This window comes from Dermacentor silvarum, chromosome 1, assembly GCF_013339745.2.
Source record: "Dermacentor silvarum isolate Dsil-2018 chromosome 1, BIME_Dsil_1.4, whole genome shotgun sequence".
NCBI lineage: Eukaryota > Metazoa > Arthropoda > Arachnida > Ixodida > Ixodidae > Dermacentor > Dermacentor silvarum.
The window spans coordinates 386,182,738-386,254,826 of NC_051154.1; the positions used below are offsets into that span (position 1 = coordinate 386,182,738).

General features: G+C 46.5%; 3 protein-coding genes across 3 annotated transcripts in view; all 3 read right to left on the reverse strand.

Moving 5' to 3' along the window:
• Positions 1-403: 403 nt before the first annotated feature.
• LOC119437514 (retinol dehydrogenase 7-like) lies at positions 404-38,439 on the reverse strand. Its single transcript, XM_037704522.2, has 3 exons — positions 38,256-38,439; positions 27,555-27,687; positions 404-1,403 (listed from the first exon to the last, which is right to left on the reverse strand). Exons 1-3 carry the CDS (start codon positions 38,404-38,406, stop codon positions 1,037-1,039), a joined length of 651 nt encoding a protein of 216 aa, XP_037560450.2. The 5' UTR covers positions 38,407-38,439; the 3' UTR covers positions 404-1,036.
• Positions 38,440-41,670: 3,231 nt separating this feature from the next.
• Positions 41,671-45,814, reverse strand: LOC125943703 (retinol dehydrogenase 5-like). Its single transcript, XM_049663172.1, has 2 exons — positions 45,589-45,814; positions 41,671-41,885 (listed from the first exon to the last, which is right to left on the reverse strand). Exons 1-2 carry the CDS (start codon positions 45,791-45,793, stop codon positions 41,671-41,673), a joined length of 420 nt encoding a protein of 139 aa, XP_049519129.1. The 5' UTR covers positions 45,794-45,814.
• Positions 45,815-60,820: 15,006 nt separating this feature from the next.
• The window catches only part of LOC119454361 (BPTI/Kunitz domain-containing protein 4-like), a 23,797-nt gene continuing 12,528 nt past the window's right edge, over positions 60,821-72,089 (reverse strand). Inside the window, exons 5-6 of the mRNA XM_037716317.2 lie at positions 62,018-62,121; positions 60,821-61,018 (exon numbers count right to left, since the gene is read on the reverse strand). Coding sequence (XP_037572245.1) covers positions 62,027-62,121 — 95 coding nt within the window. The 3' untranslated portion in view covers positions 60,821-61,018; positions 62,018-62,026. The remainder of the gene's footprint in view (positions 61,019-62,017; positions 62,122-72,089) is intronic.

The following is a 72,089-nucleotide window of genomic DNA, read 5'->3' on the forward strand; positions in this document are numbered from 1 at the left end:
GCACGATATTTTTTAGTCTTAAGAAGCCAACAAACAACACCAAGGCGAACATAGAGTAAATCATCGGCAGTTCTTTATTGAACGAAAAAAAAATTCAGAGCCCTTTTACTATGTGAAGATGGAAGAGCAGCGAAGCTGTACTTATTGATAACTATATCGAGTTAAATATGGTTAATTGTTATATTGATTGAATAAAGGTACATACACACAAGTTCGTTGTTGTTATCGTCGTTTATTTTCTCTACTCTAATCGTTTGCCGATGCTTTCGCGCCCACTCTTGCTTCTATTAGCAAAGGCGATCCTCACGGGCACGCTGTTGTTCTTCATCGGTCACAGAGCCGCTATCCGACGTTACAGATTCTTCGGACGACACGCGTTTGGATATAGTGGCTTCCCGTCGCCCTCGCGCCCGTTCGCGCTGTTGGTCACGCCAGCGCTATTTCCATGCACGTTCTTCTTCTTCAGCACGGACTATGCGCGTACTGACCATAGGAAGACCAAACTACAACTGCTGATAACGTCGCTAGAGCGGTGTCGACGTCACAAGAAAACGAGGCACAGACATTGGTGGGTACACAATGACGTTTTATTATTCCGCCATCCAGTCCGGAGCCATGGAGCATCGCCGGCGCGCAACAGGTTACTGCGGATTCAATTTTGTTGACGCGACGTTTTTCTACACACCCTGTTGAAGCATGCAATTTTGGTGAGACCCTAGCCATATACAGCTTCGCTGTAATAAATGGAAGTGAAAGTGGATGAGAAAAAACAACTGGCCGCAGGTGGGATACGAATCCATGTCTTCGTATTACGTGCGTGGTGCTCTTACGAATTAAGCTGCCGCGGCGCCGTTTTGCCCATCCACTTCCTGGGGTATTTATATTTATCTGTGAGTGTTAGTAAACTGTGAGTGTTGGTAAACGCAGCCACTCCCGGTTTTGGTGGCGGAAGTGGAACACCACTTTCCTGTACGCTGGTGTGGCGGTACCAACGAGGTGTTTGTTGAAATGTTCCGCAGATAATGCAAACGCTTCCCTACTTTGCTTTGCACCCCTCAACGTACGCTTTCACTTTCTCTTTTACACCATTCGATTTAGCCACGCTGAAGAGTACATAGTCTGCGACCTCTGAAGGAAGTATGTAGTTCAGGAGGCGCACCACCCTGTCCGCAGTTCCGCCAGTCCTGTAATGCGCCTTAGGATGCGTTTCCCTGAGAGCGGATACCATGTCCCTAACCACTTCGCACGGATCGTCTCGCAGAAGGCCTTCTGTGAAGATTCTGGCTCGGATCTTGAGTTTTGACGCTCTGGCTGGGTCGAAGTCCTTGCGCACTTCCGATGGGAGGCTTGCGACGAGCTCATCGACACGTTGGGCCATTACATCCGGGTCTGATATCGCGGTCCTGCAAGGAGTAATCAGAAGAAATTGAAATGACTGTTTACCTCCATACGTACATAAAACGGCTGGGACGCCTTGGCATGTCATGAGCACGCGCACACGCGCGCAAACATACGCGCACATTGCACGTTGAAGGGCCTTTATCAGAGGCTGCTGGCATATAGCCAAACGGTTTGGCAATAAGAAATGGTGGAGGACTACTTGGCATTATTTTCCATCGAAAACAAATTGTATCCGATGTTCGGGTGGTATGGCGTTTCCACAAGGTCAAGAACGTTCTGCCTTGTGATTCAATACGTTTTAATGCTGAATGAAAGTTACGCTTTCTCTGCGAGCTAGGTCCACCATGGTAGCTGAGAGACGCGTTCGTTACTGAAATCTGCAGCGCGTCTTTTGTCGTAATGAGCCATTTTGCAACATCGCAACTAAGAACGTCAAACGCAAAGTCAGAGAGGCTGAGACAATCTCATAGGTGGCGGCAATGGAAAAGAAACCTGCTGTGACTAATTACCTAAGAGGAAAAAAACTAAATCAGGAAAGAAACAGTTCATGATAAATGTATGTTGTACTTTGTCCTTTGAGATTTGTCATCTCGCTCTTTCTTTCCTCTTTCCTCCCCTCCTTCCTATCTTTCAGTTCTATGTTTGTCTCCTCCTTTCGGAAGAGTAGGCAGGCGTTGTGCCCCTTCTGATGGCAGTTGCCAGCCTTGCTCCTCGCTTTCTCTTTCCTGTGTATATGTTTACAAATCAAATAATAATAATAATAATTTTGCCTTGCTGGCTCGTGAAAGATTCGTGTATATCAATTCCCACAGTGCGTAGGTTATGCATAATTTTGTTTTTAGTGGTGTTATCTCTTTGTCACATGCAAACATAGTATGCACTCTGAATTGAGCAGTTGTTGAATACGCTTAAAAGGTGAAAATTTTATAACATCCATCTTTAACCGATGATGCGTGAGCCACACTTGACCATTCAGCGGTCCCCCTTGACTCGAGCAAGAGCCACTTATGGTGCTAGAGCTATACCTGGCTCGTGCGCCGTAAAACACCACACATCATCGAGCAGAACCTTCTGCGTTTGGATCGAGTCTCCGTGACTCGAGGAAGTAGGCGCACGCATCGAGGCACCCTACGATGGATGGGGTGGTGTTTTGCGTGGTGGTGTGTTGCGCCCCCAAGGTCTTGTTGTTATTTTGCCTAATGTCCTGCCTATCTTGTTGAAAACACACACATGCATGCACGCGCGCGCGTACACACACATGCACACACACACACACACACACACACACACACACACACACACACACACACACACACACACACACACACACACACACACACACACACACACACACACACACACACACACACACACACACACACACACACACACACACACACACACACACACACACTGGACATGTTTACTTTCCCCCTGCTATCGCTGAACCCCAGGGCTTCAGGGAGGACAGAGGAGCCTAAACCGATGACAGCTGGGCAGATATCTTCACATTCTAATGGAACATGCTCCATCGTTTCCCTAGTTTTACCGCAGCAAGCACGTGTGTCTTGTTCCTTCGCCTACTTCGCGTTACAAGTACGCGTTCTTAGGCATCCCGATCTCGCTTCCAAAAGTAGAGAACTTCCCTTTGAGTTATCATAAACTGTTTCTTTCCTGATTTTGTTTTTTACTCTTAGGTAGTTAGTCACAGCAGGTTTCTTTTCCATTGCCGCCACCTATGAGATTGTCTCAGCCTCTCTGACTTTGCGTTTGACGTTCTTAGATGCCATGTTGCTTACCATACCGGTCGCATACTTACTGGTAAGCTTCCTAGTTGTTTTCCTCAACTGTGAGTCCATGTTATTCCTGTACAAATACCTGAACACTCTCGCATTCCATTTATTTCCTTGCATATTCTTCAGTCATTCTCTAAATCAATTTTACTCGGAGCTTCCTTTAATTCAAATCTTGGCCATATCGCCCTGTACAGTTTCATTTGCAGTCTTCCCGTGAGCGACCAATGCGAGGCGTCCCACTGGCCTTTGGTTACCATCGAGTGCTGATTGTACTCCTGACTTCAAGCAAGCAAGTGCATCTCCAAATGGAAGCCCTGGAACCATTACACCTTTCCACATACCCCGGACCACCTCGTACCTATTGTATCCCCATGGCGCTCTGTGCTTCATTATGGCCGAATTTAACTTCCCCTTTGCTATTATTGTTTTTTTTCCTGCGTTTTCATATATTTATTGCCTTCGTTCATCCATACACCAAGGTATGAGTATTCTTTTACCCGAGACTTTTTCCTGACCCTGCATTGACACTGTCTGTTTAATGTTTTGATTGAATATCCTAAACCCTGATTTTCTAACGCTAAATTTCAATCCTAAATTCTCACATTCCTGTCCACAGATATCAGCCAGGTGTTGTATATCACTTTGCTTGTTAGCAAGCAACACCTTGTCGTCCACACGCTTCCTCACCGACGAGGAAGCGTGTGCAGTGGTATTCACGGAGGCTCTAGGGAAAATGCGTTGGTAACAGCCTTAAAGGGGTGAGATCGAAAAGTTTATCGGGATAAATTAATACGAGCTCGTAGCATCCTCGGTAAATGCGCCCCGAAGTCACCTCAAAACCAGTTGGGGGCACAGCGCCCCAAGACTGTGGAGGGGCAAATGTAAATAAATCCCAGGATAAAAATGATCAGGGTTGGTGCACACTGCTAGCGCCGCCTGGCGTAGCGCGCGTGGTTTGAACAGCGCACACTATTGAGCGCTGTCAGTTTGCTTGCTTGTGCAGTGTCTGAACCACGATGAACTCCTCCGTAGAACTAATCACTGGTGGCAAATTGACTGTGTTGCGATGACCAAGTCTCAACTTGACGCGCATGGCCGGTAAGCCATTAAACGCTGAATAGAGGAATATTTGCGTAGCCATGTTTGTATATGGTAAACACGCCGCATCGAGCTGACGACAGCCTGTGACTATAGGAATTAAGCGCTTCTGTTGCGTTTGTCTTATGACAAAGAAATCCGTCAAAGCTGAAAGTGTTGATCACGTCGATTGTCGAGGCTTCAAGGCAGCCAGCTGCCGACTTTCACCAGCCAGCAATTGGCAGTTCACCGGCGCCCCTGACTGCTTGAGTCAGTGCCGCACGCCCATCGTAAGCGACAAAGCTGGAAGATGTCGTGCTCGCTTTTGATTGACGAAATAATTAAAGTCGCTGTTTCGCCCCCAACGCGAAGCATTGATTGCGACAGCAAATTAGTCGAAAGCTATACGAAGCAAGGATAGTAGTTTTATCGGCCGTATAAGCTTGTTAACATAGGCATACTAACTAAATTGACAAGCACGGTGTCACGCGCGCACAAGCAATTACGAACATCTCACTCGATGACTGCGGAAACTCGCTGTCATCGACGCTGGTATGAGGAAACGCGGCAGCAGCAGCGAGCGAATTGACCTTCGTGCAGCTGCACGCATAAACGTGAACTAAGCCACGAACACAGTGCAGGGCTGGCTCTGCCCCGCCGCAGATGGCTTTCCCGATACAGCCGTCGCCCAGAGTAGAACGCCTACCCCCCCCCCCCCCTTCCTATCTTCCCTCCGGAGCCTTGCGCGCAGCGGAAGACGGCGCGCTTCCTCCCCGCTTCCTCCCAGGTAGCACACAAATTCTTCAAAACGTCGTATTAATGGATTCAATGTCTAAAACAGATATTTGACCAAAATCGACGCATTATAAACGTCGCAGGCACGACAGCTTAAAAACGAGGGGTGAATACGTCTTGAAAACGTTTTCATAACACTAGCCGTATCTGTTCAATTGCCTGGCGTACCGGGTTTTCGACAGCACCGTTTTTGACGGGAGAATTCGTCATTTATCCAACCTTACGCAAGGTGGCGATACCGTCGTCACATCGGTCACATGACCACGGTGTACATGTCCAAGCTTGTGGCCGCGGCTGCCGGCTTCCGCGTGAAACCGGCCCGTGCATAGTTCCGTAATTGCGCTTGGTGTGGGCTGTCGTGTGGTTCTGCCTGCGTTCGGTTGTTCTGTCCTTTGTCATTGTGATGAGTGAAAGAAAATGACGACAACGAAGTGCACGCGGGTTCTTTCGCGATTCGACCACGCATGTGAGTGATCTCGCGAAATCAGCGATGGCCCAGTGGTGTTAGGCCACGTATGGCGAGCGCGTGGCGAAATGCTTCGTGGCGAGACAAGCGGCAAGTCAGCGGGAGACGGAAGACAGCAGGCCGACGTGTCGGACGCCGACAATCAAGGCTCCAAGGAACGCGGGCGTCCATGGAGCTGCCGCCCGACCGTTGCCCGTCGCCAAGGCGTTCGCCAGCGCGAGCACTGCAGCTTGGAGCGTGGCTTGGCCTGCTGTGCTACCACTTGCCACGAGCATTACGGATCGCGGGCAAGGAGTCTCCTTGGTCAGTTGTTCGGCGGAGCACCGTTCGTGGCCTAGCTAATGGCGGCATATGCACCGAGCACTGCGGCTCGCGCGCAAGCTGTCCGCTGGGCAGGCTGACCATTCCTACAACGTGCACTGCGGCTCGGATGCAGGCTGACCGATGACCGCCAGTGAGTGGTTCTCTCCAGTTCAGTCCGGTTCGGTCGCTCCGCATCGTCTCCAACATCGAGGCGTGTCCGACGTCATCACGTCATCGCCCCTCACTTCGGTAAGCCCTCGTCTCATGTACACCGTACCGTGAGCTCTCTTGATTGTTTCTTTCTCGGGCTCCTATCAACCCTAGCTGTTCTAGCCTTGTATGTACGTCGTGTCATGTGGCGTAAGGTTCTGTGTGGTTGTAGTTTGATTTTATAGTTTTCGTAAATGTAGTTTAGTTTAAGTTTTGATAAAGGTAGCTTGGATTTTCCCATCACGAGTTCAACTGCTTTTCTTACGTCCTTTTCCTCATCTCGCGGCACGACACACAAGTGTGATGAATGTCCTCGTGATTTCTTTTACACTCATGCAAGTATTGCAGTGTTGTGCTGCCTTATTCGACACTGCGTGGGCAGTGATTTGTTGTTCCGTGTGCAGTTCTACGGAAAAGGAAGCCGTCCTGGCGACCTATGGGTACGACAACGCAGGCGGATCATCGTACGGCTTGAGACGTTGAACATGCACAATTTCGCGTCCTCGACGGCGATGATCCAAAGGTAGCTCGAGGGGTTCCACGATATAGTTGACTGGAGACGATTGTTTTATCACACGGTATGGGCCCTGGTACTTCGACGCGAGTTTCGGAGACAGTCCAGGGGTAGGGGCTGGAACCCAAAGCCACACTAGCGAGCCAGGAGCATAGGATTCAGTAGCATGGGAAGTTTCTCGAAGGTGCTTCTGGCGTTGCTGGTCTTCTGACGTAAATATACGGGATAGCTTGCGACACTCTTCTGCGTGTGCAGCAGCTTCAGACAAGGTAGTGGTTTCTGTGTTGTCAGGCCGGTACGGAAGAATAGTGTCCATTGTGGAAAAAGGTTCGCGTCCGTACAGTAGAAAGAAGGGCGAAAATCCCGTGGTAGTCTGCGTGGCGGTATTGTAAGCGTAGGTCAGAAATGGTAGAACGTGGTCCCATTTGCTTTGGTCGGATGCAACGTACATGGCCAGCATGTCACCAAGAGTGCGATTAAAGCGCTCGGTCATGCCATTAGTGTGCGGATGGTATGTAGTAGTGGTGCGATGAATGATGCGGCATTCTTTGAGGAGAGCCTCGATGACGTCGGAGAGGAAGACGCGGCCTCTGTCACTGAGTAATTCCCTGGGAGCTCCGTGGCGAAGGATGATGCGGCGCAGGAGAAACCAGGCGACGTCACGTGCAGAAGCTCTGGGCAAAGGGGAAGTTTCCGCATAGCCCGTAAGATGGTCGATGGCGGCGATTACCCAGCGGTTGCCGTCGGATGTGATTGGCAGAGGTCCATAAATGTCGACGCCGACTCGATCAAAAGCACGTGCTGGGCGAGGCAAAGGCTGCAATGGAGCGGTTGAACTACGAGGAGGATCTTTGCGGCGTTGGCAAACGAGACAGGAACGGACATAATGACGGATGAATCGATACATCCCCCACCAGTAGTAACGAACACGTAGACGCGCGTATGTCTTCAGTACACCTGCATGCGCGCACTCGGGGTCGTCGTGGAATGCTGCACAAATATCCGAACGTAGATGCCGATGGATGAGAAGCAACCATTTGCGGCCGTCCGGGAGGTAGTTACGACGGTACAAGAGCGCGTCCCGAATGGAGATGTGGTGTGCTTGGCGACGTATTGCGCGATTGGTAGTGGGTGGCGATGGGGTGGACAAGAAACTCAGCATGGACACAACCCATGGGTCTTTCTTCTGCTCCAGAAGAATGTCTGTGGCAGCATGGGAAGACTCGCACAATATGAGGCCTTCGGGGAGCTAACGTCGTCGGTCAGTGGCGAACGAGACAAGGCATCCGCATCCGAGTGTTCTCGGCCAGAACGGTACAACACTCGAATGTCATACTCCTGTAGTCGAAGCGCCCATCGAGCCAGACGACCGGATGGTTCTTTTAAGGACGACAGCCAGCACAGCGAATGATCATCAGTTTTCACGTCAAATGGGCGGCCATAGAGATACGGACGGAATTTGGTTATGGCCCAAATTATGGCGAGGCATTCTTTTTCAGTTACAGAATAGTTCGATTCAGGTTTATTGAGTGCACGACGGGCGAAGGCGACAACGTACTCATCGAAGCCAGCCTTTCTTTGAGCGAGAACGGCACCAAGGCCGACGCCACTGGCATCCGTGTGTATTTCTGTTGGAGCGCTTGGGTCGAAATGGCGCAGGATTGGTGGAGACGTCAAGAGACGATGCAGCTTTGTGAATGCGGCATCGCAATCCGGTGACCAGGTCGAAAGGTTGTGGCCACCACGAAGAAGCTGCGGTAAAGGCGCTATGATGCTGGCGAAATTGCGGATGAAACGGCGGAAGTATGACGCTAACCCAATGAAGCTGCGCCGTTCTTTCAAGGTCTGTGGTCGTGGAAACTGGGCAGCAGCTTGTAGTTTCGCCGGATCAGGGAGCACACCTTCTTTCGACACGACATGGCGGAGGATGATCAGCTGCCGGGCGGCGAAGTGACACTTCTTCAAGTTAAGCTGGAGGCCAGCATCGGCGATGCATTTGAGGACGCGTTCAAGTCGAAGTAAGCGGGAAGGAAAGTCCGGTGAAAAGATAACGATGTCATCCAGATAACACAGGCATATCTGCCGTTTGAGGCTGCGCAAGATGTTGTCCATCATTCTTTTAAATGTGGAAGCGCGTTACACAGGCCAAATGGCATCACGGTGAATTCAAATAAACCGTCAGGTGTGATGAAGGCCGTTTTTGGACGGTCTGACTCAGCCACGGGCACTTGCCAGTACCCGGACCATAAGTCTAAACATGAGAAGAATTCGGCGCCTTGCAGGCAGTCTAGCGCGTCGTCAATACGGGGTAGTGGATAAACGTCCTTGCGGGTGATCTTATTGAGGCGCTGGTAGTCCACGCGAAAGCGAATTGTGCCATCTTTCTTTTTGACCAGCACTACCGGAGAAGCCCAGGGACCGTGCGAAGGTTGTATGACACCGCGTTGGAGCATGTCTACAACGTGCTCAGCAATGACGCTACGCTCAGTGGCGGATGCACGATACAGCCTGTGGCATACGGGCGCATGGTAGCCGGTGTCGATGTGATGGACAACAGTGGAAGTACGGATTAAGCGAGATTGTTGTAGGCCGAATGACGCGCGAAAACGGTCAAGGAGATTGACAATCTGGGCGTGCTGACCGGGAGTGAGGTTGGGATCAATACACCTGGAAAATGTTGGGTCACACGGCGGCGTCGAAGGAGAAACTTGAAGGGCCATAGCGTCAACCTGAGACGAAGCCGGGTCGTCAGGCACATCATAAAGGAAGCTTGGTTCGATTTCGTCAGCATAACCAAGACACTCATCGTGGAGCAGGCTAGCAGGGCAAGGAAACAGCTTCGAGAGATAAAGTGCGCTGGAACCTTGTCGAATGGCAAGAAGGGCAAAAGAAAGCATGAAGGGATGACGGCGAGCAACAAGCTTAGACGGCGTGAAAAGAACTGTGGTGTCGGAAAACCCGACGCAAGAAACGGGTACCAATGCGGCAGAGTATGGAGGAATCTCGGTCTCGGCGGTGACGAACACACTACCGGAAGCGTCGTCAGTATCCTCAAAAACGCTGTTGCCGAATGGCGACAGAGCGAGTTCCGCACGGGCACAATCAATAACGACATGATGAGATGACAGAAAGTCCCATCCTAAAATCATGGCACGGAAGCAGCGAGGCAGAATAACGAACTCAACATGGTATAAAGTGCCACTAATAACAACAAGCACGGTACACTTCCCTAAGGGTTCAATCGGCGCAGCGCTTGCTGTACGTAATGAAACGGCAGAATATGGCGTCGCGACTTTTCTGAATTGAAGACGAAGCTGGTCCGAAATCACCGATATGGCTGCCCCCGTGTCTACAAGCGCATGAACGGCAATGTCTTCTGCATAAACTTCAAGGACGTTCGCAGGAAATAAATGAGGTCTTGAGGAGTTCGCTGAGATCGCAGTTCTTGACTCCGCAACTGCGTTCTTTAGTTTTTCTATCGGATAGTTTCAGGGCGACGGACTAGCGGTAACAGAGAACGCCGAAGGGGCGATGGAGACCGACGGGTATAGACTTCGGACTCTGCCCAGGCGGCGCTGCGGAAAAACCCGCCACCAGCGCCCCCATCGCAGCCTTGGCGCAAACTGAGTAGTGCAAAGAGAGCTGTCCGCAAGCGAAGCTGCCTAGGCCACAATGGAGGCCCCTCTTTCGGTTGTGTTGAGGCACGGTTTCCTAAATATCAAGGACCTGGAAAGCTTCTTCCGCCCATCCACGCTTCGGAAAGGGAGCCGAGCGAAGTACGTGTGCAATGTAACAGAAGCTTTAGGTGTTATTTCGGCGCGCTGCAACTCGCAAGTACAGCGAGCATCGTACGACGTCGAGTTCAAGGCAAGCACTCCGACGTCCGTTCTCTAGCGCCTAAATGTGTTAAATTTGGGTACGTACATAATGTGAAAGCGATGAAGTACATATATGATTAAGTCAGTTAGCTATGTAGCTTACGGTCAGTGGTACAAAGCTCGCTTTATCAGGGGCGAATGGCCCTGGCGACCTTCGCCTTTTCAGTTGCGTTCTCGCTTCAGCTTCCTGCGTTCGAGCGTGTTATCGCGCATCTTCGAATGTTTTCTTCACGGTTGTCTTCCGTTTGTATTTACTGCAAATGGAGATACGTGCGTGTCCGCTTTCGCGGGGTACAACCGAAGGCAAAACAAACCTAAAGGTTGTCGCGAACTTTATTTTGGGATTTAATTGTTTGAGCACGTGTAAGCATTCGGTAGTTGTTGCAGGCGCTAAACTGATGGCTATCTGGTTTCAAATCTCTCAAAGGGTGACCGCTTGTTATTCGATTGTTTATCGCTCACTGCGGCGCGATTACATCTGTTCCCGGGCAGGCGCGTATGTACACAAACGGTGCTGCCGTTTTTGCGTTTCCTTTTTTGGGGACCATAAAAGGTCTATCGCACCTTGTTGGCGACAAGACGAAGGCTTCTCACTTGTTTCGGTTTTCGGACGTGCACACAATCATTCGTCATTGCGCTTATCATCTTATTCATGAATAAACATTGTGTATTTTACAACACAAACGATTTTCTCGTCCCTTTACCCTCAAAGGGATTTTGGGTTATTTTATCGTAATGTTTAATGTCGTAATTATTTACAGAGAATAAATTCTTCCAAAGCCTTTTTCGGGCAGCAAACAGAAAACGTTTTCCAAGGCAGCAAACAGTCTGCGAACATAACGAAAGTGAGCTTCCTACAGTGCCTGCGCGAAGCATCTTTCTGTCTCGCGGGAGCTACAGCACCGCTCAGTAGCCTTGAATATTTAGCAGACGCTTAAAACAACACACGCGCACAAATGAATGTAAATAAACGCGACATTTTTTTTCTACACACGTGCGTTACTTCGCAATTACTCATCCAGTGCTCCCACAGCAACTTTATTGCTCAGATTACAAAAAAAGAAAAGAAAGAAACGCTGTCAAGAGGGCTCAGTGCACTGCGAAACGTGCTCGTTGTATCGGAAAAGCCGAAACTAGAAATGAGCTCGCGATACCACAATGCCCTAGAACACGATTTTGAATTCACAAAGGAACCGAAATGTTTGGTTAAACTGACCTGCCAAATCTCTCTGTTCCACTTGCTGAGTCAAGTGAAGGCGGACGTGTGTAAACAGATATAAACATCGATGGCACATACGCAGGATGGTTCACAACTTTGTTTATTCTGTTGCCAACGAAGGAGCGGCTGCAGATTCTTCAGTTTTCGCTTGGTTGCCATTGTCCCCCGTCAGGGCTACGCAACACAATTACAACAGAACAACATTATCACACTTTCTCATGTGAGCGGCCGTGTTGTGGAGAATGCGAGTAATTCGCTTACCCAACACGCGAACGGCCCCTATCCAGCGCTCTCGCCTTTCTCCTTCATATGACTGTGGTGGAAATCGGTAAAACTGAACGTTGTTATTCAGTCCTTCACGTTCATGGCAATTTACAACGCAACAGTAGCGTCGATTACGGCGTTTCTTCGTAGCGCGCGGAGCTGTCGCGGTTGCCGTCGTGCTCGCCATCGCCATAGAATAAAGGAGGGAGCCAACAAGAACTTTACGGCAGTTGGGCGGCACATGGTATAATTTTTTAACTGCGCTAACTCACACTGACAAGGACGAGGCAGACAAGACGTGCGCAGACTCGCAACTGAATGTTGTGAGTCTGCGCAACCGTACCAGCACAAAGTTGCACACAATTTGAAGAATGTTGCGCAGTGGTATGGGGTCAGCGTCGTATTCTCAGCCCCTCAGAAAATGTCGCGTTTATGTGCTAGAGTAATGAATGTAATTGACAGGGCATCTAACCACAGCCCTTTTGTCTGCAAGATTGAGCATAAGCAAGGGTCAACCATTGTCCCCTGTGCCTGCGCAGTTGTGTGTGAATTTCCTTTTTGTTGTGGGTGTGTATACATCGGCCAGACGGCTAGGTGTATTAACGTTCAGCTGAAAGAACATAAAACAAACAGCACTTCAGATGGTTATTCCCACGTGGCTAAGCATTGTAATGACTGTAAAAAACTAAACAAGGAAACTTGCCTCCCACTTCTTAAACAAACTAGAATTTTGTACCGTCACAGGGACCGTAGTACTAGGGAACTGTTTGAGGCTTTTAAGATAAAAACTACACGTGGGTGTGTAAGCGAACCTTCGGTGTCACTAGCTGATTGCGAGATGGCGTTTTTAGATGCTACTGTGTGACGTCAACGTATCCATGGTTGGATTGCCAATCAGATGTGTTTATTTTTCTCTGTATATATGTCATTTTCACCCATTAAACATTCAGTTGCGAGTCTGCGCACGTCTTGTCTGCCTCGTCCTTGTCAGTGCGAGTTAGCGCAGTTAAAAAATTATACCATGCATGTCAACCAACTAGCCCGACTTGGAGCTCTAGTTCGGCGGCACGTTCGACTAGCGGAGAAATTCATAGCTCTCATTCAGGGTGTTAAATGCGCAAAACATTCGCAATATGAACCAAAATTAAGTTAAATCGTTGTTTCGCACTCGCTAGCTGCTTAGGCAACTTAGCAAGGGAGTCGGACTTTGCACTACTCAATTATTACCTCTTCGCACCGACAGGTGGCGCTACGCGTCTTGCAAAACTCCAGAGTCTGACGTCTATTGTAAGGTTCGGAAAGCAGGAGGTGAGGCTTCGAAGTGCTGAGCGGCAGGAGCGGAACGGAACGGAGAGTCGAAACCGCTGCTTTGTGCCCTTTGAGAATCCGAAGGGTACCATCCACGCCGGCGGAAAAACCGTGTTACATGCCCAGGCAGGCCGCACGAATAACAAATAGGGGGGTTGTCATGGGTGCGCCATGGATTGAGAACAGCGGGCTGAGACTGATGGAGATATTGGCGAGGTGGGCGCACGGGCTCCTGTGGCCGCCAGTAGCTGCTTGTATGGGGCATATGTGGCAGCTAAGTGCGGAGGTGAGGGAAAGGCGCTGGTAGGTCTGGATTGAACATGTGCAGACGGGGGCCTTGGATTCGCGACAACGGCAGCGTACGTAAGCGGAACAGGCGTAGGAGGCGGTTGATGAGCAAGTGGTACAGCGTTAGCGACTTGTTCTTGTATGACCTGACGGAGATCGGGAGCCAAGGGCGACTCTGACGCTTGACTGGCTGGCAGAAGAGAGAGTTGGCGTGCCACTTCTTCTCGTACAAATTGCTTGATTTGGTCGAAGATGGCTGAACTGCAAGGAGGAGCACTGAGACCGTCACTCAGAGCTGAAAGCGCGACGTCCAGAACGAGAGCTCGGCGGGTAGAAAGCCGTTGTTTGCGCAGCTCTTCATAGCTCTGGCAAAGCGTTAGGAGGTCGTTGACCGTCTGAGGATTCTTTGCCAAGAGTATTTGGAAGGCGTCATCTTCTATGCCTTTCAAGATGTTCTTGATCTTGTCATCTTCAGTCATATCTGGGTTGATACGCCGGCAAATGTCAACCACACCTTCAATGTAGCTGGTCAAGGTATCGCCCTTTTGTTGGGCACGACAGCGAAGCTGTTGTTCACCCCGAAGTTTGCGCACAGCAGGGCGACCGAAGACCTCTTGAAGTGCCGTTCGGAAAGCTGTCCAGGTGGAAACGTCGGCCTCGTGGTTCCGGAACCAAAGATGGGCGACCCCGGAAAGGTAAAATGGTGCATAACCAAGCTTGTCAGCTTCAGTTCATTTGTTGTGGGCGCTCACTCGGTTGTACAATGACAGCCAGTCCTCTACGTCATGATCGTCAGTGCCATTGAATATGGGAGGATCCCGTTGGCGTGGCCCTCCGGAGACGGTGCCTGGGTTGGATCGGGAGGACTAGTCTCCTCAGGCATGGGAGATGTGACAGGGATCGTCCGGCTTCGGAGTTCCAGTTTCGCAAAAGGCCCAGCACCTCCACCAAATGTCGCGAAGCACTTTGGAAGTAAGCGTTCGCGACTAGCACGATAGAGCAGCGAGAGGTAACACAGCCGATCGAGCACCGAAGCAAGGTTTATCTCCCTCGTCGTCGTTCTCCCTCTTTTAGCCACAGCCCCACTGCTCCTTATTGTAGAGTACAGTATCGTTTTAATTAGTTGAGCAGCTTAGTTTTGCATTAAAGAGCGCCGAGTGGAGGGCACTAATTTGCTCTTCAATCTGATTCTCATGTCGCTGTGTGAGGAGCCTTTTCAGTGATGTTGTATTTAAGGCGTTAAGCTCAGTATGAGGATGAAGGTCAGAAGAAATGTTGCTTTTGTGTGCCTGATATCGGGATCCGCCGTCAGGGGTGAAACTAACAAGTTTGCAGGATGCAAAGAGAGGCGGGAATTGCTGTCTCTAGGCACTTTGCCTATACCCTCTAGACAGCTGTGATCGCGGTATTTCAGCTTCCCGTTTCGCAAGAATGTTGCAGACAAGAGAACTGACATACAGGCTCTTTGTTAATGAGTCATTACGGGTATGGTAGCGCAAGAGATGAGGTCAACTGCCCATCCTATTACCTTGCCTTGTGCTACAGTGCACCCATAGAATATTGCGTACCACACCGTGCTGTTATCGCTTGCGATTCAGGTTCTCTCGATTGTGTTTTGGCCCGTTTTATCCTACGTTATTGGTATTTGATGGTCTTTAGAGGAACTTCGTTTCCAATGTGACACGGGCAAATTAGATTTTCTTTGGCACCTCGACATGGTTGCGATATATTGTGCTGCTTATTGGAGCTTTCTTCTTCGCATAGTTTTTTTAGTTAGCGAATGGATACCGCATATACGCTGCATAACTCGCTAGTGGATACTGCATATGTGAATCGTGAATCTCCTTGTCGTAAAATATCCTGTTACTCCAGGTAGTTACGATTATTTGCAGTTTGTGACTAGTGTCGGACTCTACGCTGCGCACCCTTCGTGGCATTTGGTCAGCCGTCTGCCGAGTTCGTGCGTGTTCCAGTGTACGCACGGTGCTTGAGAAGTGCTCGCGCGGTTCTTTCGATTTGTGCGCTCTTCGTGCACTTCGCGCAACAGGGCATGCCGCGGTTCTTGGTCTTTGTGCAACAAACTTTCCTAGCGTACATCAGACAGAGCAGAGGAGCCTCTATTTAGGCATGTCAGCGCACTAAGTAACTTGAAGGATAAAAGTACATAGCATTTGCTGCTTAGAGTCCATGTGATGGGTTATTTACACAGCCATTTTAACCATGGCAGTGCGGTATGGATTCGTGCATGATTAGTTGCATAAATTGGTCCCTGCAGGGAGTTCCAAGTAGAAAATACGGTTACAGGGCAACAGTGCACCAATAACCTCAGAAGTATCGGACGAATGCATTGTGACTGAATGTGGTGTCTGGAATGGTAGTGAGAAGTTGACAGGTGACTTAAAACGTGATAATGCTTTAAGCGCATAGCGGCTTTTATTGTTTTTGCTCCCTTGGAATGTGCCAATTGATCGTTCTCATTCAGTCCACTGGCATCAACACGGCGGCCACTGGTGAAAGTGCGGGAGAACACATGAACATACATTGGGACATCTTCCCTCATCTGCTTTAAAAGGCGCTCTCCAAATCACTTAAGAAATGCAAGCAATCACACTGCTAGCACAGGAAGGGCGAGTGTACGCAATGTAATATGGTACTACATAAGCTGTCGCTAATTTCACTTGAAATGCTTGGTACATTTATTGTAGAATCTACATATGTGATTTCATTGAGCAGCCTCTTCAAAACAATTCCTGCAATAATTTTTATAGTTCCCCTCATTATGTTTGTTTTTGTGATCCGGATACAGTGTTGTAGTTGCATATGTTGTCTACATATCGCTTTCATAAGTCATAATAAAATTTACTATAACTTTAACATTGTAGCTTACTTGTGCTGTTATATGTTTCATTAAAAGCTGCAAAAATTTGAAAGAATGTGTAGGCCTCCGCACTTATCTAGCAAGCACACCTAGAAGGAAGTTTTCAGTGCTACACCTCAGTGCTACCTCTGGTGCTACCAAATGAAGAGCAAATATATATACAGGGTGTCCCAGCTAACTTTAGCCATAGTTTTAAAATATGTCGATGGATTCTAACGCGACTAAACCCATGTTACTTGCTATTGTATGGCGTAAGTCACTATTTTTTGTATTCTGCCTAATTGCATAATTCGTAAAGATTAATGAACCAACTTCTGAAGCAACGAAGTTAGGAAACAAGAGCGGTTTGCAAAACGTCCGATTAAAGTTTCTTTCTATAAAGTATTAGCATTTTCCCGCTTATTGCAGATGCCCTCAAAATACAAAAGATACCATGTGACATGCGTGATTGCAGTGCACCCAAACGTTCCGCGTGCAAACGAACATAGCATTTAGCAGGGTGTTGCCGCTTAAAAGGCGACAGGTCACCGACGTAGGCGTTGGCTGCGCGATTTACGCCAGCAACCGTTTCGCTTGCGCTGCGATAACGCTTGCCCTGTCGCGTTTTAAGCGGCAGCACACCCTGCTAAATGTTATGTTCGTTTGTACGCGGAACGTTTGGTAGCACTGAAATCACGGCGCGCAAGCGAGCATGTCACGTGGTATTTTTTAAATTTCCCAGGCATCTTTAGTAAGAGAAAAAAAAACAAATACTTAATAAATAGAAAGTTAGAAACTGTTTAATCGGGCGGTTTGTCGACCGCTCTAAAACTTAATCATTTGAATTTTCATTGCATGAGAAGTTGGTTATTTATTATCAGCTAATTATTTAATTGATCCGAATACAAAAGATAGCGTGATTTACTGCAAACAATAGTCCGTAACATGCATTTGGTCGCGTCGTCTTAGTGTGCAGCGGCATATTGTTAACTCTGGCTAAAGTTAGCTGGGACACCCTATATATACCAGCCATAGTACGTGGGCAAGTCTTTCTGCCACTGCATTTGCATTCAAAACATTTCAACTACCAGCGTAGTGCAGGATACGTGTCTACTTCGACAAAATGGAGCACCAGTGCAAATATCTGGGCGTACTTGTCCAGGGCAGCAAGTGTGTCTACATTAAGAACATTTCAAGTACCGGCATGTACGACATTTCCATTGCAAGAGGGACTGAATAATGTTAAGTGGTGCACTCCCAAGCTGTTCATCAGTGGAATTCTGCCTGGACTGTATGTCAAATATTTCTGGATGTGAAAGTTGGAATTCTATCAGCCATCGTCATCTTCCTCGGCCGCCTTTTATATATGGCGCGCTCCGGCGTGTGTGTCTCGTGCCTCGTGCTGCGAGCTGCGAGGTTATAAAAAAAAAGCAGCAACATAAAAGCTTTTTCTGCACCTGCCATTGGTCCGAACGGTTCTCAGATCTTCCGCTCGCTGACACACATTGTTGTAGTGGACCTAACCTCGGTCGCTATAACGTGGTGACCCGGACGTGATCGTACGGCGAGCACCCCGTCATGGACGATGCCACCAACGAGAGACCAACGACCAGCGCAGAGGGCCTCGCCACGTTGGAGATTCACCTGCCATCCTTTTGGCCACAAAATCCTACAACCTGATTTACTCAGGTGGAGGCCATCTTCGACCTTCGGCACATTACCCCACAGCGCGCGTGGTTTCCCCATGTTGTCTCGGTATTCTCTACAGACAGAGGTGGTTGAGGAGTTTCAAGAAGTTGTGGACTCACCCCACTACACCACACCCTATTACCACTTCAAATCGACGATGCAGGATCGCAAGTCTGCGCGCAGGCGTCTTCTCAACGAACAGGAGCTCGTCTACCGTCGGAACTTCTACGTCGTATGCGGCGGCTTCTTAGTTACTGTAGGCTGGACGCAAACAGCCCGCTGCTGCGTGAACTGTTCCTTCAGCGCCGGCCGCAGAATTGGGTGGTCGCCTTGGCTGCCACACAAGAAGACATGTCCCTCGACAATCATGCCAAGCTGGCCGACCACATCGCCGACAATTCAGCAAGAGGTGCTGTAGCAACAACGACCGTTCCGCTGTAGCACCTCGAAGATCGTCAGTCTCGCCTTGAGTAAAAGACCCGAGAACCGTTCGGACCGATGGCAGACGCCGAAGAAGCTGTCTTGTTCTTCCTTTTTTTTAACCTTGCAGCACGAGACACGCGCCGGAGTTCGCCGTATACAGACTCGACATGGGAACAGAGCGAAAAAACTAAGGACGAGAAGGCGAACACACATCAGCTCTGGTGTGTGTTCCTGTTTTTGTCCTTCGTCTTTTCGCGCTGTTCCTCTGTCGAGTATGTACCGTGAGGCTTATAGCGCATGAAAAGACAAGGACGAATAAAGAGGTGACACACACAGCGCCTGTGTGTGTCACCTCTTCATTCGTCCTTGTCTTTTCATGCGCTATAAGCCTCACGATGTCATACCAACAAGCCCAAATCACTGCATTACAGTATGTACCGACTAGCCCAAGCCTCTAGTTTCACTTAACTTGGGCCGAAATTTAAAAAAATGTGCAAAGGCTACGTAGCTGGACAGAACCAAGGTAATGTTTGCCGTCGCTTGGAGATACTCAGATTATATTTTGCATTCCGCCTAATTATATAATTGGTCTTCATTAATTAATCAACTTCTCAGTTGTAGTAAAGTGTCAATGAGATAAGTATCAAAATACACGCAAACTGGCTCGAGCGGCAGTTCTAAGTGTGTTCGGGGGCTTCTATCACATTCGGAAAAACGCTTTTACCTAGCACGTTTGCGCAACAGAAAGCTGTATCGGGATGTTTTCATGTTGCTCTACAATTCGCTCATTGACACTTATCTAATTATAATAATCGAGAAGTTGAACAAGTAATGAAGACTAGTTATCTAATTAGGTGGAATGCAAAAAATAATTTGAGCATCTCCAAGCGGCGACAAACATTGCCTTGGTTCTGTCCAGCTACGTGGAATTTACATATTTAAAGTTTGGGCCAAGTTACGTGAAACACCCTGTATGAAAAGCGGCTATGGAAGATGACGATGGCTGCTAGAGGGCGAACTGGTTTATGCTCGGGGTTACATGTGCAAAAGCTCCTTGTGATTCAGAGTGCTTTTTTTTTTACTTTAGGAAACAGGAGATGTGCGTAAAGTGTAACATGGCAGTGTACAAATGTATTCACTGGACTGCAGATGATTAATTGCAACCTTATGCTTCTTTTTTTCAGAGTGGTACATATGTGCCACTTGTACAATGCTTTTAATATAAACCGAGAATTACTTCCTTGGTTACTTGAAGCTTCGAGTGCAATAGTTTTCATTTCCAGGTTTATATAAGTTTCTAATATCAGGCTTATACATCCATGTCTCGTGCACTAGAATGGTAAGATTATTTTATTTATGTAGCGTTACTCAGTCTCATCGTACACAGCAATACAATGGTGCACACTTGTGACACTGATTTCCCCGTTTGAGTATTCTATACTATTTTTACTTGATTGTTGCTTTTTGGTTTTATGATTCTTTAATTTACACCATTACATTATTTGAGGTATCCCGAAGGCAGTATTATTTTTACATGTTCCCAGTGTTTGTTTTTGATAGTATGCGGCGTTATTCCTTTTTGTGTTCTTTTCAAGCTTCTAGATTATTGGTAACATTGCTTGTAGGCAGCTATCATACGAATAAATCTCACATTTCTCAGTCTGCTTCTTGCAGTTGCTGTGATATCAATCTCTAAATAACTCTAGTCTGTTATTTGCTGCATGGGCTGTTTACTTAGCTAAATAAGGAACTTTACGAATTTTGTTTGTATATTGTAGTCATTGTTTATCAGTTTCTAGTTCATTAGGAATTGTATGTGCAAACTTTAGTCATTGTTGGGGTACTTTAATTCAATTTACTTAGTATTTTTTATATATTTTGCTGAATCTTGCACTTTTTCAATAAAGTTTTGCTTTGTCGTACTGTCCTCATTTCATGCACACTTGGCGCAAAAGTCCTGGCCTGGACGCTCGTCCAGACGCGCCCATTTTTTCTTAGCGGGATTTCATTTCCATTTTGGTTATAAACATCGTTTCTGCATACCAAAGACAGTATTCTAGATTCATTTTCGTGGACAAGTTAATTTTTATGTGACTTGGTACAGGATGAGTCGGCGTCGATAGGCAACAGTGCTTGGCACTGCACCAGTAGCTCTTTTGCACTCGACACCGACGCATAGACTCATCTGGAACCCGCGAAAATTAACTTCAGATTATCGTAAACCTTTCAAGACCATTTCTAGACCAGCCTTTTGATAACGTCTTAAAAACGTTTAGAAATGGGATATGAATAGCTTTGGGAAAGGGCTTATGTGTTTCTTTCCCAATCCTACTTCTAGACGAGCTTTTCGAATACGTCTTTAAGACATGTTATAGATCGTCTCAGAAAAGTAATTAAGCCGGACATTACCCGATGTATACGACGTTTTACCGACGAAGTTGTCTAACTGATCTCTTCTTTAAACCGTTTTTATCGTCTCAGATAAACGCTACGAAAACGTTATGGATCTCTTTTGTGCTAACTGGGCTTCTCTTGCGTGCGCGAGATTGTGCCGCGATCGCCGGCTCACCCTCGTGCGCTGTCACTCGCACATACGGCAAACAGCGCGCGGCGACGATATTATTGCCCTTGGACTTTATACGTAACCTCACGGTGACGGCGACGGCAGAAGTGCGCCTGGAGTGTCTATATAATTGCTATTGTCATAAAAAAACGCACCCAAAAATTTGAGGGGCGCTAGTTTACTTGTCGCCATACCAGTCGACTCGCGTCGTGTGTAATTCGTACGGTACTGAACCTCAGGTAGAGAACGCCGGAAGCGTTCTCTACCTGAGGTTGGCGGCGCCGATGCTCGGTTCAACCGTGAGCTTCGCGAGCCATGAGCTCGGGGTCCGCTTGCCGGCGTTGCCGTACTGCTGCAGCTTTGCGAGCCCTCAGGTCCGGGTCCGCATGCCGGCGTTGCCATGCTGCTGCAGCTTCGCGAGCCCTCAGCTCCGGGTCCGCTTGCCGGCGTTGCCGTTTTGCTGCAGCTTCCCGCGCCCTAGACTCCGGGTCCGCTTGTTGTCTGCGTCGCCGTGCTGCAGCAGCTTTGTGAGCCCTCGACTCCGCTTGCAGTTGAGCCGCCACTCTCGCCTTTTCACTAATAGCGGGCGCGCCGTTATCAGAAGCGACCATTATCATCCGTGGCTGAAGAGAGAAAGACAGCGCGCGTCGGGAACGAACGCCCTTGTGCACCGCAGCGCCCCTAGCGGGCTACATGCAAACTAGAGCTACGGACGAGTTAGAAAGAGAGCGCGCGTCGGGAACGAACGCCCTTGTGCACCGCAGCGGCCCTAGCGGTCTCCATGCAAACCAGAGCTACGGGCAACGGACGACGAGGGACAAGGCTCGGCCCTAAGGTGCTTCGCCCCTAAAGCCCAGACCACACGTACGCTTGCAAACGCGCGCAAGCTCGCGTCCGCGCTCCCATGCATGCGCAGATGGTGCGGCACGGCTCGTTCGCATCAAAACGCGGCGCGATCTTGGTGATCAGCTCCTCTCAGTTATCGCGCGCCTGGGCTGCCTCGCGTCGGCGCGCCTGGCTACGCAGCGACTGCGCGGTACATTCAACTCCCAGTTAAGCAGATTTATACCATGCAAGAAAGTGCTTCTTCTTCACTTTTTCTGCTGATCTAATAGCTCCAAAAATATAACAATTACGTTTATAGATATCGAAGCATGTCGAAGCACTGTCAACAACTAAATACGAAGTGGTGTCTGCCAAGGCGTCAACGAGTGAGGCCAGTGAGCGCGCGCTGTCGCGCGTATTTGTGGATGCAAACCGCCATTCCTCGCTAGGCGCGGCAGGCGCAAGGCGCGTAGACGCGAGCTTACGCGCGTCCGCAAGCGTACGTGTGGTCTGGGCTTCAGAGAGCGCGCGTCGGGAAGAACGCCCTTGTGCACCGCAGCGCCGTTAGCGGACTCCATGCAAACCAGAGCAACGGACGACGGTTGACAAGGGATGGACAAGGCTCGGCCCTCAGGTGCTTCGCCCCTAAAACACGGCCCGACAGGGTGCGCTCTGTTTATCCAGGATGGCGGGTGCGCACCGGTGTGGTTGGTCGAGGACGAATGGGCCCACCGGGGCACACCAGTGCGCGCCGGAGTAGTCGCGGAGTAGTCGTCTTAGTCCCGAAACGAACGCAATGTGAAAGAAGGAAACGCAGAAGCACAAAAACCTTTTGCATGATGTCGACAATCCTGCACGTGCACGCACTGCAGGATTGCGACATCATTGGCAGACGCGCCGGAAGCGCGGGACTCGAGTGGGAAGCTTGTGAGCCACCCACGGCCTGCCGCAGCTGTCTTTGAGTGTGCTATGTGTTGTGACATGCGGCTAATGTGTTCGCCGCATAACATGGCCCTAGGAACGCGTCGTTGACTACTACAAAGAGAAAGCGCCGAGGGGAGCTACTGCAGGAGCTACAACTTTAGCTGCAGCAAGGCCTGGTGCGACTGCTGCTGAAGGTGGTCCGCGAGGTCGTGTTGCCGAACTGTGGCCTCGCAAACATTCGAGCATTCGGCGTCAGCTAGTCACAGCCACCGTCACCCAGCACCTCAACCTTGGCTCAAGAAACAGCTAGGACTGCCGTCGCCTACACAGCTTATAAGGCGGATGACACAGCTCATTGCGACGGTGCTGCAGCTCACGAGTGTGAAAAACGCATAAGTAGCCATGTGCACTGGATACATACTTTTAAATAAACTGAGTGATTCGTTCATCAAGGCTGCTGCAGTTAACTGTTACAAGCACAGTCGACTCCACTTTATTCGACCCTTCGGGAAAAGAAATATTTGGTCAAATTATCCGAAAGGTCGAATTATCAAAAGCCTGCCAAATGCAACGCGACGCCATGATGAACGGACGAAGCACACTGCTGAACCAGAGCCTCCTATATTATTGTAGCGACAGGTACATTACGCCAGCTTTTCGCCTTTTCGCTGTCGCCGCATTTTGAGCTGTGGCCGCACTGTGACATCACACCAAGGGCCTCGATTCTCCGGCGACTCGCCTCGTCGCGGTCGCCGCGCGGCCACCGCTCCTGCCGTTGGGCACTAAGCAGTAGGGAAGTAGTTTGAACCTGGTTCTTCAGCGGAACTTTGATGAGTCTAACTACGCCATTGACGATGTCACCACAAAAGCCCATTACTTTACGGATCATAGAAGCGTATTGATTGGTGTGAAAAATACAGTTTTACCCGTTGGTTGACCACAACGTCTCTCCTTTCTTAGTCTAGTGGGAAACCACTAAAGTTTAATAAAATGTCTCACTACAAGCGAAGCCTAAGCGCAGCCGGGTGTCTGTAGCTATCGCTACTCGACTAAGTTTAACCAGAGCTAAACCACAGCCAATCTTTTCAATGCCAGCCAGATGCGGCCGATCAATCGGTTCACCACCCTCTCCTATTGCCCTTTCCTACTCTCTCCCGTCGGCTAGCGCTCGCGCCTGCTTTACGGTCATGGGGGAGAGTACGCTCTGGGTGGCGCCTCACGACGGAAGTCGGAGGAAGTAATCCTGACAGACGCGTGAAGCGTCTACCGCATCTCCTCAGGAACGGCAGCGGCGCGCGCTCAGTGGCTCAGACTAGAGTGATTTGATTTGATTTGATTTACTTTGATTTGTCTTTCCAAGAAAGAAAGGAGCAGTCACAAAAAGCTACTGCAATGAGTAGCTTGACGGGGTGACAGCCCCCTTAGAATGAGAGCAACGGACAGTGCGTAGGACAAAAAAAATATAAAAACTAATAAGATCGGAGAAAATGAAAAACAATATATACACAGGAATAATTATACATGTTGGTAGAAGATTGTTAAACATTAGGATAATAGGAACATGATGTAACCAGTTTTAGCTACATTAAACAAATTATGAAATAAGGCAACATAGAGAAAAAAGCGGGAACATTGGAAGGATTGGTGCAAATACACAGTCGAATGAAATCAAGTAATGTTATAGAAAATTTACAAGAACAAGTCACGAAGCTCTTGCCATGTTATGTTTGCTATTTCAACACCATTTTTTGTTGTAACCGGTTCAACAGTGAAGGTAGCTGGTATCGAAGCATCTCTTTACCATAGTTAGTACGATTTCGTGCTACCTCCCACTGTTCCGGATTACGTGTGCTATATGCAACTGCGTTGATCTTAATATTGGTTATGTTTTGCAAAGCGTTGTCCTGTTTTCTTGTGCATAATTTGTAGTGGCGGAAAAGCCTGTATTCGCACAGTGATGGAACCCTTACTATGCGTAATTTGGCAAACAATTCAGCTGTATGGGACAAGTAGGGCATCTTACAAGTTAATCTAATAATTCGCTTTTGCAGTAAAAACAATTTCATAATATTAGCATTTGTGGTTGTGCCCCATACAAGAGCACCATAGTTCAGAGTGGAAGAGAATAGCGCGTTATAAAGAAGTAGATTTGTGTTAACCGGAACCACTGAACAATTTTGCTGCAGGAATCCAATAGTACGTGAAAGTTTTTTAAGCAGGAAATCAACGTGTGCATCCCATGACATGGTGGCAGAAAAAAAGACGCCTAGAGTTTTGAAGGACTCAACGTATTCAAGCGATATACCATTAATAAATAGCGGATGCATGGGGCACACCTTATGACGCGGATGAAACATCAGAGTTTTCGTTTTTGCGGCATTTAAACCAAGGTGGTTTTGTAGGGACCATTCGTGAATTGACTCAAGAGCCATGTTTGCATGATTTACTAAATCAACAGCGGAGCGACCAGAGAAGCAAATGCTCGTGTCGTCAGCGTAGATAATGTACTTTACCGTCTCATCAACGCTGACGATGTCGTTGATGTATAAATAAAATAAAAATGGGCCCAGGATGCTGCCTTGAGGTACACCTAAATTAATCTGTCTTGAGGAAGATGCGTGTCCGTTAATTTCTACATATTGTGAGCGGTGTCGTAGGCACGATGATATTAAGGAGTGTGCGTTACCCCTAATACCATAGTGATTGAGCTTCTGGAGAAGAATGTGATGACTAAGGCTATTGAAAGCCTTTGTGAAGTCTAAAAACACACCTAGAACTAGGTTGTGATTTTCGAAGTTTTCAAGTATGTACTCTTTTTGTGCAAGAAGTTCCACTTCTGTTGATTTATTTTTTTGGAAACCATATTGTACTGGGTTTAGAATGTTATATTTGTTAACGAAGGATGCGAGTCGTTTAAGTATTATTTTCTCTAACCCTTTTGAGAAAATTGCCAGGATGGAAATAGAACGATAATTGGAAAAATCGTTTCTGTCACCTTTCTTGTATATAACAGTAACTTTCGCACATTGCATCTTACGTGGGGACACTCCGGTTGTAAGGCACATATTAAAAATATGAACTAGACAGTTCGCTATGATATCAATAACGTATTTAACTGGTGTAATTTGTATTCCTGATGGATCGAGAGACTTGTTGTTATAAAAGACGAAAATAAAAGACGAAACAACCTCGCTTTCACTGAGCGGATCTAGGAAAATCGTGTGCTCGTTATTATATTTTAATGTTGGGATATAATTATTCGTGCGCAAAGGGGTGAAAGATACAAAAAAGTTATTAAATGCGTTAGAAAGCTCCGAGCCTTCTAACTCCATTCCGTCCTTTACTAGTTTCGTAAGCGGTTCAAGAACATGACCAATTACCGATCTTAATTTTTTCCAAAGCTGTTCAGAACTCCCTTGAGAAGAGCTGAACAGATCGGTGTAATATTCCTTTTTGGCTAAGCGAATATTTTTGTTGGCGCGGTTTCTGAATGCTTTATAAGTTTTCAGTGCTTCGGCAGACCTTACTTGAACAAACGATCTGCAAAATTATTCGCGTTTTCGTATTTGGCTGAGCAGTTCATGATTCATCCACGGTTTCCTACACTTTCTTGACCTACCAGATGTTTTGTAGGGAGAAAATTCATCATAAATGCGCGATTTTGCGTAAAAACTTTTCATAGGCTGCATCTGAGTCGTTCTCTTTTAAAACATCGTACCAGTCTACGTTAGACAAGCAGTCGCGGAATTTTAACAGCGTGACAGGGTTTATTTCACGGTGCACGAAAGAGTGCTGCTTTTTTTAAAGTGTTAGTTTGAGACAGTGAAATGTACACAGGCAAGTGATCACTTATAACATAATTAATAACGCCTGCCTTAATGTAAGAGCTGTTATAATTGGTTATGAAGATATCTAATGTTGTGGCTGTGTTTTCAGTAGTACGTGTAGGTGCAGTTATTACATTGTCGCACGATACTCCCGGGAGCACCGACAACGGGGTTTGCAATGATGGGCAACCAGAGCGTGGATCTGTTAGACGTGGGGCCTGGCATAAACGTTATCACTTATATTCGGACAAGGACGAATATTTGACCTTTTTGAACAGTGAATTCTCGAACCATATAGGAAAAGCACATACTATTCGATTCGTATTCGAAGTACCAAATATTCGGGACCCTCTAAATAAAACAGATCATTACGAATTACAGCCCCTAGCTGATTCGTAAAATATTCTTGAGCATGTTGCATGCTGCCACGAAGTCATTTATTCGGTGTCCAAAGCTTTTGTCTCGCTGCAAGTCTGTAGTCTTCAGAATTTGTGCGAGCGGTGGCTAGCGCGAGGTTAGTTTAAAGAAAAAAGACTGGGCATACGCGTGAACTGTTTCATGCTGGAGTAACCAGGTGAAGCGGTGAAGCACGTCACTGAATTTGCATTTTTGTGTGCCCGGCTGATTCACTCTGTGTAGTTGCCACGGGGGGAACATCCAGTATAGCTGAGCCGTAAAGCTTACGAGCCCACCCCTCCAATAGCGCAGATTGCCGCAAAAGCTCAGGATGCATGATCATCATTGCTTTTCTTGCTCGTCTCTTTTCGCATGTCTAGAGGAGCCGGCCAGAGCAAGCTATTGCTCCGGCCAACCTATCTGCCTTTCTCTAAATAAATGTATCTCTTTCTTTCTTTAGGACGTGATACGGCGACGCCGCTGCAGCAACGGTGAAGTGCAGTGGTTCTCTAAAGTATCTGAATACTTCACCTGTACGCAGTCGGTTCGATGGTGCTAACTTGGACACCTGCGGCCTTTAACGTTCGACGTAGTCCATCCGCTAGGGAGACACATGCGTGCTTCGACATGCAGTAAGGCACTGCCAACGAAGCCGTCATGCGACCTGCAGTAAAAAAAGAAAAAAAGAAAAAGAAAAGCGGATGAAAGACACGCTTTTCTCCTATGCAGTTCGCCAATGCCGCCCGTATCGTAATCAACAGAGTCATGACGGTCACAATGTCAACATGAAAGAAAACAATTGGGCCGAAACATGTATGCTTGCATACCAGACTTGTACACGTGGCAGAAAGAAAGTAGCCAGTTACAATTACTCCATTTAAATTGTAATTGATTACAGTGCATAATTACTGCCCGAAGAAAGTGATTGAGTAATTACTAAGAAGAAATAGATTACATTTACCTTACTTTCCTTCCCACATTTATTAACATTGCGCAAATACAGTGAATAGAACGAGCTGGCCTGCATGTTTCAATGCATCCACCACAGCCTTTAAAACGTTGTTTATCTTCAAGAACAATTACTTGTCAAAACTTGCGTTGGTCGTGTGCCCTGATTTTCTTCCGAAGGCATCAGCAACACCACTAAAAACTTGCTCGATGTGCGTGCTGGAGGGAAGGACAGTGTTGTTACGTACGAACACATGCGCACAAGATGGCGCGTATTTCATGCCGCGATTAGAGTTACTGTATATGCTCCCTTTCGGGAGCAGTTGCGCATCTGATTGAACGCGCCGCTCGCGCCCCTATTCGCCAAAGCTGGTCACATGCGCAAGAAGCATTCTTTTCAGGGAAAGCCAACTTCACGGCTGCGCCTGCACCATAGAGTTTCTATAGCCTGTACTGCCGCCCGCCACGCCATCGTCGTCGCGAGCCTCTGTGCGCTGCCGCCCGCCGCGCCACCTGGCCTTCGCGGAATGAAGGAGCAAGCACATTCGGCAGCTGAGCCGCGCCGCATCCTGCATTCAAGAGGAGTGGCTTTTCTGCTTAACACGGATGCGTCGGCGGGCAAGATGGCGGACCTATGCGCAACTCTGCTCCCGTAGGAAGCATATAAAGTACTCTAGCCGCGATGTTCGCGTCTGTGTCCTCTATGAAGCGCAACGTTTCGTTGCTGCTGGGGCTAGGCGCTCCCGATAGGGCTAGCGAAAAACTGATCATTCTAAAGATCAAACTAAAAATCGTCTGTAGGTGATTCTTTAGGAACAGCGTCCGAAGCGACCATTGCTATCGAGCCATACTAGCACCAATTCTACTTGTCGGCCAACATCTGGTAGGCCTCCTCCTGGCGCACTTCACTCTATGATAATTGAAGCTTTGAAGTGGGTTTCTTCGTTGAAGGGTCCGTGAGCAGCCACTTCCGAGCGGGAAAAGGCCGGCGCATGCACGAAACAAAATAATACTTAATAAACTTAAAGCATACTCAGGAACGTTGTGCACCGCTAAAGGCGACAAATGTTCCACAAACACGCAATCAAGCTGGCATAGCGACGGCGCGCGCTCACGAGCTATCCCTGCGGCCCTGGAGAGGCTCAGGCCGCATGCACTTCATACAACGCCCCGCAGCGCCTCCCTTTTCAGCTGCTACACCGCTGCACTGCTTGCTTACATAGCATCGACCACGGTGCTATCGTTGTGACGTCACGGGACTGCTTGTTCGATAAACCTGCAGCCGGCGGATGGCGCATGCTCAGAGGCAGGTTGCCACGAAGTGATGTCGGTGATCCCGACAACTTAAACAGCTAGTTGCAACGAAGGTTAGCAATGTTCACGTTCCTTGAAAAGCTGGATAAAAAAATTAAATTGTGGGGTTTACGTGCCAAAACCACAATATGATTATGAGGCACGCCGTAGTGGGGGACACCTGAATAATTTTGACCACCTGGGGTTCTTTAACGTGCACCTAAATATAAGCACACGGGTGTTTTCGCATTTCGCCCCTATCGAAATGCGGCCGCCGTGGTCAGAAAATCTGGCTAAATCTGTAATGTATTCTAAAAAAATACTACATGTTATTCAGCCTTAAACATATGTTCATGGGTTAAAATTGCAAAATTAGGTGTATAGTAGTCACGTATAAATCAGACAGATAGACACATATATGTATTTAACTGTAGAAAACTTCTCTCTATATCACAGAGATCATAGAGGGCACTAAGCGGAGAATAGTTGCGCAGGTGGCGGCGTCAACGGCACAACAAGAAGCTTCGCCGTCGCATCGCGAAACTCGAACGAGACATTGAAGCCCAAAGCGCCACACTCGAACGCCAGCAATGGGGCCAAATTTGCAACAGCCTGAATGGCCAGATGGGCTGTAAGAAAACGTGGCATCTGCTGCGACACCTCATTGACCCCGGTAGTTCCAAGTCGGCAGTACGCAAGCAATTCGAGCGTATAATCCACCAATATCCGGGCACCGACGAAGAGCTGCTGGAGGAGCTCGCCAATCGGTACATCAATACCTCCCACCAGAATCAGAAGAGCAGCAGCGCTAATGCAACAACAGTACAACTGCCACAATACACTGGAATCCCCAACCAAGAACTGGACGCCGACATCTCGGAGGCAGAGGTCGGCGCCGCGCTCCTCAAGCTGCGTACAACATCGGCGCCCGGCCCCGACGGTGTGACCAACAAGACGCTGCGAAACCTCGATTCAATGTCGGTAGGGGCCATCACCAAGTACATGAACGAATGCTGGAAATCCGGACAATTACCCCCGGAATGGAAACACGCCAGAGTCACCTTTATACAGAAACCGGGCAAGAAACTCGACCTCGGAAATCTTCGACCCATATCTCTGACCTCTTGCTTGGGCAAGCTAATGGAACACGTCGTGTTCTGCCGTCTACAAAACTACACGGAAGAGCATAACCTACTTCCCCCCACTATGCTAGGCTTCCGAGCTCACCTATCCACCCAGGATGCCCTCATCCAACTGCACCATGATCTCCTAAGACCAGAGAGTGGTACAAGCACCAAAGCCTTACTCGGCCTAGACCTTCACAAAGCATTTGATAACGTGAAGCACACTGCCATAGTAAACAGCTTGGCCGAGTTGCAACCGGGAGAACGCACGTTCAATTACATATGCGCTTTTCTATCCAACCGTACGGTCGAACTCTCGGTGGGCAATCTAGTCTCCAAACCGATCAAACTCGGAGATCGCGGCACTCCTCAAGGAGCAGTTTTATCACCTTTCTTATTTAATCTCGTAATGAAGTCGCTACCATCCAAACTCGACAAGATACCCGGCCTACGACACACTCTCTATGCCGACGACATTGCGCTCTGGACGACCACGGGATCCGACGGACAAGTCGAAGAGACCCTGCAGAAGGCAGCCGACACAGTCGTCCAGCATGTGAGTGACGCGGGTTTAGAGTGCTCGCAGAGCAAATCGGAGATACTAATACTGCAACCCCCAGACCGGCGCAGAATAAAAACCCCACTACCCAACATTAATGTGTACGTCAACAACACTGCAATACCTCACGTGGATCATATCAGGGTCCTGGGCCTTTTTGTACAAAAGAATCGCCACAACAACTTCACCATCGATCGTCTCACAATAGCAGTGAATCAGACGGTCCATTTAATCACCCGAGTGAGGGCACGCAAGCAAGGTATGAAGGAGAAGGAGCTACTCCACTCCTTTGTCATCTCAAGGCTCACCTACGCCCTTCCCTACCTACATCTACTCCAAACTGAAAAAGCAAAACTGGACCGCCTCATTCGCAAAGTGTACAAATCTGCGCTGGGGCTCATCCGTACCACCCCTACCGAGCACCTCCTATGCCTGGGGTTGCACAATACCGTGGAAGAACTTCTAGAAGCACACCGCATGGTGCACATTCGCCGACTACAGGGAAGCAAGACAGGCCGTTGGATCCTGGACCGCATCGGGCACAGAGTGTCTCCAACGCACAACGATCCTGCCACCGTTCCCCCCAACATCAGAAAGAGATTCATCATCAAGCCACTGCCAAAGAACATGCTGGCAGGTCATCACGACGGCAGACGAAAAGCAAGAGCTCAAGCCCTGCACAAAACCCACGGTCCAACTCCGAAGCAGCATACGTTGACGCTGCTCAATATTCCTTGCCACATAACACGTACGCAATTAGCGTAATTAGCCTCCCCAAGATAATCAACAGCAATAACAACAACCAATTTACTCCCCGAGCAACACCAATACGGACGGCCTGTTCTGTGCGTGCCCTCAACTCGGCGGAGGCAGAAGAGGCGGCCATTGCCCTCGCTGCAGCAGCCGGATTTACAACCATAATCAGCGACTCAAAGACCGCCATATCCATCTTTGCACGTGGAATCGTGGCCCCAGCCACACTACGACTACTGCATCCCCTACTCTGCCCTAAACAACAAGATAGTGAAGAAGAACCCACCCCAATTGAATTGATATGGGTCCCGGCTCACGCAGGGAACCCGGGGAACGAGGCGGCCCACCGGTGTGCTCTAGGATTCGTCAGCCGAGCGGTGGGTCCCGTCTCCGACCCAGGGGACCTGGTCAGCGAGCCACTGACCACATACCACGAAATTGCCCAATACTACCGCCTCGCAAGACGGACAAAACCCCCACCTCATCCCAAGCTCACCAAGGGACAAGAAGTCACCTGGCGCCGACTCCAAACGCACTCCTTTCCCAGCCCACAAATATACGCACACTTTTACCCTGACTTGACAGATCCACACTGCTCATTATGTGGGTCCATAGCCTCATTCAATCATATTCTCAGGGACTGCAGAGAAGATCTCCCCCCACCAGATCTCCTGGCCGCTCCCTCGCCTGAAGCGTGGGAAGCGATACTCATGAACCCGAACCTGGAGGTTCAACTTCGGGCCATCAAAAGAGCTGAGGAGGTGGCTGTAAGGCACCACCTGGTAGCCACCCCTCACTAAGCAAATTAACAAAATAAAGTTATTTCCTCCTCCGGAGAATACTTGAGCAGCAGCTCTTAGCGCTTGTGAAGGCTGCTTAAAAGTGCTTCCAGGAGAGAGACAAAGCGAAGTTTATTATTAGAGAAAAACCGAGAGTTCGAACTTCTAAAAGAGGTGTTCAAATCTGCGAGCGTGCCATCAGTCCGTAACTGAAGGACGCTGCTTGTAGGAAGGAAGTAACCCACGTGCATATTTTCATCCCTTTAGACACTGTAGTTACCACCAAATTTAAGTGTTCAAAGCTGCTCGAAGCACAGGTTATTGAAAAAACTATTTGAATTACAGTGAGCGTTACCGAGTAATAAAGTGATCGTCAAATTACATAATTACCAGACAGCCTAATTAACTACAAGTGAATAATCACATGTAATTCGTTACGTACAATTCGGTTGCATATACATACTGCGTGATCATGGCGATCCGTTACAGGCATAGGTAGCGGTACAAGGTAGGTAGGGAACTTTTGAGGAAGAGAAAAAAGATTAAGGAGATGTATACAAAAATGACAGAATGAAAAGCATGCATAGCATACCTGATTAACTCATGCAGGCTAGGTGACTATTTGTCACCGCCCCTTTTCAGAGGGGATGCCAATAAAACATATTCATCATCACCATCATCATCATCGGGACAGCTCTGTAAGCTTTTCTAAAACATATATGTTTTATTACTTACACTTTATTAACAGGTAAGTAATCTGGAGGGGTTGTGGGCCATTTTATGTCATTTACGTACAGTACAAGGTTCCTTGAGCAGATAGCTCTGAGCTTTTCCGCAAACTACTTCGTGAGGTAGAAATGAGTTTACGCAAAACTTTGCTATCGTATCTGGATCGCTCAAGTGGCATTCATGCTCGTACACAATTATCCGTGCCGTACGTGATCGACGCGCGATTTTCGAAACGCTAGCGTTTGGTATTAGGAAAAATTAATTAAATTCTTTGGCTTCACATGTCTAAACCGCGATCTGGTTCTGAGGCACGCCGGTATAGGTTGGGACAGCGGATTCATATTGACCGAATACGTGCAGCCGTATCTAAATGCACGAGCGTTTTTACATTTCTCCCCATCGAAATGCGGTCGTGCCACCGGAACAGAACCTGCGGTCTCGAGCTCAGCAGCGCAGTGCCCTAACCTCTAAGCTATCGCGGCTTGTTTGATGCTTTTTTAGCCCTAGAAATCAATATCTTAGACGAGAAAGCACCGAAGGAGCACTCGAACAGAAACAATGTCGTGTTGACGCTAACAGTTTAATGCTTAACCAATGCAGAGCGGGCTCGTCGTATCGAAGCCGCGCGACGCTTTAAAGAAAGCAGGTCGACTGTTTAAAGGGAGGGACAACCAATTTTCAAGCATTCCCGTTTTCTTGGCGCGATGGAAAGCCTGTATGCTATGCATATAGGGTGTTTCACTTCACCTGGGCCAAACTTTAAAAATATGCAAATGATACGTAGCTGGACAGAACCAAGGTAGTGTTGTTTGCCGTCGTTTGGAGATACTGAGACTATTTTTTGCATTCCGCCTAACTACATAATTAGTAATAAATAATTAACCAACTTCACAAATAATATAATTACGTGAAAAGTGTCGATGAGAAAATTGCAGAGCAACATGAGAAACTCTCGACACAGCTTTATGTTGCTCAATACGTGATACATAAAAATGTTTTTTGGAGCGTGAAAGGTGCTCGCGAATACACGCAAAGTGCCTCGAGCGGCCAGTCGCGCGGCACTTTTGCGTGTAAGAGAGCGTAATGATTCTGTGTTTCCCAATTTTCTGACATGGTTCACCACTAAGAGTCGCCCCGCGTCATTTTTGCGTGGGTTAAATCAGTGCCTATTTAAAAATTCATTTCCTTATTTAATAGATGATACTATGTTTATACCTATTATTACGAGTCGCCATCTTTCCAGCGCCACAATAATATCATGCCACATTCCCGACGGTTGTCGGTCCCTTTAAAGAAGCCATCCTTTACATTGGTTTTCGCTTGATCACCTATGTGCACAGCTGAGTAGATATTGTCGCATTGTATTCTACATGTGGCCAAATTCATCCACCACACGCTTCTTTAGGTTATCGGGGACATACACGGTCAGTTTAGGATCCTCCAGTGTGTCAGATGCATGCGTCAGGAATCAACCCCTCCAAAGACGTACATATACACTTCGAGCACGCAACATCAAAAAGTTAACTGAAGTAGATCGGCAGATTGAGCGAGTTGGTGGTTTTCCATGTTACTTAAAAAACAGCGCTACCGACACAGGACACACAAAAGAGAGGGGACACACAAAAATTAACGCCCCCGGCTCTTCGTATGTGGATTGCGGCTTCAACAGAGGCATAGTGCGCGGTGTGTACGCTTCAGGAGCGCGGGAGGTCGGGTGCACGCACATTCACGGAGACCATGGAATTGATTAATACTTTTTTGCGCGCTGCATTTCGTGGCACTCACAAAGTACAAGCATACCAATTTTTTTAAATAATCGTAGTATTGCTGTTTGCTTTCAGTCACAAATGAGGGCATTTGGTGATTTCATATTGGTGCCTTTATTGTGGCCCGTTAAAACCACAGTAAAAATAGAAAACGCATTTCTTTCTTTCTTTTCCTGAACAATGCAGTTTGGTTACGCTGTAGTGGTAAAGCGGCCGTTTTACAGCTGCAGGGTTCTTAGTCCCACCTGCCAAGTGACAATTTTGCCTATAATTTTTTTTAACGCGGACAGGGCTTCTGAGCGAGGTACTAAAATTCAGAGCCCTTGCACTATGTGAAAATGGAAGACCAGCGAAGCTGTTGGTTTTGTTTAAATGTATATATATATATATATATATATATATATATATATATATATATATTTAATTTGGTGGTTATGTTAAATGATTGAAAAGAAAGACACAACACATAACTTCGTTGCTTACTTTTGTCTTGTTTTTTAGTTCCATTCACTTAGTCACAATATTGATCATTGCCTTATGGTCGCTATGGTAAGCTGCAATTTGTTACACATGGATTCTAGACACATTCTTGCTAAATGTGAGATCAATGCACGATCTGTTGCGTGTTGTTAGTACATCCACTTCAATGCAGCCCTTTAAGCCGAAATGTTCCCACATGAACGATGAGGTCCACGTTCCGTCGGGTCTGCTGATGTCAACGTTAAAGTCCCCCACGACAACGATGGCTGTGTTGTTGTAGAGAGACACCCAACCGAACACGTCAGTCGGAAAGGCTTTGATCTCTCTCTTTGAGGTTGCGGGAGGGATGTCATCATCAGCCCATATTTTATGCCCACTGCAGGACGAAGGCCTCTCCCTTAGATCTCCACTTACCCCTGTCTTGCGTTAGCGTATTCCAACTTGCGCCTGCAAATTTCCTAACTTCATCATGCCATCTGGTTTTCTGCCGACCGCGACTGCGCTTCCCTTCTCTTTGTATCCATTCTGTAATCCTAATGGTCCACCGGTTACCCATCCTACGCATTATATGGCCTGCCCAGCGTCATTTCTTCCGCTTAATATCAACTAGAATATCGGATATCCCGTTTGTTTTCTGATCCACACCACTCTCTTCCTGCCTCTTAACGTTAGTCCTAAGATTGTTCGTTCCATCGCTCTTTGTGCGGTCCTTAACTTGTTCTCGAGTTTCGTTGTTAACCTCCAAGTTTCTGCTCCATATGTTAGCAACGGTAGAACGCAATGACTGTACACTTTTCTTTTCAACGACAGTGGTAAGCTCCCAGTCAGGATTCGGCGATGCCTGCCGTATGCACTCCAACCAAATTTTATTCTTCTGTAAATTTCTTTGTCGTGATCAGGGTCCCCTGTGAGTAATTGACCTAGATAAACGTACTCCTATACAGACTCTAGAGACTGACTGGCGATCTTGAATTCTTGTTCCCTTGTCAGGCTATTTAACATTATCTTTGTCTTCTGCATATTCATCTTTAACCCAATTCTTACACTTTCTCGATTAAGGTCCTGAATCATTTGTTGTAATTTGTGTCCATTGTTGCTGAATAGGACAATCTCATCTGCAAACCGAAGGTTGCTGAGATATTCGCCGTTGACCCTCACTCCTAAGCCTTCCCAGTCTAAGAGCTTGAATACTTCTAAGCATGCAGTGAATAGGATTGGAGAGATTGTGTCTCCTTACCTGACCCCTTTCTTGATAGGTAACTTTCTACTTTTCTTGTGGAGAACGAAGGTAGCTGTGGAATCCTTGTAGATGTCGGCTAAGATTTTCACGTATGCCTCCTGTACTCCTTGATTGCGCAATGCCTTTATGACTGCTGGTATCTCTACTGCACCAAATGCTTTTTCATAATTTATAAACGCCATATAGAAAGGTTGATTGTACTCCGCAGATTTCTCGATTACATGATTGATGACATGGATATGATCTATCGTAGAATATCCCTTCCTGAAGCCAGCCTGTTCTCTTGGTTGGCTGAAGTCAAGTGTTGCCCTGATTCAATTGGAAATTATCTTCGTGAATATTTTATACAATACTGAAAGCAAGCTAATGGGTCTATAATTCTTCAATTCTTTAGCGTCTCCCTTCTTATAGATTAATATAATGTTGGCGTTCCTCCAGCTCTCTGGTACACTTAAAGTTGTGAGGCATTGCGTATAAGGGAGGGATGTATACCGCAGCAAGTACTGTGCCATCTTCTAGCCTAACGGCACAAACGTCCGCACAATCCGAGACGGGGGCATCATTACGACTGCGGGGTGGCGCTCATGCAGTCGGTCTTTGCATAGGTGGCGATTCCACCCGCCCGGGACTCGACGCTCTTGTTGCACGTCATTCCCCGTGTGCCCATTCATTGACAAGATTAGTTCAAAGGCGCGTTACAGGTCCCGCAGCCCACAGTGGTAAGTGCCATTGAGCTTGGACCCTTTCCGCACTATCACTAGGATCGGCCCACAGGATGATTTGTTTTGTTCAACATCTCGGATACATTTTTTTCGAGATCCTAGCCATAGACAGCTTTGCTGCAAAAGACAGCCTGATTTCGAGCTCATAACTGCTTACGGCAGTGCAAATGGGGTAGTAAGGGGGAGCGAAGTGTCGACATTGAGACCGGTGCTGGACCTACTGTACCACCTTGATATCGCGCACATAAATGCTCTAGAGAACATTGCCTCACGGCTAGACGTTGCGTTGATATCGTAGTACACTTTCCTCGTGAGACAATCCGTGCTACGTGCGCGGCATGCTGAACGTTGATAATTGTATTGTTACAAATGAGAACTTAGTTATAGTCATATTTTATTGAAGGGGCGTGGACAAAAAGGCCGAAAGAGACTTGACTATGTCCGTATCCTCTAGATAGCATACCGTGGAAAGTACATACTGTAACACAGAGATACTACACCCTGCAGTTCGGACGAGTAGCATATAAATAAATAGCAGAGCCTTGCGCGGAATAATGAAGGTAAGATTTAGAGTAATAAAAAATCATAATACTTATTGAAATCGGAAACAGCAATATGCACATATATACGCATAATGAAAAACCACACAAAATCTACCAAAGGGATGCCGAGAATATTAAATACGAATCTGCATCCTTGCACCAGTTAACAAAATTTTATTATGCAGGAATTCGAATGGTATGGAGACATCTACGTTTTCTACAGCCACGCTGTGCAATCATAACTTATAAATTTTTTCTCGAAGATGAAGCTGGCTTACCGAAGTAGCGGAGACTTACCGAACATGCTGGACACAATGACAATCCTTCCTTGCGACTTTTTAAGGAGCGGAAGAAACTTGACAAGCACGGCAGCGGCTCCGATCACATTTACGTCGAATAAGGCTCGTATCTTGGCCGCGCTGTGCCATTCCAGCGGACCGACAGTCATGACTCCGGCGTTGGACACCACCGCCCACAGAGCTGCATTGGAGAGCAATACTTTTGTTCCAAGACAAGTAGCTGAAGCCCCTATCAAGCTATTGGTTTAGCGCGGCGAAATATAGGGTGGGATTGTAGTGGGCTTCTCGAGACGTCGGTGACAGGTGTATTGGTTCGAACTAGGAAGCGCTGTGACGTAATTTGCGGGCCGTAGTGATACGGTAGTGATACAGCGTACGACGTTTATAAATAATGCAGACGTGGGGACAGATGTAAACGAATCACTTTTTTTTATTGCCGCCAAGGTCAGAGTTCAAAAATATTTCTCACTTTCCAGTAATGAGGCAAGGTGATGAGTTAGAAAGCAAGTGTAACATATGCCCTTCTCAGGAGAGCGTGCAAACAATGGGGATCGCTCGTGGTGGGGTGTCGCCATAAAACGGCAGCGACAAACTTCCAACGAAAGCGAATACCTTCATTTGCACAGTCCAGGGATCACTTAAGCTTCAACGACACGCCTTGCACCAGCTGATGCAAGAGGTTTAGCAATGGCTCGCAAAGGAAGGGAAAGACACGGCAGTTGGCGTCTCTGTAGGATGTTGAATCATATGGGCAGCGTCATTAGCACAATACGTGTCACGACAATTACCTTAAGCGCCACGCCAAGCAGCGGTATGTCATGCGCATTGTGTTTTTAACGAATGTCCTTGGTCCGTGGGATAGGTAGACTTGCTTTTTTTATTCCCGTTTTTTTTTTCTGGGATGTAGCAGTTGTTACAAGCAACTCCCATAATTAAGTCCAACATGTGTGAGCCATCTGCGAGTGCAGCGAGAAGAAAAAGAACGAAAACTTAATCATTTGTCTTTTGTCGCCAGCGAGCAATTCTTTGTCACCAACAAGCAACAGTTGCTACTCGCTGGCGCTTCTAGCAGTGTGATGTCTTTCAATGACCGTTTTAAGTGGCATGCAGCTCGACCGAAGTGCTCAGCCTTTAAACGAAGGCCCCTTGGTGGCTGTGGCACTGCAGTATAGCCTAACGTCAAGCAAAGAATACAGTGTATCCGTGTTGTTTTTCTTGAGTTGCATTGTAGCAAACGCCACTAAAATAAGATAACAATAAAATAAAAAAACATGATGATTTATGATGATGACATTAGCATTATCATCTGCGCAAACGCTACGGAGTCAATTGATTTAGTGTTTCAGGGTGAGAATATATAAAAAAGTAGGAGAGTTGTCACCGAGCCGCTGAGTCAGTTAGCATCGGTCAGAAGACGAAACAGACACATTTATCATTGTTTTTCACTTAGTTTAAGCATGGTGACCGTGACGCATACTATTACCATGTGGCCAGAAATAACGTAAGCAGGCGAACAGGATGACCGCCAGAATTACAATTTGTCTCCTATTTTAAATTTTCAAGCGTTAGTATCCATATCTTCATTCGTTTTTATTTACTGAATCACTCAATAAATGAATAAATAAATAATTAAATAAATAAATAAATATTTCATGTGCGCAGGAACAACTGGAGGTCTGAATGATGGCGCGCATGAGCAATAAATAATAATAATAAGTAAAACAAGTATGACCAATAGGAATGAGTTAAAGATACAATGAAAAGCATGGAAAAGGATAGGTACATAGTGAGAAAGTTTTCGGCAAGATAAGACAAATTGAGAAACGGGATACACACGCACACAATAGGTGACTGACACTTGTATGAATAATAGTGCTTGAATACCACTAAGTGGGTAGAAGAGAACATTTGACGAGGTGACGAAAGGAGAGAAAAACTATGAGAATACAGGAGAGGGGTGCAGCTAGAAAGGAGGCCGAAGGGGAAGCACGGAGTTTGGAACAGAAAGAAGACAACACGCTTTGAATTTGAAAGACATGAAAACGAAGAAAATGACAGTTGTATGGACTTGATTCTGTGGAGAGTCGAGTGTCTGCTGAAAGAAGCAAGAACGTGTAAGGGTCTATGTTCCCTCATAGGCTTCTGCAGGACCCGCAGTGAAACAGAAGCTAGTAGATCGATGAATTAAAATAAATCCATCAATCACTTTAGACAAAAAGTGCACGTTGGTGCGACCCCGCCTGTAGCTGAGTGACCGAAGTGTGGGATAATTATCCAAACTGCAAAAGTTGGTGCGTGAGATCAGAAAGAAAGTTTGTGTTGACATCTATAAATATTTGTGCATATGATAGATTAATATACTGCTTGACTTGCTTGTGGCATTCCACACCACACATTATGGGGATGGTGAAGATAATGAGGATAAAATAATATAATACCAATACTAAAAATAAATAACAATAATAATAATTTAAAGCGAATAAATTGATCGTATTTCAGCAGACTAATACAAAGTTCATCAGGAGTGGTAATCATTTGAAGCCAGTATACTCAAGTGCTAAGGTTGACGCTTTAAATGCCCGCTTCCCCATCGTTTCTTGTGATCGCTCAGCCATGAGATCGAACCACAGAATGCATAGTCTGTTGGATAACTGCAACTATGCCAGAATAACGAACAATCATTCTGAATTACGAAGCGTATGCGAAATACGCCTGAGGGACGGGATGACACCGTGATTGTATTCAATTTACAATCCATTTCATCCTTTTTCATTGGGTCCTACGCTGCCGCGAATCTGTCAAAGCTTATATCGGGCGTTCGGTGAGCTGAATGACACGGGAAAAAAATGAGCAAAAGAAAAGGAAACAAATGGGTTGCACTGTCCAGCAGAAGGACTAATTTGCAGCAAAATGGTAAAGGGCATGATCTGGCACGAATGCATGATGAAAATGAAAAACAGTGATAAAAAATTAAAAAAAGAAAGCCAGAACAAAGAATGACGGGCGAGATCACGTCATCCGCTGTTCTTGTGATGCGCTTCTTCTTTTAGCTCGGTTTCCCATCATGCGAATCATTTAGCAGCATATATAGATCCAGCACGTAAAGAAGCCAAAAAAGCACTTGTTTATTGTTTTTAATTCAAGTGTATAAATGTTAACAGAAGGGGAGGAAAAGGCAACGCCGGTAGGAGCCGAACCCTTCGCAGAAACCTCGCACCATCTGGTTCGGCTCCACCGGCGGCAAGCTGTCTTTTGGTCCACTTTTATTTCCCTTTACCTGATTATTACTACATCTCGAAATAAAAACAAGAAATAATTTGTGCTATGTCTTCCTTGGCATTATTAACTTCATATGGTTGTGACTAACATCGGGCCCCTCGGTTCCCCTTCTTATCGTTCCTAGCAGCTTAGAGTCACTCGCCCGTATTACTGTTGTCTGAGGTGATGGCCACGTAGGCTTCTTTGATGTCGTCCTCCTTGGTTACGTCCAGCTGTAAGACGCGCACGTTGGGAATGCGCTTGAGGATCGTGGCTCCGCCGCTGGAAGTACTGAGGCAACCAGCGTAGACGCGGAAGCCGTCAGCTGCTAGCCGGATAGCCAAGAGATGTCCAAAGCCAGTGTCACAGCCTGCGATCAGAACAGTACCACGGGCCTGAACACTTGATAGGCGTTTTCGAAGAAACTACATGAGGTGGCACACCAGCAATAAAATGAGATCGGCCTATATGAAAAGATAATGCTCACTGCAGCAGTTAAAATCCTAATTTGCTTTAGAGGAGCTAGCCGTAGCGTGAATGGGCATGACGCAGTCTAAATAAAATGACTAATCTCGAGACCCGAAGCATGGAATCCGACAACTCAACTCCGAGCAAGAATATGCGGCTCGAACGGTTAAGCCCTGAATCACACATTAGGCTCAACAACGCTCTTGAGTTTCATTGTTAGCCTGATCGCCTAACGCATTACTCTACCGCGATTCATTCATTTAAGGGGTTCAACTACCAAACCAACACCTTGGGGTATAACCATAGGTCGGCAAAATTATCAGAACTCACTCAGATTCACTCACAAACTTAATTTTTTTCCTTAAGGCTCACTCGGAGTCATAGGTGAGTATGATTGAGTCGAGTGAGTTTGCCGACCTGTGGGCACAACAGACACCGTAGTGGAGGGTTCACGGTTAATTTTGGCCATCTAGGCGTATTTAACCCCTACCTATATACTAAAGCACGAGTAAACAATTTTTTTCTACACTTGGCCCCATAGAAATGAGGTCGTCGCGGCCGGGAATCGAACCCACGACCTCGTCCTAAGCAGCAGAACACCATAGCCACGGAGCAAGTTCGAAGGCTCCATCGTTATTGCGCCACTGTGAATCGAAGAAAGAAAGAACGTCGCTGTTTGGCGCTAGTGACTGAAACTAACCTGTTCTCTTTCGCAACGCCGGCCCAGCGGAGGGGGACAATACTAGTGATGAAGACACATTAGTTTTGTATACTATAATGGAACAGCGAGGAAAAATGAAACGGATGATATTTAGGCACAGTTAAAGGTTAAACGAACGTAAAACAGAAGTAAATACATGAATGCGCTGGTGGCTTCCACACCCAGCGCTGTGCAACGACGGATATTGGCCATGTTTACTCTCGATGCCGCACAAGGTCTCAAGCTTCTTCACAAGACGTAGCGAGATTTGAGAACGCAAGAATAAATATACTCATATTTCCGCTGATAGCTACTCTGCCTCCTTTTTATAATACTAGCAATCCTTAATGAAGAAACATTAGATATAAGGAAGTAATTCTGGTTATTGCGACAAATGCAAGCGCTTGGCATCCATGTTCCCACACTCGTGTAGCGGGTGTGTGCATCCGCATATTCTGACAAACATTAGTTTCAATTGATTCTAGTACTGAAAATTTAGGGAAGAGAGAAGTGGGCTATCTCGACTGTCAAATTTCCATTGGGTTCTTGCGGCAAAGCTAATCGCCCCTTCAACCGCAGTTGCGGTCAACATTCGTCGCCATTTATGTATATAAAAATAATTCTACTTGAACCACGCATACAGTTCAACAATTCTTGAATTTTTTTACTTCTACATCTACCTACTAAATTATTCCTACCTATTCCTACCTACTAAAAATTCGGTAGCCATTGAAATATGATTTCATGCCCTTTAGCGATAGCTTGATGGTGGTCTTCTCTTATCTCATATACCAGCTGCTCATTAGTCCTGTGATAAATGACAAAATGCCGACTCTGAAGTGCTGCCTTAGAATCACAAAAGATGAGCCATTTCTGAGGTGTCTCTTGCAGAAGGTATTGTACAGCAGCACGCAGGGCAGCAAGCTCTGCCACCCTTGATGTTGTCACGTGTGACAGTTTGAACTTGCGTGTGCTTGCCGTAGCCGAAATGACAACGGCACCTGAAGAACTGGTAGATGAGACGGAACCATCGGTATAGATGTGTATTCGGTCCCAGTAGGTCTCATTCATTAATAGCAGCGTCATCTGTTTGAGAGCTATTCTTGGGTGGTTGGCCTTCTTTACTCCCGGAATACTTAGGCGCACCTGAGGCTGTTGCAGGCACCAGAAGGGGAATGAAGGCCTTGCTGCTGGGGTGTATTCTGATGAAAGGCAATCTGGATTGGTGAAGATAACTTCAGAAAACGTGGAACGAGGTCTCTGCGAAGGCAAGAACGCCAAGTGATGGGAAAGATGACGTAAATGCGCCCTGAGACAATCCACTGCAACGTATGTTTTGATCGGATGAACTTTGGCGAAGACGATTGTTGCAGGTGTTGACGCGCCGCGAGGAACTCCTAAGCAAGTGCGCAATGCTTGGCCCTGTAAGCTCTCCAATGAGCCAACATTTGACTTGCACGTATTGGACAACACTGGAAGGCTGTAGCTTAGGTATCCTAGAAATAGAGTTCTGTACAACTGAAGCATGGAGCGTACAGATGTGCCCCATGTTTTCGTGCACATGAATCTCAGTACCTGGGCAATCGACCACAGTTTTTTTTCTTCAGGTACGTGCAATGAGGGCTCCAGGAAAGATTGCGGTCGATTATTACACCTAAAAATCTATGGGTCTTCCCGTAGGCAATAGTGTGTCCATTAATATAGACTGGGTATGGTATCCTACGTTTTCGTGTGAATGCAACCAATGCACATTTCTCGGTTGATACAGTCAAGCCTTGTGCTTGAAGATATGCTGATGTCAAGGTTGCTGCCCGTTGTGAACGCGCGCGCACCTGAAGCCGAGTAACTGCAGAAGTCCAAAGGCAGATGTCATCTGCGTATATCGAGAGGCAGATTATCTTAGGTAAAACGTCAGCTAGTCCAATGAGTGTCACATTGAACAACGCCGGACTCAATACTCCTCCCTGAGGCACGCCGCAGTACCGGGCGAGCGCTTCCAAAGAGCCAAGGACGTGGTTTTCATGGATGATCCTTCGAAACCGCAGCCCCCTGATATCCATGATTTGCAGCCGAATGCATGTTCCGAAATGTGAACGCTAAATGCCTTTCAGATGGTGACACCAAGATAAGTATGTAGCAAAAATCTGGGACGATATCTGAACTTTGATGGGGTTCGTTTAGTGTTCTTTTTTTTTTCAGGGGAAGGGGTGTGAGAAGAAAGGGAAACTAATCACATTTTTCAACAACCGCAGAAAGTGTGAGAAAATGGGTTGCCGAAGAATCGGCAGGCTTAACGTCAATTGATCGGAGGTTGTATAGAGAAAGAATAAATTGAAGTGAGAGAGTGAAAAAACAGAACAAAATTGACAATACGAAAAAAAAAACAAAACAATACAGTTTGAAGATCTTGCAGGTACGCATTAGAGCTTCAGTACTGCATGTATAAAAAAGAATAAAAAAATATAAAAAAGGAGGTGCTTAGGTCCATGGTCTCAGATCTCGTGTCATAGTGAGCGTAGTTGAACTTAAGACGCAAATAAGCTTTAGTCGTTCTGACTAAATTACCGAAAATCATGTCAACCGGTCGGCGAACCACCGCATTGTCTAAAAGCTTGAAAGCATCGGAAACCTTAACATACAAAGCAAGCGCTCCCTGGAAATATGATCGCGACGCACGTACAGAAGTCGCAAAAGCGAGCATTAAAACATGCCGAGCCAGCCGCAACATAAGTAATTCAGCATGCACTTGCACCCAATCAAGATGGAGCAAGACCACTTAAGCCTCCGTGAGGGAATTAGGTCATCGGCTTGAAGGAAGGTTCGAATGGCCGGTTGCAGCGAGTCGTCACTTTTATTATTTTAAGCGGCCTCACGAAAACACCGCAGATAACCTGAGTGATCTTACCGGTTATGAGAACACTCTTTCCTTCCGGAACCACCAGTTCGTTGAAGAGAGCCCGGCGAACGCGCCACAAGAGCCAGTATCCAGACCAAAGTGTTAGCACAAACAAAACTACGTTGGTAGCGACAGCAAGTAACCACGGCAGCAGCAGAATGACTGTCCACAATATTATTCCCGCTGGAAAGGTTATTCTGAGCAGGCCCGTCATGTTGCGCGCAAGCACCGGGCGGAGGCGAATACTCTTCCGAGAGGGCCGGCGATTGCAGCAAGTTGCGAGTGTCGCTAGTTTCGGCGAGTTGATTTGCACTACCTCGCTAATTGCACGCATAAGTGTGGGAAAAGATACGCCGGTGAAATGAATGACAGCATGTGGCGAGGGGCTCCTTTCTCGGTATATTTTTAGGTGCGCGTGTTTACGCTCCCTCGCGGGCCCCCCGCGTGGGCAGTCTGCACATTGCGAAGAAATTAATGTATACAGTTTAGGCCAAGGCCACGGAGTACGCGACGAAACCGCTTTGTGTTCTTTTGTTTCAACGATGTAATTTTCGCACGCTTAAGATATATCCAGAATATCACGCTAAAAAAGTGCTGCGAATACCGGAAAAAATGAATATTGCAGCCAACGCACTAGAAAAAAAGTAATTTTACGTCGTTTTTTGCCAACTTTCTCACCTCTATAATTTTTTTCTGCCTATCAAATTGATTCATAGCACACGTTCGTGTAAAGACACTTACCTTGCGGAGTTTTTTCAGTGTGAGTGAGGAAGCAGTACTTGCTCACTTATTACGGTAAAGCACTGTGTAACAAACATACCACGCTTTTTCACAAGAATGCCGAATTCAGGACGAAAATAAATGGGTCCGATGTGGTTAGCTATCGGTAACAGTTCGAGGTACAGCCTACAAGGCCTTCTTGACTGTGGAAGTAAACAGTGGTATGGGTTATGATCTGCGGAGGCGCGTTCTGCTCAGAGAGTGGTCGCGGAGTGGCGCAGAAACATAGAAATAAAGACAGGAAGTGATGCCTTCAACAATGTTCTCAGCATAGCAAAATACTCTCAGCACAAAATGATCTTGGCATTAGAGCCGTAGGATCTACAACGGATGTGGCCATCTGAGGGACGCACGACAGTGTCGAGGCGAGCTACGGGATGAAAGGGCAACACATTATGGTTGGTTTCTTTCATTGGGAAGAAAGAGCCTAGATGAGAGTTTTAGGGCATTCAGGGTAAGCTCTATTCTGAAATTTCGTTGTGAATAGTTTCCGTAGCCTAAAACAGTCAGAAAAGAATGATGAGTGATCTCTTGAGTTTGCAGCACTTAAAAAAATTCGCTACGACATCGAGAGAGAGAGAGAGAAATAGATGAAAGAAAAGACAGGGAGGTTAACCAGACGCGCGTGCGGTTTGCTACCCTGCAGTGGGGTAAGTGGGTAGAGGGATGAAAAGAGAGACAGAGGGGATAGAGAGAGCACAGTTGCGCGCACATTTGAAGGTTCGCACCAAGTCTACACATGGTCGCCAAGACCTGTCGACTTCAGGTACTTCAACAACTCTTTCGTCGCTTTCTGTGCCATCGACGCGTACGGCCATGGTCCAAGGATCTTCACTGCGGAAAATGTTCTAGAGTCCAGCTGCTTCAATACTGTCCGGTGAGCTTCACGCTAGATGTCGTACTGGGGACAGAGACATACGATATGTTCAATTGTTTCTATAGTTCCAATATGTGTCGTAAAGCAATTAACGAAGAACTTAAATAGTGAATTTTTGTTAATTAGTTCAATATGCGTTTTAATTTCTCGTGCTACTAATGTCCACCTCATCGAATAACGCAGCTCAGTGATAGGAATTATGTTACCTGCCACAGGCGCTTTTTAAAAATTTCATAAAGCTTATTTGTAACCACCCTGTATATATATATATATATATATATATATATATATATCATCAAACGGTCATCATAAGATATTGAGCAGTTGCGTTTGTAACCTTAGGAAAGCTGCCATTTCAAATACAATAGAGAAATATGCATCGTTTTTGAATAGATACCTTCTCGGTGGTCTAGAATGCAGATTAAAGGCAGCCACTTGATTCTTAGTGTAATCTGTCTAAAACTCTCGTCACTTGAAAACCTGTTTCGTGTTTTATGGTCGCAGCATATGTGAGATATTTGCTATTTCAATTATATTAGAAAAGTTTTGAAACTTGAAAGGTACCATATCTTTTTCCTTACAAAATTTCACTCGAGAAAACGCACTGAAAACAGGTTTTGGGTGAGCAATTTGGAAACTATTGCTTTACTAAGCCAAATTAACCAAATAAAGTTGTTTCCTCCTCCTCTACAGGTGTTGTTTTGCGAAAAAGAGCGAACTGAGAAATATCCACTTAAAAATTGCACATAATGATACCTCAGTTTATGGTGAATAGCGATTAATTAAATGCCCTTGCTACAAAGGTTAGAGCCCCTTCTTGAACGCGACGCGGCACGGTGGCCTTGGCTTCAAGTAGTCTTCTATATATCTTTCTCAGCTTTAATGATGACAAGCGCCCTTGTCTGTGCTCGGGAAATGCTTGTTTTAGTGATTTGCTGGATGTGTTTCCTCGTCTGGACGTTATAATACAGCTTCAACAACACCAGCTGTTCGAGCGCTTTCTTGATATGCCGCATGCATCCTCATTGATGTCTAGCACAGCGAAAGCTGCTGTTGTCTCCAGTGTTCTCAGGGACGCGAACTCCGTTTTCGGGTATGTCTGCAACGCTAACGCATTAAATGATTCATTTGAATTCTACACCTGCATCCTCGAATATCGTTCGAAGAGCACTGACTTACTAAGCTTGTTGCATATATGAACACTAGCTCTTTTGGCAATAGTTCTACTGAAGGCTGGACGATGGGTTCTTGACACCGACAGCTTGCCGACATCAACCAAGGCTTTGTGCCGATCGCACTCCGAGTATTCACAAATTGTAATAATTCACTAATCTGAGTTTCAGTATCGTTTCGCCAGTTAAATGAGGCTCGCCGTTATTGAATATGTCCTTTTTACTGAACGAAAAATTACACAATGTTAAAATACATCAGCCTTTTTGCGGCTGACATCAATTAAAATTTCCTGAGCACGACCAAATCATCAAACAGGGTGATCCACTATGGCGGATCAGGTTGATTTTTGAATACCTCTCTAAACGAAATGCATCCTCAATAAAATTGTATCTTGCCGAACATTCATCAATATCGGGATTATGAAGGTGCATGCGGGTCTTCCACTTACTGTTTATGCCCAGGAGCATTATTACATCGTTGTACGCCTTCTTTGTATAGTGAGATGATAGTGGTGTAATATATTTACTAGTATCTTACCGTGCATACGTTTTGCTGTCTTTAGTTTTCATTTCAACTGTATATACTTTTTGTATTCAATGTATTTATCTTGCACGCTATTAAGTTGTGCGAATAAAGGTTTTGTTACATTGATGTTTTTTTACTTGTTGCATTACGCTTCTTTTACGTTGATGGAACCATAGTTTTTTTCCTTATCCAGTGCCTTCCTGAAGGCCTGTAAGGTATTCATGAATACACATGTTTTCTTAAAATAAGAAAAATATACATGCCATAAGCAGACACGTGGATGAGAGACACACAGCCTTTTTTGTTTGGTGTAATTAACATTTCAGACATGCTGTTCATAATTATAATAATTCCTGCTTGGGCGGTAACTATATTATAGTAATAAACGAGTGGATAATTGTATAACTTATCATTTCACGCATTGCGAACAATTGCTCGCTCCATCCAGCTTTGCAACTGCGGTACTCAACCGGCAACGGCACGCAAACGCACGCAGCAGAACCCACGAATTTTCTTTAATCCCCAATAAAACATTTCATAAAGCTTCCTGCCCCTTAGCTGAAACATTCATTGTGTGTTTGTACTTTTAGTGGCACTTCAACTTGAATATTTGCCTTTTAACTGGCACACATATTCCGGCGAGTTAGGTTTGTTCGTTCGATAACAAAGCAAACACTGATACTAAGGTCTAAAATTCGATGAAAGGGGCTAGTTGGTGGCTATTCATACTTTTTTCCTGTCTCATGACGAACTCTTGCACAGACATACCACTTCTACATACCCTCGTGAATGTAGCGGGAGTATATATATACACAAAAATATAGCGCATTTTAGAATAAGTAGTCGCCAGCCCGCGCTTTGCCCCTCGTACACCTTCAGCCGTCATTTCATAATCAGGAAGGAATTACGCAGCCGTGCAAAATCCTGTTTTCCTCGCCTCATCCAAACAGCAGAAACAGTACCAGAGCACGCGAAAGCCATGTGCGAGCTTCGGAACCTGCACAAACAAGAGGGCGGAGTACGTGCCCTAGCGCATTTCGATGGCAATCAGCTATAGCCCGGCGAAGGGCTTGTTATTCTAAGGGAAGAGGCAAAAGTAATAGTGTGCGCACATGGCCGGGCAACTTGAAGGGGTTGACCAATGCGGAGTAAAATGTTTGCCGGACGACTGATGTAGGGTGCATGATGAAGTGAGCTGTAAAAAAAACTTATGGAATAAGTACATACTAGCAATACGACGCCCACAAGCCAGGGTTGTGAGGCTGGACTCTGCTTTTAACGATCATCTACTGACATTATATGAATATCATGAATGAATGAATCTTGTAGCATGATCTTGTACTGATTCTAGGCAGTTTCTTAGTATATATTTAGTTAGGACTCCAAATGGTAGAGGCATATTCCAGTTTAGAGCGTACTAGTGACTTTTAGGCAAGCAATTTTAGATTGGGTTGCCCGTGACGTAGGTGACGTTTTACAATACAAGGCCACACGTTGTCCCTCTGTACACCTTGGGCTTAATCCTTTCAGACTCTAAGGTGATTATGGCTTCCTTGGAAGGGTTCAAAGCACGCAATGCAAAGAGACACTTGGCGGGCTTCACACACAAGATTGTGCGTGTTTCCTGCTAAGTTTTTGAGCACCCTTGGTTCCTTTTGCGCCTAGTGGTGGTGCACGGTAGTGCCCTTTCTCGTTGAACTGAACCTCTGTTGGCACCGCTGTCATAATTGAGGAGTTCTTGCTACCTCTCTTGTGATATACTACACTGCGCCAGCACTTGCGAAAGCTCCTCACATTGATGAGCTGTCTGCACAGTATCACCCGAAACAACAGGTATGTCATGCCGTTTCAGTAGTAGTGCTTCATCAACCACTACGTTCAGCGTATTTGCAGGGAGCTGAAAACAATGACTCACTCTCATGCCAAGGCTGCCTACAATTGATCTAACTGCATCCCTGGAGTGCAAGAAAAAAATTTTGCACTTACCGGTCAACTTATTCGTGGCGCTTGAGCAAGGAAATTCACGCGCTTGAAGAACGAAGACAGCCGAAAAACATAAGAAAAAGCAAAACAACTCGAACTATTAGTGCCCGCTACCAATTGAAATAAAAATTTTAAATTATATTTGCTTTCTCTTCTAAGAGAAAGCGCTACCTGTTTCTGTGGGGCTAAGCAAATCCCGCTGCGCACATGGGGCATCTTTCGCTTGTGGTTGCAGGTGGGACATATACGAGGTCTGTTAGAAAACTATCCGACCTTATTTTTTTTTTTTTGCGAACACCTGATGGATATGAAAGAAGCGCGCTTGCATCAGCCGACCTTCAACCTTTGTGCGCATGCTCGAATTTTTTCCCTCCTGCCGATAGCGTAAGTCGCTGGGACGCAGCGTTTGAGTGAGGTAGTGCGCAGTGCTCTCGTCAGTTTTTTGATTGCAAGGAAAATGACGGAGCGATTGGAGGAGCACTACAGCATCATATTTTGCCAGAAACTGGGCGACAGCCAAGTGGAAACCATTCGGAAGATTCAGACGGTTTTCGGTGGCGGTGCTATGAGCAGCACACAGATTAAGGAGTGGTACAGCTGGTTTAAAGACGGCCGCACATCGGTGGAGAGCGAACCACGCTCCGGTCGGCCATCAACATGCCGAAATGACCAGGTCATTGCCGAAGTGAACGCTGTGGTGATGCGGGACCATTGTGTGACTTCTCCGAGAAATTGAGGAAGAGGTGTGCATCAGCACTTTTTCTGCACATTCCATTATGACCAAAGATTTGGCCATGAAGAGAGTTGCGGCGAAATTTGTGCCAAAGCTGCTCACGGGGGAGCAAAAGCAACTTCGTGTGGAAGTCTCACGGGACATGCTGAATTGCACAAACAGTGACTCCGACTTCCTGAACACCATAATCACTGGGGATGAGTCTTGGGTGTATGCGTACGACCCATAAACCAAATCCCAGTCGTCACAATAGAAGCATTCCACGTCACCAAGACCAAAGAAGGCCCGCCAAGTGCGCAGCAACGTCAAAGTGATGCTGACTGCTTTCTTTGACTCCCGCGGAGTGGTACACTACGAGTGAGCACCACAGGGTCTAACAATCACCAAAGAGTACTACAAGGATGTCCTCCGTCTCGTACGTGATGCTGTGCGGCGCAAGAAACCGGAGTTTTGGTCAATAGGAAATTGGCGCATCCATCACGACAATGCTCCTGCACATTCCTCGCACTTGATTCAGACTTTTGGCGAAAGACCAGACTCCTGTTGTTCAACAGGCTCCTTTACTCTCCTCATATGGCCTCCAGTGACTTCTGTCTGTTTCCCAAAATGAAGAGGCCATTGAAAGGAGTCCATTTCAGACAAGAGAGGACATTATCGCTGCAACGACATCTGAGCTAAACTCCATTCCGAAAGACGCCTTCTCGTAATGCTTCCAACAATGGCAGCACTGCTCGGAGAAGTGTGTGGAGTCCCAAGGAGACTACTTTGAGAGTGATTAGGTTTCCAATGCTCCAGTTATGCCAATTTTTTTCTTCGGCCAAAGGTCGGATACTTTTCTAACAGACCTCGTATGTCCCAGTGACCAACAAATGGTTAATTAGACGAAGCAGCATCAAAGTAGAAGTGTGTATATTGTACTGACACGGCCAAAAATGCTTTTAAAGATATGCAGAACCACGACGCCGCAACTTACACGACGCCGTGACTCGCACGACCAATTTTTAAATTTCATTAGTGGTCTGCATAGTGGTATGATTAAGGCAGTCTACCGAAGAAGCGTTAAGAAATAACCGATTCGAGTGACAAAGCAAACACTACGACAAGGGTCACTCGATCACGCCTGTTCGCGAACGAACACTAAGGCGACTTGAAGAGTTGTCTGCGCGGAACTAACTGTATGGCTTCTCTCTCGAGTTGCGCTTCTCTCCTTTAGTTAGTTAAACATTCTGCTAATTTGTGGATTGCAGTTTGACTTCGGCATCTTCGTAATTGTGAAATTCTGCAACGCGAACGGATTTCTACCAATCGTTTAAGTCGATCGGTACCGAAGCGTAATTGCAGCATTGATCTAATTGCAATGAGCACGCGATGTCAATGTCGCATCGAGGGGCACCGAATGAGGGGCGCTTTTTTTGATTTTTTTTTGTTGTGAAAGCGTGCATCAACGCAATGGAAGCTGATGCAGCAGTTGTCACAGCCATGATGAGCACACCGATTTGTGCGGGATGCGCCGTGTTGAGCGCATTAACTGGCATGAGCGCATTAACTTGCTACTTTAACCACTTTGTTGTACTGTTGTACTGTTTTATGTTGTACAGGGATGCAGACTTTCTTTATAACCAGTGCAAGATTCATAGCAAATGCGGCATTAATTAAGCTGCGCAACAATTTTGTCACAGAAGGCGGAACGCCAGCGAAACATGCTCAAAATCCTCGAGCAAGTACCCAAATACCCTGTTTTACTGAGTGCCCGTTCCGCGTTGTTTGGCAGTGTGCGCTTCTTAGAAGTGAAAAGAGACGTTCTGCGCATTTTCTACAGAAATGTTACATTGGAGGGCAATGTATGATCATTTCACTGCAGTCAGTGTGTTTCATTATCATAAAATTGGGCCAAATGGTTCACAGTGACACGCCACCTCGGACATTTCAATGCGTGCCGCCGACCGCATGTCCAGTCTATGATGATGAAGATTTATTGACATCCCCTTTGGAACGGGGCGGTGACAAATAGTCAACTAGCCGGCTTGAGTTACTCAGGTATGCCATACATGCTTCTCATTCTAGTATTTTTGTATATATCTCTTTAATCTTTTTTTCTCTTCCTGGAACCTTTTCTGTCCACCTTGTACCGCTACCTATCCGTGTAACGCAACCGGTCGTATCGATCTCTTCCCTGCTTCTTTTCCACCTATACTCTAAACGTCTCTTGCTTACTTCGACTGCTGAGCGGTCGATGCTTCCGTCCACTTTAAATCCAAGCGCTTCTGGAAGGTGCACGTTACCTACGGGCCTCCCTGGGTGAATCCCTTCGCATGGCATTAGGATGTGCTGGGTGGTCACCGGATTTTTGCTGCAGCATACACATGCCTCATTTAGTTGCGAATATTTTCTCCTGTATGTTTTTGTTGTTAGGCAACCGGTTCGAGCCTAAAATTGCCCTTTGTGTTATCGTACAAATTTTCCCTTCTAATTTCTTTCTTGTTACTCTTGTAAATCTCTATGGTTCTTTTTCCTTTTGCTTTCATTCTTTGCATCCAATTAACTGTCTATGTTTCTCTCACTTTCTTTCTGGTGACTCCTGGTTATCTGTTTAAAGCTTCAATTATCCTGAACTTGGTTACCAACTTTCTTGACATGTTCCTCCATTCTGTGTTCACGCTTTTCAGGTGGAGATACTTGCGCACTTTTCCCGCCCATTTATTTTCATCCATGTACCTGAGTCTTTCTTCAAAACTAATTTTGTTCTCTGCTTCTCTGACTTCAAAAGACGCCCAACCTATGTCACCTTGCACTTCCTCCTTTGTGGTTTTACCGTGGGCTCCCAAAGCCAACCGGCCTACCGATCTTTGGTTAACTTCCAACCCCGACAAGATACACGATTTTAAGCACAGAATGGCATTTTCGAACGTTAGCGCTGACACCATTACTCGTTGCAGATTCCTCGCCCCACCACATATTTATTGTGCCGCCAAAGCGCTCTCTATATATGTTTAGTTATTGCTGCATTCCGCTTCCACTTCATTGTCATAATATCTTGGTGCGTGCTTGAGTCCAGCGTGTTCAAACGGATCGTTCCCTCCCCGTGTTCGTGGTCGAGGCTTGCCCCGTCGTGCTAGAGCACTGCTGTACAAGTTAAGGGTTGGATCTGTGTAGCTGCACGAACGCCTATACCGACAAGGACGTGTGGAAAGCCCGTCGTGTACGTTTTGTGACTCCTGCGAGACTCTTGAACATTTCGTTGTAGAGCATCCAGCATTCATTGAGCAGCGCGCACTGATAATTAAGGAATATAGACTTAATGGACTGCAATGTGCGACCCTTGACGATTACCTGCTTCCAAGGGGGTGTACTGTTCGACGTGACTTGCCCATCGAGCCCAACTAACATTTTTGATGTATACTGCCTTGACCTCGCGTTTATCATACATTATTGTGTTTTTGTTTTGTTCTGTCTGTCTCTCCCTCATTTCTTTATGTCCTCTTTTCTTTCCTTCTATTTTCATTTCCTGTATTCCCTCCTCCTGAAAGAGTAGGCAGGCGTTGTGCCCCTCTCGGTGGCAGTTGTCAGCCTGCTCCGTCAATATTTCCTTCGTGTCTTTGTGTGTATATGTGTGCAAACCAAATAATAATAATAATAATAATAATAATAATAATAATAATAATAATAATAATAATAATAATAATATAATTTATGTAAACGCTGAGGTACTTATATTACTTGACTGTGGGTATGACTTTTTGAATTGGCGCCACGTAATTACTCGTCTCTTCATTCAAGATCAAATTTCCCGATTTCTGAGTGAAACAACTTTATTCAGACCAGCGGATTGAGGCCTGGGCCTAGGCCGCGCCAGGGGCGGTAGAGAGACCCTGTCTCCCGGCTGCCTCTCGAGCTCGCTGGATGGCCCATGGTTGATCTTGCAGATCTGAGCTGATCAGCGCGGCTTTCCACCGCGCCCCAAGCTGTTCTGGGGAGACTGAATTTTTATCTTGTACATGTGCGCAATCCCATAGAGTGTGTTCTAGGGTGGCGTGTTCTGTCCTACATAATTTGCACAAGTCATCTGGGTTCGGGGTAGATGCGATGTAGATGCACCGGGTTGGGGAAGGTTCTAGTTTGAAGTCGCCTCCAGTCAACCGCCTGAGATCTGTCTAATTTGGAGCTAGGAGGTGGGAATATGCACCTCGACTTTTGGTAGAAGCGGGTGACGTCGCAGAATCTGAACATTCTGTCCTTCTCCTTCCAGGTCTCCCCTCCCGTTCCTTCGGGGGAAACTTCTTCGCGAGCGCGGTAAATGAGACCTCGCGCGACGCGGTGGGCTTCCTCGTTGAGGTTGGGAGCGAAGGACTCACAGGAGGTGTGGGCTGGGAACCAAATGATGTATCTGTTTTCGAATTCCTCTGATGATATTAACTGTGCTTTCCCGTGGAGTATGTTAGCGGCCTCCGGAGATATTCTTCCTCGTGCATAGTTTCTGATGGCTGACTGCGAGTCGCTTCTCTGTGCTAAACTTAAGGTCCCGTCGCCATAACACGGCGACGAGGCTGCCACCTGTTGCTCGATCTCGCGGCGAATAATAAAGGATTTCGTACGTCTCGGCTGAATTCCTATCTGCCATGTGTATTGTGACCGCCTCTTAGCGAAAACCCCTACAACAAAATACCCTGCACAATGAAGGAATATAGGCTTCCCCGAGGGCTGATTTTTTGCTCCACAATAAACGCACGTAACGGCGGCGCCACTTCCATTCGTAGCCGCCACGACGCGGCGGTGCTATAGACAGCCGTCATGTGCGTAGACGGTGCACATAAATACAAGAAGCGGCAGCGCGTGTGAGGGTCCGAACACCGAAGTAGCTCTGGAAGGCACCTCCATCCTTGTAACCGGCGTGGTGATCTTCCCGAAAACGACGACATCAATGCTGTCATCAAGGATGGGATGGAGGCAAAGATCGACGAAGGCAGCAGTGGTAATAAACAGGGTGCCGAATAACCAAGAATTTTAACAAAGCTTTACATTGCGTAACATGCTGGTTTCGTCGCTGAGCATGCATGCCGCGAACTTCGCTGCCATACCGGTAGGCTGCGGTCGCGCATTCCGTCGAATGAAGCGCGCAGAAGATTATAAGCGACTTAATTGAGCGCTTCAAATAATGCTAAATAAAGGTTTTCGTTGGCCGAACGTGCTTAGCCTGCTCTATATCAAGCGGTAGAGTGGTGAAAGAAGCCCGCGAATACACGCAAAAGTGCCGCGCGAATGGCTGCTCCAGGCACTTTGCGTGTGTTCGTGGGCTTCTTTCACGCTCGGAAAAACACTTTTATGTAGCACGTATTGAGTAACAGAAAGCCGTATTGGGAGTTTTTCATGTTGCTCTACAATTTTCCCATTGACACATTTCTTCTAACTATAATATTACAGAAGTTGACTAATTAAGTAAAGCTATTTATGTAATTAGGCAGAATGCTAAAATTATTCAGAATACTCCAAGCGACGGCAAACAACATTACCTTGGTTCGTTCTAGCTGCGTGGCATTCGCATATCTTTAAATCTTGGTGCGTGATGGTTGGGACACCCTATAGGAAAACTGCTCCGTGACGACATAAGCATGATTTCACCTTTATACGTGCATTTACAACATCAGCGTGCCATATTGTGCTCTGAAAAAGTGCTATGAAAAAATATTTGCTTTCCCTTTCTGATTGACATTGTGCTAATTGGTTTCTTGTGTGTTTTATATATAATTATTTTAAGTCGGTTTCATATTGTGCTTGTATATATATGAAACTTTTTTCATATTCATATTACTCTGTTGGACCTAAGCTGTTCCTACTTACAAAGTTGTACAATGATTCTTGTATTTAATCGCACGTATGTTTGTAATGTATGCTATGTATGCGTAATCCATGCCATTGATACGTGTGTATACTATATTTTATGATATGCTACCTTACCGTTGAGCAATGTATGGATGACAGGGCCTTAGTCAGGCAGACTATGTTCTGCCTTTAGCCTTGCCATCCAAGACTTTCACTGCGTGTGAATCAATGCTGAATAAATAAAATAAATAAATATCACATGTGAATGCGCCATGAGTTTCCTTAGACTGCACCAACGGCCAATATGACAATATGACGACGCGCCGCTGGATTCGAAAACGACTTTCAGCTTGCAGGACACGCAAGCCCAGTATCGTTTAGACGACCCAGCCGGCGTGTACGAAATGCGTACAGCGTGGATACCATTCGTCAGCGGTGGGTCTTAAACAGGGACTCAGCTTGGGAAACTCTGGCTTAAGCCGATGCCCATGGCGCGTGGGATCTGCATATTTTTAATGCGATGCATTCCTTGGCTCATCCTAGGCACTAAGCAAGGTTGCGAGATTCCTGTCTCGCAACGTTTTGGCCCTCATTAACGTGTCCGATGGTGGGATCGAACCTCGGCCCACCAGAACAATGCCCGTACCATAATGAGCGTCGTGCTCATGCCGATGCTCATACCCGTAATTTTTTGCGGCAAAACTGTTACGCGGAGTTCTACAACGGTTTTTGTGCAGCGGCGTGCGATGGCGTGGTCGATATGAAATGTAAATGCGAATCAACCTGTGTCGTACGTCCTGAACTTGCTCTGAAAGGTAATGATCAGTGATTATAAAACAAATGTCACCTTGCGTATATCTCACTGAAATAGAAAACAACCTATATACGCATTTTTTTAACCGGTAATTTTTTATTCTCACGTCGCGTTATACTTGCTCCACCTTTGAGGTAAGCTAGGCGTTTCTGCGGCTGCAACGGTGAAAGCGACCGCGCGCTGCTGCACGGGAGCCGTCACTGCCGTCGCTGAGACTAAAAATAGCTCGCAACGACAATGCCGTAGCAGCTGCTTCCTGCGTTCGAGCGAGGCCGTCAGCCATGTAAACAGACCCCTATGATACTTCAGAATGGTGTGTGGGACTTCGCTTATACAGCTCCGCTATCTTTGATGTATCAGTTGTCAGATTGGCGTGCATCTGAGAAGGGATGTTTTCTTTATTACTCGTTCCTTAACATGTTGCAAACATCAGTGACAAGCACTTGTTACCTTAGAACGAAGTTACGAAGCAGAGTACAGGAAGTTAGTCACCTCCTGGCTGGCCTTGTCATTTTAACCTTTCAGGGGGTCTAACTTGGGTAGCCCGTCTGATCGCACGGATACCTATCGTGCCAACGCGAGCTAGCGCCTTCAGTAGTAGGACGGCTGCGGTACGTCGCATAGCACCAGCGATGAAGAGCTGTGCACGTGCCAGTGGCCGTTCGGTCACCGACAGGGTAATAAAAAGCTGGAGTTGCTGTGAGTATTTCCCCTGTCTTTCGTGTGCATCACGTTGCATATGAACAAATGGCTTATAAAAGCGTAAGGTTTATATACCTTAAACTGCACAGCCTTCGGGATTGTCCCAAGTCATAACGAAACAAAATGTACTGTTTCTACGTAACCTCGTACAGCCGTGGTCGCCTTCGTCGTCTCCTCGCTGTTCGTGATGCATACGTACAGTCAGATACACTCTCACACACACACACAATTGCTTCACGTACACTGAAACGGCTGGTACATCTGGTAATGCTTCGCAGATACGCCAAACGGTGCTGGTTAGCTAGCTCCCTGGAAAACATTTCGCATAGCACTGAATGCATTGGTGTGATGCATCTTTGGTCACACCAATGCATTCAACTGCTCAGCTTTGCCACGTGTCATAGCGCTGTGGAATGGTCGTCCTGATAACATCGTTGACATTAACGACCCAGTAACCTTCAGACAAAACGTCAGTGCAATATTTGGCTAGTATTTCGTTAAAATCAGTGTCTATTTTAGTCTAGTTCTTAACTTCATTGTTGTGTATTTATGTAAGCATTTGTGCTAAGATTGTTTGCTTTACTGCCTACTGGAAAGCTAACAACTGTTAGTTTACCTTCCTTTCTTTTTGTTTTTATTTTGCGTTCTTTGTTTATTATTTTATTCTCGTTGTGTGCATATTTACGTAACCGTATAACACGTTTTTGCTCCAGAATTTTTATCTGTACCGCCCCCCTCACGAAATACTCCTTCTGGAGCCTGTGAGGTATGTGAAATAAATAAATAAATAAACTGCCACAGTGAGTGGGAACTGCATAACTTTTTTTATCGCTGATCTGTACAGAGCAGCAAAAGTATAGGGACCACACGCTCACCTGAAAAAACTGAAATTATTTGTAATTAAGCTGCAAAATCTGAAATGGACGAGTTCAACGGAAAGATTGCAATGCCAAGTTGGGGCTTCAGTCCCCCAATTACAAGTCGCATAAATAGGCAGATACGGAAATCTACTTTATCGCGGAATTCTTGGTCCGTATACTTTTGCTGTGGGAAGTTCGTACGTACCTACGTACATACATACATACACACATACATACATACATAAATGCATACATACATACATACATACATACATACATACATACATACATACATACATACATACATACATACATACATACATGCATGCATGCATGCATACATACATACATACATACATACATACATACATACATACATACATACATACATACATACATACATACATACTTACATACATACATACATACATACATACATATATACATACAAGTCAGACACTTGCGTACGAGTGTACGTAAATAAGGTACTGCCACCGATTCGAGCAGGTCTGTTACTGTGCAAATAACGGAAAAGAACTTCGGTTTTTAAGGCAGGAGGTTTTTTCCTCCCCCCCCCCATCAGAAGCTGAACAGAGCTCAGGCAGTCACATTAAGAATGCTGCAAACTAAATCTTATCCTACACCTTCTGTGCTTAACAAAATTGACCAGGAGTTTCCCGCGGAATGTAAAAGTTGTGGACACACTCCGTGTCTATTTGATCATACGTTCTGGCTGTGCCCCAACCAAAGGGCTTCGGACCTCAACAGTGAGGAGGACTGGAGTCGACGCTTATCCAGCGAAGTCCTCCAAGATCAACTCCTGGCCGTCCGGGGAGCTCGCGACATCGGGAAAGCCTTTGGCCTACCGGTGCCTACGTGGGCGGATCCACCGACTTAGCCTGAGGGCCTTTGCCCTCGGGCCATAGTTTCTCTGGACCAAAATAAAGTTCTTGCCATGCCATGCCTTTAACGCTGCAAATAACAACAAGCTTTAATATGGGCTCACTTTCAGTGCCTCCAAGAATTTCTTTTTTTTTAGTTTATTGAGTAGAGTAGTGGTCACACACCTAGATGTGATAGTGCTTTGCGAACACTGCTAAAGTACGTTGACAATGGGCACTAGGACATGGTTGCAATGCAGTTTCAGGACTCTCACTTCGTGTATAGCTTGCAGTCTGCATGAAAAGAGAGCAAATATAAATATGCATTTCTAGGAATCAGTCAACAGGCCATTTCTAGCTTTTTGACGAATCTGCTTGAGTCTATAACATTAAAGCATGATAGAGGCAGACTTTAAATCAAAGACAAGAGTAAGAAAATCAATGAGTTTTTGGTTATACAAGGCTGTTAATTATGCAATTATGCATTGATTCTTATATTACAGATATTGTGAAAGAACGACTAAAATAGTAAACACCACCGAAGAAAGGTGAACGCATGCTTTATGTCCCCCTTTACAAGTCACTTGTGGTGCCCTAACTGGGCTACGGCCTTGGCTGTCCCTTTCTTGTTTTTGTGGGAATTTAGGAGGCGGTATTTCTTATCTAGCATTGAGTGTGTCTGTCACTGCTTATCCGACAAGGTGGTATTCGAATATAATATGAGCTTAGAACGTCAGAAAGCTGAGCTAGTTGGTAGGCATTCATGTTAGAAGAAGTTAGGCTTGCAGACAGGACACAAAAAGTAGGCGTTTGTGTGGTCCGTGTCCCTCTTCTTGGGCCCGTGTCCCGCTGCACGCCTAACTTTTTCTTATATGAATAATATGAGCTGTGTGAAGAGGGCCAAGAGGTAAATATACACGAGGGATGTGGTACCCTACTGCTGCGCAAGAGTGACCTAATTGTCTTTTGGTGAGTAGGTCTTGTTCTGCCATTTAGTAGACCTTTTGTATGTGCTTGCACGTGCGTATAGTCTTAGGTACAGCCTTCAATGGATAATGACTACCTTGTGAGACAACTTTTGGCTCTTTTCTTGTATCAGCATAATTAGTAGAAGTGGCAGCTAACACATTGACTTCAGATGGCTTGCATCGTTCGTTAGACCCAAAAAATTAATTAATATATGTGGTTCATGATTATCGGTATCGGAAAAGCTACTTCGACTAATCTGCTTTGCGAATATATATGCTGACGATAAAAAAACATAGTGCCTTGTTCTCGGTGTTCATGCCTTACCTAAGACCTTCATTCGGATGGCACGCATCTGCAACAGTCACCAGGAACTGGACTAAACACTGTTCCTTCATTGCAGGCACGACAGCGCACCGTGGCGCAGCGATCTATAAAATACGAAACAAAAATGGCAAGGCGTTTCTAAGTTGCAATTCACATGTGATGGACTGTCACGGTTGTACACAATGCGGCCGAGGTCTAAGAAACATATCTTTAATGTTCGGTATCACATTGAGGTGATGAAAGCACTTACGATATGAACGCAACGGCAACGTGGATAACGTGGACGTAAGAGAAAGCAGTGTTGGACTAATAATATAAAAATCAGCAGATACCCTTAAGACTGCTTACGTGTGGGAATGCAAAAGCATTGTAGTCCCTTTGGTGAAATGTTTTTGTCCGCGCGTTCCTTGTTCGAGCAAGCTCACGCCTGCGTTCTAAGTGCACCTAAAGGCCAAATCAAAACTCGCCACGCGTCTCAACGCACTCGCTTGCGCGCGAGGAGTTCATAACTTGAACACCAGCTCAGCGGCGTTCAATTGGACATTAATAATTTTTCATGCGAAAGCATTATATGTCACATGAGGCAGAAAAGCCGGCGTAGCAGGCAAAGAGTCGTACCCAAAATAATCATCACATCGCAATATCATCAGCGTCTTCGTGTATGACGTCAGCCGTAATACAGAAAATATTAAATGGTATAACAACGTTAATTACTAGTAATTATGGGTAATTCAAAAGCAATTAAAGTGAAATTAAGTGAATTAGGATGAATTAAGGTAAGGTGAAGGCCGGTTAATTAAAGCGGATCAAGGAGGAATAAAGTGGAATAAAACGAATTAGGATGGATTAAGATGGATTTAAATGGATTAAGGCTGGTAGAAATTAGAGCAAGGTGGATTAAGGTGGAATAAAGTGAATGAAAGTGGATTATGTGGAGTTTTTCAGCAGAATATTCACCAAGATAATTTTCAATAAAATCAGGGCAACACTTGACTTCAATCAACCAAGAAAACAGGCTGGCTTCAGGAAGGGATACTCTACGATGGATCACATCCATGTCATCAATCAATTAATCGAGAAATCTGCTGTGTACAATAAACGTCTCTATGTGGCTTTCGTAGATAATGAGAAGGCATTTCATTTAGTAGAGATACGAGTAGTCAACGAGGCATTACGTAATCAAGGAGTACAGGAGGCATACGTGAATATCTTAGAAAATCTCTACAAGGATTCCACAGCTATCTTGGTCCTCCACAAGAAAAGTAGAAAGTTACCTATCAAGAAAGGGGTCAGGCAAGGAGACACAGTCTCTCCAATGCTATTCACTGCATGCTTAGAACAAGTGTTCAAGCTCTTAGACTGCGAAGGCTTAGGAGTGAGGATCAACGGCGAATATCTCAGCTACCTTCGGTTTGCAGATGGCATTGTCCTATTCAGCAACAATGGGGACGAATCGCAAGAATGTTTGAGGACTTGAACCGAGAAAGAGCTAGAGTGGGCTTGAAGATTAATATGTAGAAGACAAAGAAAATGTTCAATAGCCTGGCAAGGGAACAAGAATTCAAGATCGCCAGTCATTCTCTAGAATCAATAAAGGAGTACGTTTAATCTAGGTCAATTACTCACAGGGGACCCGTATCATGAGAAAGAAATTTACAGAAGAATAAAATTGGGTTGGAGTGCATACGGCAAGCATTGACAAATCCTGACTGGGAGCTCGCGACTGTCGTTGAAAAGAAAAGTGTACAATGATTGCATTCTACCGGTGCTAGCATATGGGGAAGAAACTTGCAGGTTAAAAAGAAGCTCCAGAAGAAGTTAAGGACCGCACAAAGAGTGATGGAACGAAATAAATTAGGCCTAATGTTAACAGGCAGAAAGAGAGCAGTGTGAACCAGAGAGCAAACGGGGATAGCCGATATTCTAGTTGACATTAAGAGGAAAAAATGGAGCTGGGCCACCATATAATGCGTAGGATCGATAACCGGTGGACCATTAGAGTTACAGAATGGATAACAAGATAAGGAAGGCGCAATCGAGGGCGTAAGAAAACTAGGTGGGGTGATGAAATTAGGAAATTCGCAGGCCCAAGTTGGAATCAGCCAGCGCAAGGCAGGGGTAACTGGAGAACGCAGGAAGAGGCCTTCGTCCAGCAGTGGATATAAATATAGGCTGATGATGATTATTATTATCATCATCGTGTCGCAGCAAAAGAACTTAGAGTACAACATTTTATGCCACGAAATGCAAAATAATTGTTAATAAACAAAAATAGGCTTTTGTCTAGTCAGTATCTCAGTGTACACTCATCCACAAGACAGCATAGCTGGTAAAGAAACATTGAAAAACTATAAATGGTGCAACGTATTGCGATCCGCATTGCATTCAGCGATTATCCAAGGTACTTTCATGTCTCATTAATGAAGAAAAGGTTCGGCTAGGACTGAAGCCTGTCTAAATCGTACACGTCCTGTTAAGAACTCTTGTACAGGTAAAGTAGGCCCGCCCGATTGACAACGCCTGCTTACACGATTATTTAAGACGTAAGCTTTAAGTGACACATACCCCCGATGACCTTGAAAAAAGCATGTGATCCGATTCAGTGGTAAAAAAAAACCCGTTGTCGGGTCCAGTTGTGCAAAAATTGTCAACATCAGCAATGGCTCCTTCTCCTCCTCCCCCCTCCCCCCCCCCCCCTAAGCAAGCAAAAATGCAATGGCTCATCCATCTCGTAATGCAGAGGCTACAAGCGCTCAACAAAGTTAAGCGAACAGTGCATATTTTCATTGAAATCGCTCACACACACACAACCGCGTACGTTTCAATCCCCTGCTAAGTGATGCAACCTAAAGTCGAAGGGGAATGTCGTTGGCGCGAGTATGACCCCGCTATACGAGCGCGTGAAGCAGCAGCTGAGCGTCGAAAACGAACCGAAGAAACCGAACTACGAAAGCAGCAACGCGACGATGCGAGACGGCGCATTACCAAGTGTGCAGCACGCTTTGCCTTCACGTGTTACAGGAGTGTAACATGCTGCCGAACGTTTCTTTCTTTTTTTTGTTAAAGCGTAACTTTCGTTGCCTCTTCTTCAGGTTTTGCGTCCTTCGTCGTTTTCTAGCCAGATACATTTTTGCTTACAGAAATATCGTAGATAGACAAGCCCCTGGGTATGCTCTGGCTGCTGTTTCGCCGAGTAGACAACTTGCTGCTGGCTGCTGCCTGTCTTAGTAGGCAACTTTGGTCACTGCATATGTGTCAATTCTTGGCCAGTCCCCCAGAACAGATTCGCCACATTGACAAAAGTAGTATGAAGCCTTAAATGTAGTTAGCTATGTGTTTTACCTCATTGTGCCATGCAACTCTCATCAATATTCTTCTCTTGACAAGTGAGATTGCGACGAATAAACACCATAACCTTGCTGTTTTCACCAGTAGTAGATGACATGAATGATTCATATCCAGAGAGCCTGATTGTGCGGGATAAGTTCGGTTCGCAGATGACAATGATTGGAAACATATGGGCGTAAACGAACCGACGAAAATCAGCAATGCACGATCTGAGTCCCCGGGCATTCAACTGAAAAATTGGTGCTTTTCGGACCTCATCCCTGAAAGGCAGTAGCTGTTGAGCCATGGTCTACTCAAGGGCTGCCAGCACCGGACTCAGAGCGTCCAGTACTTGAAGTGCACTTCTGGCTGACGGTGTCTGCATGTTGTTCAATAACATTCTCCAGCCTGTGGCTCCTCATGACGACAATCAATATATATGTCTAACAGTGAAAAAGAAGAAACTTTCCATCACCGTTGTGGGCGCTTACCTGTCTCCATCAAGTCGATTTGATCAAACAAGACTACGCGACATCCTATCATCAACTCCTGATCCGTGGGTCATCATTGGGGATTTCAACGCTCATCACACACTGTGGGGCAGTACGAAGATCAACGCGAAAGGCAGACATTTGGTATCCGTCGCTCATGACAATGAACTTTTGTTGTTAAATGACGGCAGTCCTACGTTCTTACGTGGCTCCACGTACAGCAGCTGTCTGGACTTGGCGTTTGTCTCACGAAGCCTCGTCAGACGTGCTGGGTGGTTTGCAGATATAGAAACACGTGGGAGTGACCACATTCCCACATACGTCAAAATAAGCGGATTATCTCCTTCCAAGATACGCGATACCATCCAAAGAGTGGACTGGACCAAATTTCAGTCTCTCATGGAAGAGCACTGTCAAGACAACATTTCACATCGTTTGGAAGAGACTATCAAGAGCGCAGTACAAGATACTATGTGCACTCTCACATGCTCTTCGAAGCTAACGGAATTTGATATAGAATTAGAACGACTTCGAGCAATTCGTCGACGTGCTGAACGAAGGTACTGCCGCACGCATGCAATGGATGATTTACGGACCGCCAGACGCATCCAAAAGAAGATCCAGCGCCGGTTAGCTAAGCTGGAATCACAACGCTGGGCTGCGTTTTGTGAGTCTCTAGACCCTCGCAAGCCTTTATCGCAGTTGTGGAGAACGGTACGAGGTCTCCGGACACTGCCCGTGCAGCGGTTTCCATTCAAGGCCCTAGCCCTTTCACAACAGCGACCGGATATTGACGTGGCAGAAGAGTTCTGCGCCATATTATCCGGCCAACTCGCTTCTCCCAACAATTTTCCGCCTTCGAGTAGCTCTCCACCACCGCGAGATCAACGCATGGATCTACCTTTTTCAATCCATGAAATTAAGGCAGCACTAGCTTTGTGTGGACGCACATCGGCTCCAGGACCTGATGGCATTTCTTACAGAGCCCTACGTCATCTGGGTGAGCGCGCAAGCATTGTTCTCCTAGAGCTCTACAATGAATCTTGGCGAGATGGCACGCTCCCGATAAGCTGGAAAACCAGTCGCCTGGTTCCACTACTGAAGCCTGGCAAATCGCCTTTGGAGCTCTCATCGTATCGCCCGATCGCTTTGGCTAGTTGTGTGGGCAAAGTAATGGAGAGAATGATCCTAGGACGCCTGGAGTGGTACCTAGAGTACCACAACATTTACCCAGAGGCTATGACGGGCTTTCGCCGTGGTCGATCATCGATAGATAACGTCGTCGACCTAGTCACCTACGTTCAGCACGAAAAATGCCGAAAGCGTCTTTGCGCTTCCTTGTTTCTCGACGTGAAAGGGGCATATGACAACATTACACATGAAGCCATACTTACTGCTCTCGAAGAGGTAGGTGTGGGCGGCCGGATGTTTCAATGGATACGCGACTACCTCTCCATGCGATCCTTTTTCGTGAACACTGAGGACGGCCACACCTCTCTACATTACAGCTACCGCGGCGTCCCCCAGGGCGGTGTCCTCAGCCCTGTGCTGTTTAATCTGACTCTCCTTTATCTCCTTGAGCACCTGCCAAGCACAGTTCAGCTATCAATGTATGCGGATGACATCTGCGTTTGGACGTCTGCAGTAACACGCCTACAACTGCGTGCGAGGATCCAGAAAGCCGCATCTCAGACTGCTATTTACCTCCGGAATCGAGGTCTGGAAATATCGTCTGAGAAATGCGCACTTGTGGCATTTACACGGAAGCCCATGGCGAACTACAGCGTATTGATAAATGGCCAAAGAATACCCTACATTCGATCTTACAAGTTTCTAGGCGTTATAATTGACAGAGACATGTCATGGAGCCATCATGTTTCCTACATGAAGAAGCGGTTAACAGGCATCTCTCACCTGTTTAAGTTCTTCACTGGAAAGACATGGGGAATGTCCACAAGTGCTATGCTGCAACTATACAATGTGCTGTTTCTTGGCTTCCTGCGGTACAGCTTGCCAGCCTTAACTAACGTCAACAAAACGAGTCTGAGCACCATACAAAGTGTTCAAGCACAAGCGCTCCGCATTTGCCTAGGCCTGCCTCGGAGTGCATCCACAGTGGCGACTATAGCATTGCTGGAGACCACCTCGCCAAGACTCACATTGAGGTTGAAGCATTAAGGACACATATACGACATCTTTCCCGGACTCCCCACCACCACCTGGCATCTCTGCCAGCGGACAGACAACGTACCTCTTTCTGCCAAACAATAGCCACGCATGGTGAATCATTACCAACTTACTTCACTCCTGCCGCAAGACCTTCGATTCCTCCGTGGTGCCTTACCCAGCCAAATATCAACCTGACAATACCTGGCATCCAGAAAAAAGCAGAGCTGTCATCACCAGCCCTTAAACAGCTCGCCTTACTCCTGTTGTACGAGAAGTACCAAGACTCTGCCCATATATACACCGACGGCTAAGTCCTGCCGAACAGCTCTACCGCGGCAGTGGTGATACCAACGATGGGCACAACTATTAAATTCAAGACGTCTCACGTCACAATATCGACGGCAGCAGAGCTCGCAGCACTTTGTGCCGCGCTGAAATTCATTAGTGACCAAGTGACACACAAATGGACAATTTTCTCCGACTCAAAGGCGGCTCTGCAGTCTCTACTATCACCTTTACGCCGCGGTCCACACGAGCAGCTGGTCTTTCAGATTGCCGAGGCAATACACAATCTGACTGAGATAGGGCAAGAAATAACTTTTCAGTGGCTTCCAAGTCACTGTTGAATTATCGGCAATGAACGGGCCGATCAAGCTGCCCGCACAGCTCATAAAGAAGATCACAAACGACCCATTCCACTTTCTAGGACTGACGCTGCACGGAAGCTCCGCGTGCTCGCTCGCCAACGCACAAGGTCACAATGGCATGAATCGCACTTCATGCATGCTCGCTTATACTCTCTGGACCCAACCCTAAGCCTTCGAGTACCATCAAGGCTTCGCCAAGGAGACGCAACACTTTTGTGCAGATTATGGCTCGGCGTTGCGTTTACCAACGCCTATGCGTTCCGCATAGGAATGGCCGACAGCGCAGCCTGTGACCACTGCGGCAATGAAGAATCAATTGTACATATATTGTGCGACTGCCCGAAGTACAGTGCGCAAAAACATTCTCTTACCAACGCGTTCAACCAATTGGACGACCGGCCTCTGTCGGAAGAAAAAATTCTCCACCACAGACTGGACCCAACGTCACAGAAGAAGGCCGTGCAGGCGCTTCTGCGCTTCTTGCGAGCCACCGGCCTATCTGACCGACTGTGATTCGAACGCTCTTCCGGTGCAACGAAACAATCTCACACCTTCTTTGTGAGTGCCCTCGTTTTAACGCGCAGAGAGCAGCTCTCTCAGCCACGATAGGTCAACTGGACAAACGCTTAATAACGCAAATCAACATCCTTGCAAACTGGCCTACACGAACAGCGCGAGCCACCCTGAAGGCACTGCTGCGACACACAAAGACACCGAACTCAGTGACTAATTGTGACTCTACACTGCGTGACGTAGGATGGGACGTTGACACTTTTCAACACTAGAACGCATTCGCAGACTGCGTGACAATGCCCACAGAAACAGTTCTGTTTTGGTGTGTGTGTGTGTGTGTGTGTGTGTGTGTGTGTGTGTGTGAGAGTGTGTGCGTGTGTGCGTGCGTGTGTGCGTGCGTGTGTGTGTGTGTGTGTGTGTGTGTGATTTTTTTTCTTTCCTTTTTTTCCCCTTTTTTGTACTTATTTTTTCTCTCTCTCTCCTGTCGAATCCCTTTACCCCTCCCCCGGTACAGGGTAGCCAACCGGAGATAATGTCTGGTTAACCTCCCTGTCTTTCCTTTACCTTTTTTCTCTTTTTCTCTCTCTCTTGACAAGGATTATACATCGCCTTTGTCGTCGTCGCCAAGCAGCCAGCTAACAGCTGGCTGTGCTCGTGTCATCCTTTATAGTGCTGCTACCTCGCTGACTCAAACAAGCCTTGTCTCATTCGGATTCCAACATAGCAATGGATCTGCCTGTTGTTTTTCCTTAGTATTTTTTTTCTGTCCCCCCTACTTCTTTTAAGAACCAACGGAAGTAGCCATATTTGTTTCCCTCTCTGTCACAAATAAAGACAAATTTCTTTTTTTGCGTCCTTTTTTGAACGTTCAACACTTCGACTTCCCCCAGCCTATTCGACGCACCAGCTTATCCTCCTCCTCCACTTACACATTGAGGGTGGGGAGAGTGAGCTAGCCGAACATAAATGCTGCCAAGGAAAGCAGTTGCTGCCGTTGGCGAAGACGAGCCCAAATTTTTTAACGCTTTCTGTATATTTTTGCATAACTCGTTTGACATACAGTTTGTTTAACCTATGCAGTTTGACCTACTAGCTTTGCTTTAAGAGTCGGCTAACGTTACCCCCTGCGGTAGATTAGTGGCTATGGCGTTGTGCGGCTGAGATCGAGGTTGTTCGAGGATCTCGGCCCAAGCGGCGGCCTTTTGATGGAGGTGAAATGAAAAAAGAAACTGTTCGTGGACTTAGATTTTGGTGCACGTTAAATAACCCCAGGTGGCCAATATTAGTCCAGAGATTCCCTACTCTGACGTGCGTCATAATCAGATCGTGGTTATGGCTCGTAAAACCGCAATAATTTCTTTTGGCAGTACTGCCACCACCATTTGAAATGATGCATTTTCTTGCGTAGAATCAGTCAGGTATGTTCCAATTTTCAATTTTAATTTTATGTGTACAGACGTGTATCTGTTTATTATTTGCACGTTGTCTGTTATTGCGGCCGCCTCTCCCATTTTAGAACTACTCCACGACATTCACTCGGTAGACTTTCACCAGTGTTTTTTTTTTTTTTTTTGACGATTCATGAGCCCAATCCGCCTTTTGCATTGCGCTGTGGCGCCACCTTAGCGGGCTCCGCGATAAACAATATGTACGCCGTCGGGGCCCCGCGGGACGCAGAGGCACTCTTCAAGAAGCGAGCTGAAATGGGTTTGTGCATTTGTCAGTCGTAATTTTCGTTTTGTGTGAGCGGCCGCTTGTAGGACAAGATGGATAGGCCGGCAATGACTCTGGTGCTACTTACAACCACAAGCCGTCGAAATATGATGATGAGATTTCGTGCAGCTACGCCGACAAAACCAGTCAACGTGCGATGTGCCTATGAACGAATACATTGCGCCGTAAAGCGATTGACACAGCGCCTACGCTTGTATTCCTGTTATTCATATTTATTCGTGCCGAATATGAGTCCAAACATGCTTCGGAAGTTGAAATGCACGAACGTGAGCACTCGCCAATTGACCATATCAAGTTTAAGCTGGGGTCGATTCCGCTCAGCGGAGGTTAGCCGTATTGTATATAGCAGCCGAGTTCATGCATTTGCCACTGGTAGACCTGCACTGAACGTACGCTAATAGGATGATAAAAACTGCTTTTGTAGCGGAGTCTTGACCACAGTGGTCATAGCTCTTTGAATTGGTGACATTGCGCCCAGAGTATTTATGCAACGCAAGAACGGCGCATTTGTTTACATCGGCACGCGTACGGCCACCGCTCGCTGTTCCCTTCAAGTACAATAGAAACCGTGCACCGCTCACACGAAATAATGAGGAAACGTTCAAAGCATATATGAACACTTCTCATGCACATATCAGAAGCGATCACACTGAGACGAGAAGGCATGAACGTCCCGGGCACATCGGAAACGGCGACAACGACCACCTAGCCGCACTGACACGCGAAAATGCCGATGCCTGCCGTACTCGCGTGGTAACGAGGGGTGTTGTTGCTTACGATGCAGTATCGAAAGGGCCATCACTTGTTGCCTGTTTAGCATAAGAGGCAAACTGTGTTTTCGGTAACTACTAAATCGGGCAGCATAAAAATACACGCAGATCTACCACTCTCCGTAGTTGCACTTCGTTCATGGAAGCGCCGGCGACTGCGACCGACAGCCTTCGTTCAGGAACGGTGCCTGTACTGCGGTATTAGCACTGCTCCGTGTCGGCGCTTCCCACTCTCTGTGTGTGCATCGTACTATGCTAAGTTCTACTATGCCAAGTACTGATGATGATGATTAATAGGGTTTATTGGCGCAAGGGCCAGATGTGGCCAAAGAGCGCCAAGGCGATGATAATGGCGTGTCAGTGGTACATGAATAGTGAATTATCAGGCGTGGATAAAACGTTAGATGAAGCATGGCTGTAA

What these genes read in the sequence shown, in the direction of transcription:
- LOC125943703 (XM_049663172.1), bottom strand. Translation starts at nt 45,793, where the DNA reads ATGACGGGCCTGCTCAGAATAACCTTTCCAGCGGGAATAATATTGTGG. An exon ending in AAAGAGTGTTCTCATAACCG is followed by an intron (nt 41,886 to 45,588) that starts GTAAGATCACTC and finishes TTCTGATCGCAG; the next exon opens with GCTGTGACACTGGCTTTGGA.
- LOC119437514 (XM_037704522.2), bottom strand. Translation starts at nt 38,406, where the DNA reads ATGACTGTCGGTCCGCTGGAATGGCACAGCGCGGCCAAGATACGAGCC. An exon ending in CATTGTGTCCAGCATGTTCG is followed by an intron (nt 27,688 to 38,255) that starts GTAAGTCTCCGC and finishes TTTTTACTGCAG; the next exon opens with GTCGCATGACGGCTTCGTTG. An exon ending in ATCGAACCGACTGCGTACAG is followed by an intron (nt 1,404 to 27,554) that starts GTGAAGTATTCA and finishes TACTCCTTGCAG; the next exon opens with GACCGCGATATCAGACCCGG.